The sequence below is a fragment of the Macrosteles quadrilineatus genome, unplaced genomic scaffold (assembly GCF_028750875.1).
Source record: "Macrosteles quadrilineatus isolate MER2022 unplaced genomic scaffold, UCM_ALF_1.0 Scaffold_2__2_contigs__length_208266976, whole genome shotgun sequence".
In the NCBI taxonomy this organism is placed as follows: Eukaryota; Metazoa; Arthropoda; class Insecta; order Hemiptera; family Cicadellidae; genus Macrosteles; species Macrosteles quadrilineatus.
Genome location: NW_026542595.1, coordinates 75,049,835 through 75,121,923, shown reverse-complemented (window position 1 = coordinate 75,121,923; position 72,089 = coordinate 75,049,835). Strand labels below are relative to the sequence as shown.

General features: G+C 36.6%; 1 protein-coding gene across 1 annotated transcript; it reads right to left on the bottom strand.

Moving 5' to 3' along the window:
- Positions 1–35,041: 35,041 nt before the first annotated feature.
- On the bottom strand, positions 35,042–56,370 carry LOC128988045 (uncharacterized). The gene is made up of 3 exons (XM_054409228.1): positions 56,187–56,370; positions 36,840–37,020; positions 35,042–36,314 (listed from the first exon to the last, which is right to left on the bottom strand). The coding sequence occupies exons 1-3, from the start codon at positions 56,288–56,290 to the stop codon at positions 36,114–36,116; spliced, it is 486 nt and encodes a 161-aa protein (XP_054265203.1). The 5' UTR covers positions 56,291–56,370; the 3' UTR covers positions 35,042–36,113.
- Positions 56,371–72,089: the final 15,719 nt, after the last annotated feature.

Here is a 72,089-nt window from a genome sequence, read left to right as displayed (position 1 = left end):
GACACACCCCCAGCCACTGGACAAACTCCTGTTTAGTGATGATGGGTCGTGGTTTATAGTCCAGGGTAATAAACAACACCCGTGAGCTGACGACAGAGGCATTATACACGCTATATCATCTAATAGAGGCTGCGACTGATTGGTACAGCCATTGGCGGATCATGAACTGCAACTGCATGAAGGATAGGGATTTTGAGTGTTCAATGATTATTATAGTGAGCTGCTCCGGGGTTGGAGCACCAAACTACCAGGTTATGTCATTGTCACATAGCTAGAATAAATTGGTGATTTGAGCAGGATTTGAACCCGGATCCTTAGGACTAAAGTATTGTGGTCTAAACACTAACCAAATTAATTTAGTGTGGAGTATGGTATAATTATTGAAATTTATGTTATCGTTCTTACCATTATTAAGACTAACGCCTCCAAAGTTGAAGACGCTGACTGAGTTTGATCGATTGGATAATACAAACTTGTTTGGTTCCAAACAAACTCATATAAGGTCTCACTATTCATTTACCAAACTTTAAAATTCCATGCTGTTTCGTCAAAGACTTTAATATCAACCTTGAAGTAACATAAAGTCTGTTGTTGATATAAGATAAATGACATAACACGACATTGGTGTGATGTTTACATTGGTGTGATGTTTACATTGGTGTGATGTTTACATTGGTGTGATGTTTACATTGGTGTGATGTTTGTGTCGGTGTTGGTGTTGATTATTGTATTCCAGGCACTACACCGTGACCTGCAGTGCATTGCCGTTTGTGGTGTTGCGTGCTGGGTATTTGCAGGCGTCTCAAAAATTATCTTATATCCATGTCCAACGACGAAACTATGAAAAGTTTGTATAATACATTACTCCTAAACATGTTATATTTACCAGTTTATATTTGAGAAACCCCGTTAAACTTATATACAAAATTACAATTACAACTTTTTTTATGTTCTATAAAATGTATCCATGATGTACCAATAGGAGAAATAGGAGAGGTACCAATTGAATTAAATTTGATGAAAACTTCAAAACATATGCGTAAAATGGTTATTAACTTATTAATTATTAACTGATTATTAACTGTCTTTAATTATTTCATATTACTCATATTACAATTATTTTTGATATTTGATTATATACATCATTTCAAAACAATTTAAAACCTCTTTTAGAAACAGACAACATCATACTGCAAAATAAAATCAATGTTGCATCACGTGATAAAATACTAAAAACGCTCAAAAACAATTTAAATTTTAAAATACAGTCAGTCCCAAGCTATAACTAGTTGACCAACTAATCATTAAAAGTGAAATACGTTGAAATTAATTGTGGTTGTTAAGTAACGACAACAATGTAAACACTTTTACCGCTATATGCAAAATTTGGTCAGCCTAAATCCATAAACAAGCAAACTACAACAGTTTTCTTTTTTCTATAAAAATAAAATGGGAATCTTAAATGGACTGTTCAGTTTTGGGGAATATTTCCGACAAGGTTTTGTAATTTTACAAAACCGCTTCAATTAATTAACAAAATTATTTGTTTTACTAAGCTCGATGGATGTAATGAAAATTATGCATATTTAGGGTTTTAAGTGTAAACCGAAAAAAACAATTTTTTTATATCAAATTACCCTAAACCCTATTTCCGATGACCCCAATCTTTCCGTTTTGCGAACTTATTCAGTCCTATATACACCTGTCAAATTTCATCAAAATCGGGCCAAAATTACTCGAGTTATCGCTCAGTCGTACGTATACAGTACAACTTTACATAATCAACACATAAACAAATTTGAGCAAATATTGTTTTGGCCTCTGTGAAAATCCCAATGAAAAAATAAAACGGTCCCGGGCCCAGGTCTTACCTAACCACGTACGGTAATAGCTACCACTATAGAAAAATTCGCTGAAATTAACTTCAAATTTTTCTCATTTGTGTTAGCTGGTTTATACAGTAATAGGTTCACATCAATTTGATTACTATGGTCTGGTTTCATAACCCTTACATAGAAAGAACCTAGGTTAACTGCTATTGAACTCCCATAAAATAATCAAATATAAACCATTTTAATAAATTGAATTGGTGAACCTTTTTTCCATATTAGATTATTAAAAGGATTTCAATAGAAATTAATTCCAGATAAAAGCAGTCTTTATCAAATTGTCTGAACTCTAGGCTAGTATAATCGTACATGTTTGCTGAATGATATATTCATACAACCCCGATATAAATTCTAATTAGTTTTACAGTAGCATCAACCCACATACTGAGACATTAGTACGAAGAACTGATGTTTATGAGAGAAAACAAAAACTCTAAAAATAATAATCTTCATGTCCTGTATGCCTGTATTCCAGGTCCAAATTTAGACCAGCAGTTTTAGCCTTGGTTAGCTTAAATAATGCGGAAAATAAGACTTGACGTACAGAAATAATATAAAATAATATGGCAGCAAGACTCTTACGCCACAGGCAGTAAAAAATATAATAACACTTCCAAATGTTGTGTGTTTCTGACCGAGTTATCTGTTTTATTTGGTCAAATGTGGTGGGAGAACGTGATCAGAGTTGAGTCTACAAAATGAGAAGAATAAGAGATGAACAGAGATGGGAAGATACAGAGAGAGATGGTGAATCAGATGATCCGTCCAGACGATGCGACGCCACGGCGAACCTTACATCCTGGTCAATGTCCAAGGAAGGGATTTTGGATTTAACTTTCCTACAACGTAGCTCGGGGGGGCTAAGCTGATTAATGGTGTCCATTTACGTTTAGGAAACTCTTTTTATGGCAGAATGAATATGCTGTAGGGTTACCAACACTAGGGTCTAATAGCCATAGAACCAGGGCAACACTAGAACACACAGAGGTAATATTGTAATGGTTAAGTCAATAGCAGGGAATTAAAAGTTTAAGAAGATCGTCTAGAGGTTAAAGGACATTTTTCTCCTATTATGATACAACAAGTGAGAAAAAGTGTTAATTGGGCATAAAAACTAGCTACAAAGTACCAAGTTTAGGTATTTTGTTCTACTTAATTAATAAGCTAAAACTAAATGTATGTACAGGGTGATTCAAAATGAATGACCCAGTTTTAACGCTTTATAACCTTTATACTATTAAACTTACCACCATAAAATGCACATCAAACAAAAAAGCATCTCAAAGAGTTTATGCCTTCCAAAGACACATCATTTAACAAAATCGATCCAGCAGAACTGTAGATTTTATTGTACAAAGTTAAAAAGTAATCTCCAACTTTTTTTACCACTAGAAATTTGGAGGTTACTTGACGTATTTGCAAAAACTTTTAAATGGTGAGGAAATCGACCAAAATGCCCATGCATAGATGCACCTTTGCATAGATGTGCGAAGGTAATAATCCGAAAGAGAATAAAATTTCCTACAATCTACTATTATGCATTTTTTGAAAATACTCAAGAAAGGTACCAAAAATTGCCTCAAAATGAAAGAAAAATTGAAAATCCCCGTCTTTAATGTAGACAATAAACATAGCAAACATTAAATTTCACAATTTTTTATTTTAAGCCAAATTTAAGCTACATTTATTGAGTATTTTCAAGAAATGCATAGTGGTAGATTGTAGGAAATTTTATTCTCTTTCGGAATATTACCTTCCACTTTGGTCGATTTCCTCACCATTTAAAAGTTATTTGCAAAAACGTCACGTAACCTCCAAATTTCTAGTGGTAAAAAAATTTTGAGATTACTTTTTAACTTTGTACAATTAAATCTACAGTTCTACAGGATCGATTTTGTTAAATGATGTGTCTTTGGAAGGCATAAACTCTTTGAGTTGTTTTTTTGTTTGATGTGCATTTTATGGTGGTAAGTTTAATAGTATAAAAGTTATAAAGCGTTAAAACTGGGTCATTCATTTTGAATCACCCTGTATTGTGATTGTGATTAGATGATTGCATTGACTGACTAGGAGATTGATCATAAATGTGTTTATAAATTTAAATTGCTTACATGCTGTTAAAATTACAGGTTACAGTTCCATTTAAAATATATCCACATACGAATACTCATTAATTTAGCAGTTATACGCAACAAAAAATTTCACACTTGAAACAATCGTAAACAGAAAAATACTAAAGCTGCAATACCGATAGTTATTTGTGTAACTAGTGGTGAAAGTGGCCGGGAAAGTGGCACTTTGCTGCACACGAGAGCAATGTTTACGCACGAGCCGCAGGCGAGTGCGGAATGATCTCGAGTGCAGCAAAGGCCTTTTTCACTCGTGTTACACATTATATTTTTCCTACAGTCACTATAAAGCATATAAATAATTAGTCTTTCAAACACTATACAACATGTTTTTAGGTTCAGCTGGCAACACAAATAGGTGCCCTAGAGAAAGTAGTACCCGCGGTCTGTATCACTCCGCTATTTTTCCTCGGCAAGAAATGTACTCCGCGTTTTGAGAATATAGTTCCGTATGTTTTTGTAATTTGAAGTGGTTTCCGCGCCTAAAAAAAACGCTTTAAAGGTATTTTCTTGTTTATTAAGATCGTAGGAATGTTTTAAAAACGTTTAAATGAAAAGTCCAGAAAGTTCAGAAATACCTAAACTATAAACACGAAATGACAGGTTAAATCGTAGTTATAATAGTCAATCAGCTGCTCATAGTATTATTTTCTTTTAAGTGTTGCCAACCTATTTCCAAGCGTACACGGATTATGTGCATAATAGAACCACGCTGTTTTGTGTTGTTTCGTTGGAATCCTGATGTGCGGCAAAGTATAAACCGTACGGCAAAGTATAAACCGTACGGCAAAGTATAAATATGCAGCAATTAGCAGCTTTCTGTACTATAAACAGTACAAGGAAGCCAACTTTGTCGGGTGACTGTAGAAAAAATTTATTACTTTACTGGACAACTACCTCGGATAACATTTCGGTCCGTCCGTTTTACCTAGTAAGAGGTTCGGTGTTAAAATTGAATTGAAAATGTGCAATTGATTAACTGGATTAATTTTACAAAGTTAAAGACGTTTTCTACCATTCCAGTCAAATTTTTACCCTTATTGTCCTCTATTGATCTCAAAACGGTAAAACGAGAGTTTATGAAGAACTACAACTAATGTTTATACGATTACCTCAATCTCTCAGGAATGTATTTTCACAATCAATTCATCAAGCCTTGTTTATAGTCACGAGTCAGATAGGCTTATGAAGCACTCAGTGACTTATTGACAGAAGGTTTCATCATTGGATGACATCGGAAGTAACTCTTTTGAAGATGTTTGTCGGATGAAGTGGGCTTCGTCGTGAAGTGATATTCATCCTTTCGTTTAGAGCACTACTTGAAGCTGAAGTGTTCATCCTTTCCTGTTATGAATGTTGTGATTTTATGTGTATGTCTTCCATCCTCAAGAACTGTCAACGTTGATTTTATTCCTGTTGACTTTATTGATAAAGTGTTATAGTGCTTACCACAAAAACTGAAAGTTCTAGAATTAGTCCTGAGTGGGGTCGAATTTATACTCAGATGCAATTTGTCATTGAGTACTGTATCAATTGATGATGTTATTAACAACAGTGCGTTAAATAGTAACAAGGACAGGGGTTGGTTTAGTATTTGACCAAAAACGTAAATAATTCTTAGAAAAGCACAAATAAAAAAATCTAAAAAAAATAATCGACTTGAGAAAATATTTGAAAAATGAAAGTTTACATAAGAGCATGTGACATTGACTTCTGAGCATTGACCCTGACACAAAACTCGGAAAGGTTTCTTTCCAACCTCAGAAGCCAACCCTTTGCTTGTGTAAAATTCTTAGTGACAGAGATAAAGACGTGATTTGGGCCCAAAAAAACTCCATCAAGTCTCCCCAGTCTCACTAGGGGACTGTCTACATAGGCGTCACCACCGTGCCAAATTTGAGTTCGTCTGCCCGGATATCCTTTGTTTCTAAATTAGTTAGGTTGTCAACATAGGCTCCAATCCCCGAAAAAAAAACCTTACTTAAAGAATATTTATGTCAATACTACACAATAGGTTGGTTTAAATGGGTTAGGCTCATGAATAAATGCATTGGAGAAGAGCTGGATGTTGAATTTATGTAAAACGCTAAACAAATGATTGTTAGGGAGTTTCATTAAAATTTAATAGCGGTCTTCGTTATGGATTCTTTAATGGTGTCTATTTGTCTTTAAAACCTATTGATTTTGTGAACGCAATTAACGTCCTATTATTCGTAGAATAAATGAAATTCTGTCAGTTTAAAACTTCTACTAGGTGCCGAATTGCGCAGTTAAAACTTGATTACTTGTATTTGGATGAGCTTGTATACATTCTAATGAGTGAAATACGGTAAAATACACATCAACCATAAGCAATTTACAAGCTTATTAACCACATTATAGGTCAATAATACTACCATGACCACAGTACGCATAGGAAGTTTAACCTGAAAAAGAGGTCACTGTTTTAGCATCTTAGAAATAAATATATATATATAAAAAAAAACTTAAGTGATTGGCCCTACAGCAAAATTACATTACTTAACAAAGTGTTAAAACATAGTTCCAGAAGGATATCACGAGAAGATTTCGTATTCCTTTTCTCTGTTCCACTATTGTTTTAATTAAGTATACATTGCACAGCACAGGTAGAGCAGGTGTTTTCGCAAGTTCGGCGACCTCCCCCTTATCACTTATCACAGACAGGTGGCCACACTCCGCACCTCACACACTTCCTAGTGATAAGCCGCTATCATCCATCCGCTTTATACTTGTGTCAACATCCATGTGTGTTTTGGCGGTGAATCGTTGCCTTTGTTCGCTCAGGTAGTATAGTAATTGGTAGTAGTTTTGGTACACTTTTACAACGCTTAAGTCTATAGTCGAAGGAAATCCCTTCCCAGTTGTTAAATGGCATGAATATATGTGTTGTTTAAAATTTAGGAAAGAAAAGACAAACAATGAATAGGAATTCTAGTTAGAGCGTTCCAATAGAACGAAGAACTTCTCGGGGATTGGTAAGGATTGATCAACGTACAGACAGTATTGATTGGAAGTAGTTTGCAAAGACCTTTTGCCTTTCGAGTGTTGACCATACGTAGCTTGCTGACAATGTGGTTTCTTCACCACTGATGGAGGTGTCCCAGGAGGCCACCCAGGCTACACAGTCACCGACGGACTGTATCTAGCTAGGAAACATGCCAGATATCCAACAGTATCCCTGAGAAGACCTCGTAATTTCTCCACCACTGATGGAGGTGTCCCAGGAGGTCACCCAGGCTACACAGTCACCGACGGACTGTAGCTAGCTAGGAAACATGCCAGATATCCATCAGTATCCCTGAGAAGACCTCGTAGTTTCTCCACTACTGATGAAGGTGTCCCAGGAGGCCACCCAGGCTACACAGTCACCGACGGAATGTATCTAGCTAGGAAACATGCCAGACACCAACAGTATCCCTGGGAGGACCTCGTAGTTTCTCCACCACTGATGGAGGTGTCCCAGGAGGTCACCCAGGCTACACAGTCACCGATGGAATGTATCTAGCTAGGAAACCTGTCAGATATCCAACAGCATCCCTGAGAGAACCTCGTAGTTTCTCCACCACTGATGGAAGTGTCCCAGGAGGTCACCCAGGCTACACAGTCACCGATGGACTGTATCTAGCTAGGAAACATGTTAGATATCCAACAGTATCCCTGAGTGGACCTCGTAGTTTCTCCACCAATGTTGGAGGTGTCCCAGGAGGTCACCCAGGCTACACAGTCACCGACGGACTGTATCTAGCTAGGAAACATGCACGATATCCAACAGTACCGGTATCCCTGAGAGAACCTCGTAGTTTCTCCACCACTGATGGAGGTGTCCCAGGAGGCCACCCAGGCTACACAGTCACCGACGGACTGTATCTAGCTAGAAAACATGCCAGATATCCAACAGTATTCCTGAGAGAACCTCGTAGTTTCTCCACCACTGATGGAGGTGTCCCAGGAGGTCACCCAGGCTACACAGTCACCGACGGACTGTATCTAGCTAGGAAACATGCCCGATATCCAACAGTACCGGTATCCCTGAGAGAACCTCGTAGTTTCTCCACCACTGATGGAGGTGTCCCAGGAGGTCACCCAGGCTACACAGTCACCGACGGACTGTATCTAGCTAGGAAACATGCCCGATATCCAACAGTACCGGTATCCCTGAGAGAACCTCGTAGTTTCTCCACCACTGATGGAGGTGTCCCAGGAGGTCACCCAGGCTACACAGTCACCGACGGACTGTATCTAGCTAGGAAACCTGTCAGATATCCAACAGTATCCCTGAGAAAAACTCGTATTTTCTCCATCACTGATGGAGGTGTCCCAGGAGGCCACCCAGGCTACATAGTCACCGCCGGACTGTATCTAGCTAGGAAACCTGTCAGATATCCAACAGTATCCCTGAGAAAACCTCGTAGTTTCTCCACCACTGATGGAGGTGTCCCAGGAGGCCACCCATGCTACACAGTCACCGACGGACTGTATCTAGCTAGAAAACATGCCAGATATCCAACAGTATCCCTGAGAAAACCTCGTAGTTTCTCCACCACTGATGGAGGTGTCCCAGGAGGCCACCCAGGCTACACAGTCACCGACGGACTGTATCTAGCTAGAAAACATGCCAGATATCCAACAGTATCTCTGAGAGGACCTCGTAGTTTCTCCATCACTGATTGAGGTGTCCCAGGAGGCCACCCAGGCTACATAGTCACCGACCGACTGTATATAGCTAGGAAACATGCCAGATACCAACAGTATCCCTGAGAGGACCTCGTAGTTTCTCCACCACTGATGGAGGTGTCCCAGGAGGCCACCCAGGCTACACAGTCACCGACGGACTGTATCTAGCTAGGAAACATGCCAGATATCCAACAGTATCCCTGAGAGGACATCGTAGTTTCTCCGCCTCTGATGGAGGTGTCCCAGGAGGCCATCCAGGCTACACAGTCACCGACTGACTGTATCTAGCTAGGAAACATGCCAGATACCAACAGCATCCCTGAGAAGACCTCGTAGTTTCTCCATCACTGATGGAGGTGTCCCAGGAGGCCACCCAGGCTACACAGTCACCGACGGACTGTATCTAGCTAGAAAACATGCAAGATATCCAACAGTATCCCTGAGAAAACCTCGTAGTTTCTCCACCACTGATGGAGGTGTCCCAGGAGGCCACCCAGGCTACACAGTCACCGACGGACTGTATCTAGCTAGAAAACATGCCAGATATCCAACAGTATCTCTGAGAGGACCTCGTAGTTTCTCCATCACTGATTGAGGTGTCCCAGGAGGCCACCCAGGCTACATAGTCACCGACGAACTGTATCTAGCTAGGAAACATGCCAGATATCCAACAGTATCCCTGAGAGGACATCGTAGTTTCTCCGCCTCTGATGGAGGTGTCCCAGGAGGCCATCCAGGCTACACAGTCACCGACTGACTGTATCTAGCTAGGAAACATGCCAGATACCAACAGCATCCCTGAGAAGACCTCGTAGTTTCTCCATCACTGATGGAGGTGTCCCAGGAGGCCACCCAGGCTACACAGTCACCGACGGTCCGTGTCTCGTTGGACAATAGTAACGAGCTATTTATTGCCTCAGTTCACGGTCCGGACAATCTCGACTGTTTATTTTGTCATAACATCCTCCTTTTTTAGAACGTGAGATCTCAGAGATCTACTTCTAAACTGTGGGAATGGTTGACGTAATTTGGATTTCATTTTATCATAAAATTCTACTTTTGTACTGTTTAAATGGTTATTAAAACAGACTAACTAACTTCACCGAAGTAGTAAAGTAGGTAATTTGTTGAGTTGTCGTAAGAATATTTTTTCTTCATGTTTTGTTTGTTAATTAAAGATATTATTAAGATCGTGTAGCTATGAATTGTATAAATACGAGGCATTATTTTAATGTTATAGTTTGCAATGGTATGCAGGTTTGAATTTCTGAAATCTACACGGATCCCGCACATTTTCAAAAAGTAAATTTATTCACCCTTGTCACTGCTTGAACACCAATAAACATTTTAAACCTCCCAAAATAGTTAAGAATGCTAAACAAGTCATTACCAACCACAATAGCGAACCTATATGCGAAAGATAACGCCCAATTAGCAGTTGACATTTGACAGTTGGTGATACCCGCAGTTCTTATCAGTCCCCAGCACCGCCCCGCAGCACGGCTGACTAGCTTATCAGCTAAAGTGATAAGATGGCGATATTTTCTCACGTACCTAGCTGGTTGACACCCCATTTGACTGCAAACGACTGCGTGTAAATTACACAGTTACCTTACCGTAAAGGAGTTCATATAGCTTTGTCACCTCTATGTTGATCGATTTATTTAGCCATACATTTGATCGAAATGATCTTGTTATTTCGGAAGTTTGCACGAAACACAGTAAACTGATCTCAATAATCGTTCTCATCGTCGTATTGCGTTTTTTTTTATGTAAATGTAAAAAGTATTTACCCAACATTTAAGGAAATTCTGATAGTGCAGTCTTTAATTCAAACAAAATACACGAGGGCCATTGTGTACTAAAGTCCTGAGTTGGAAGGATGTGGATTTGAGGTTCGAAAATACAATGTAAGAATAAGAATTATTTACCACGGAGTAATTCAGAGTGTTATGTTATACCTTTCATTACATTGTCGACTGCAAATTATTGTTTGGCTCATTGGATTCAGATTTGTAAAGAGAATATCTTCTTTCTAACGTAACTAGGCTGCTAAGCTTTATATTTTTTGAAAACATGACCAATCTTAAGCAGTAGGTTTAATAAGTCGTGAGAAACACAATACACTAACAAGAGTTGATGCTCTATAACAACATTGCACTGATATTGAACTGCAATCTGCAGTCAACCAGAAAATTCACTGAAAGCTTCGGTTCACTTCTTTTTCTTCAAGGAATGCCTACTTTTAATTCTCATAGTTCGTCAATAAAATAAGAACAAACTCAACTAATGATTAGCTGAAATCAAACAATGATTGACGATTCGACCTCTGCAGCACTAATTACGATTCACATCCACGCGTCACCAAATCAGGCGAAGGCGCCGTAGAAGGCGGCGGATATCCTGACCGCATCAGTCGGTTCTGTGTAGGGCTCGAATATCAATTTTGGGAACTAAATGCGAGGATTGACCCGTCATCAGTGTATAACTTAATGGCCAATGACAATCAGGAATATGGGGACTAACAATCGAGAATACACTCGAGAACTGACGGACGATATCCTGGATTCCTGGACGGGTCTGTTCAATTAAGCAGAAGTGACGGGGATCGTTTATTCTAGCATTCCTTGGATTCGCCAAACCTTCATTGAAGCAGAAGACGCGTTTCCACTTTGACCACTGCCAGTCGAATTTAGTTTGTCTTTTCTATGGGAATATACTACGGGAGCATTGCACCAATTGGCATATGAATTGTAAAACTTTTTGGCTCGTTCTAGTACTACTCTGTAGCAAATGATCAGTTCCTTGATTGTCATTTCCCGGACCCAGAGCCAGGAGGGCAGTGCCCCGCGACAGTGACATGTCGTGCTGCAACGGATGTTGCGTGTCGTCTGTCGCATGTCCACGACATGACAACGAGACAAATTACAACAATCTTGGTTGCAACACCACTCATTGCCCGCAATTGTCTCGAACTGGCGAGCAATCCATCTTGATGATCTGCAATACGGTCTCGCATTTGATAAAATAGCTCTTGGTAGAGAGCTATAACATGATGATTTTGCGGCTGGCTACCAAAAAGCCAACTAAGGGAAACTTAAAACTCTAGAAACTGCTAGAAAGTCAATATTATAAAAATTACATATTCCATATTCCAACAAGCTATTCTAAAACATTAGATACAACAGTAACAAAGATCTTATTACACCGTTCTTGAATTCAAAACAGCTCGGCTCAATAGTAATCGTAAAAGCACAGAAAACATAGTAGTATGTTTTCTGTGGTAAAAGGCAGCCGCAGCATCGACAACAGCAACGATTAGCATAAAAACTCTACAATTCTGATCTTATCATGTAACTGGGCCAGAAACAACAACAAGAGTTTCAACAACAGGTACACGAGACGTACTGTAAAGCAGGATCGGGGTATCCAGGAGCTGGAGAAAATGCGGAACGAATGCTACAGAACCGAGGATTTCACACAAAAGATGTAAACGAAGGACGGTTTTGTAAGAAAAAGTGAGTGATCGGACGGTCGGACGCGGGTTTTTGTGTAATAATCCGACGCGAATCTCGCACGGCAAGGTGTTCCCGGGGGGGGGGGGGGGGTAATGTCATGGTAATGTCAACGTGACTCATGCAGCACCGCGCCTGCGCTCAGCTGATAAAGTGAGCAAAACACTAAAGGGAGGGAGGAGTTCGACAATGAAGAATGGTGTGTGCATTAGTATATGAGTCACTCTTGAGGTCTTGATGTGGGATTAGAGCAAAAAGCAAGGTTTTGATGAGAATTTGGAACAAATCTGAGTAAATTTAATATTAAGGTGACTGTTACACACTGAAACGAGTTGACGCACGGGTGAGCAACGAAAATTGATTCATAGGTAAAAGCCTAACCCTCACAGGTGTTTTCCTATAACATTATTGGTTTCTCAATGTTCAGGATCGTGCTCTCTGCAATCGGTGATATCTACCAAGTTCGATGGACAACAGATAGTAAATTTAATTTGTATATCTCATCCTGTTGACTATCCCAAGAATTGCCATCATAATCAACTAAACTTAACATACACAACTCGTAGTTCTTAAAGTATGCGACATCCTTCAATTGAGTCTCGAATGAGATTCTGCGACACCAGCATAACACGTGGTACTTTATTATTTCCTGTGCAATAAAACGAGTAACAAGTCTTGACAGTGTCGCTATTGTCTGGAGAGGACAAATTCCACGTTAACAAACAGACCCAGTCTCCCATGAAGTGCCATTAACATTTCCATCCACTCATTTCTGTTTACTCTAAAGTGCCTCTCCACATAATTCACCATTGTCTGATCTCCAAGTTCCCAGTCCAAATTGAGTTGTCCCCCCCCCCTCTACCAGGACCGAAGGCTGAATAATTTGCATAGAAACACAGGAGCGCTTAGAGAAGGGTGAGCAATTAGGTCGTCTGGAGAGACGGTTTACTTTTTATTTTTGGGTCTCGCGAGCCAAACGTTGCATAAAAGCTACGACCGTTATTTGTTGGTGTAAAAACGCAACTTGAGAAGTTTTTAAATGTCAACTGATCACCCAATACTTTTTTTTGTAATTAATTATGGTATTGTGTTATTGTAAATGAATGATAGATAGATAATTCAGCATTAGTTATGGTTATTCTGCATTAAATTTGCCTGCAAAGCGTGTGATTTGACTATACATGTAATAGAATAATTATAAAATTGGAATTGCCCTTAGGGAAAAAAACCTTTAATGATAAGAATAGGGAGTAGGAACTAGTGTCACGAAACGAACCCAATACATATTTAATAATTGAACTTAGCCAGTATATTCCGTTCGGATGTCATTTTATCAACGAGGAATGGGGCAAGAGTTAACAATTATTTTCCAAGATACTCTTTAGGAAAGACAGATTTAGATTAATACTAATAATAAAAAAAGTTTTATGTTTTTGACTCAACTTCAGAAGGGTTGGGAACTCACTGATATCCATTCATATTGACAGTTCGGCGTAAAAAGAACATATTTGATCTAATCACTCACATAGTGTGCTGTTATTGAGGATATGTGTATATTTTATATTTAGAATGTATCGTTTACAATAATAAGCCATTTCAAAATAAATTGAACACGTGAATACAGCTGCGCGCCCACTTTTGTAAATGTGATAAAGTTTGAATCCACACAATTTACGCCGGAACATTCATTCCTAGATTCCTATGTAAAAAATCAAATTTACTAGTGAGCTAGAATTGTTGACTTTATTATCCGAGAGCGCAAGCAATTATAATAATTTGGGCGAGTAGAATTGGAAATTTGTTTCCATATGGGCTGGACACGCACTTTAATGAAGGGAATTAACATAACACACGACGGAAGGGAATCAGTGTAGGGATAAGTTACAGTGGAGGGTGCATAAATTACAATACTGTCCAGTCTGTGTATGTAGTGAGTGACTGTACCTGTGCACTGACAACGGTGATTGGGTGGTAAACACACACTCTAGAGCCTAAGTTTGTATGGCTTAGTGTTTTAAAGTTTCAAAACCGTAATCAAAATTTGTTCTCATAGGAAATACATTTAGCCCATGTTTGTGAAATACTGTACTATTAATCAAGCATATGTAATCGGTTATACAGGGTGAGTTTTAATTGTCCCCCCCCCCAACTTTTTTCTACATTATTTCAAATATCAATCCCAGACCACTTCCAAACATTGTTGGGTAGTAAGTACTTCATTTTGACAAGGTGGTCATTTCCGGCCGCCATCTTGGATCCGCCATATTGGATGCAAAATTTTTTTTTCAAATGTAAAGGTGGGGTTGTGACCCATTATTTCGAACTACATTTTTACTCTGATTACAATGCCGCAAACCGTTTTTAAAAATCTTGATTCATTCTAAAGTTATGAGGGATTTTTAAAACTTTATTTTTAGCCCATTTTAACATTGTGCATTTACAAACTAAGACCATAATCCCAAAATAGTGCTAGATAATGATAAGTATACACTACCAGTAATTGTCGACCTATTTTCACTTGGTTATGACTGATTTATTTTTTTCGGCCGCCATCTTGGATCCGCCATTTTGAAATGTGATAAATTATTTTAAATATGAAGGGGGTGTTGTGACCCATCATTTCGAACTACTTTTTTAAGCTGAACTTAATTCCATGATCCGTTTTTCATTTTCATTTTTTGATTTTGAAATATTGACATTTTTAACAAAAACATTTCAATATTTCATAAATAAAACTTGATAACAAAAAATGGATTGCGGCATTGAGTTTAGCTTAAAAAAGTAGTTCAAAATGATGGGTCACAACACCCCCTTCATATTTAAAATAATTTATCACATTTCAAAATGGCAGATCCAAGATGGCGGCCGAAAAAAATAAATTAGTCATAACCAAGTGAAAATAGGTCGACAATTACTGGTAGTGTATACTTATCATTATCTAGCACTATTTTGGGATTATGGTCTTAGTTTGTAAATGCACAATGTTAAAATGGGCTAAAAATAAAGTTTTAAAAAGCCCTCATAACTTTAGAATGAATCAAGATTTTTAAAAACGGTTTGCGGCATTGTAATCAGAGTAAAAATGTAGTTCGGAATAATGGGTCACAACCCCACCTTTACATTTGAAAAAAAAATTTTGCATCCAATATGGCGGATCCAAGATGGCGGCCGGAAATGACCACCTTGTCAAAATGAAGTACTTACTACCCAACAATGTTTGGAAGTGGTCTGGGATTGATATTTGAAATAATGTAGAAAAAAGTTGGGGGGGGGGGACAATTAAAACTCACCCTGTATGAGTATTCAAGCATACAGGTATTTTAAATGATAGGTTAAAATCTTTCTGCCTTCAGGACTTTCCTCTAAAAAAAATAAGAAGACAGGACATATTTCATGAATGGCTAGCTTTGATGGTATTTTTTTCTTTCGTTGCCTAAATAAAAAAATGTTCAGTGTGACACTGTCGACCTTCTATTTCTTCTTTTAGTTTATCTTCCTCTCACAATTAATAAGTTCCTAATAAGATACCTATTTAATTTCAATTTACCATTCTGAGAAATGGTAGACAGACTTTGGAAATCGTGAAAATATCTACGTATGGTCAGTCTATAAATTGTATTAGGCGATTATTTTTTGAACCAAATTGGTACCTTTCACAAGTCATACAAGAACTGATTCTTATGCATACTGTACTTTCGTATTGGTGCCCACTGTTATCATTTCCTGCTGAAGAATGTCAGTTGAAATTCACGAACCACGAAATACCATGAAATTCACGAAGTATAAATAAAACTTGAAACATTTCACAGCCACGCATTCTGTTGGTAAATCAATATTATATTTCTGTGACAAAATATTTAACAACAATTACAATTCCCCTTAACTTTTCTTCAGTTCCATCCAACATGCAAAATCAAGATGTCTGGAACGCCCTTGAAATTGACCCACCCTCACAGTTCAAATGAAAAACGACTCGATTTGTATGTATGAAAGATATTGACTAGTAAATCCTGTTTAACTTGGAAATGACGTTGGGTAGTCCATCAGTTACGACGGGACGGTGCTGATGTCGGCGACGAATAATTTGCCGCTTGGCGGCGCAAACTCGCCGTCACGGGAGGAAAGACAAAGCCAGTTGAGTTCCGGTGGGTGAGACTCGACTCAAATCTGAGCCCCACGATCGCTACGCTGATAAACACTGTTTTAATTGTGGGAAACCATTAACTCGGGTGAGATTCAGTTTTGGTTTCTCACAGGTGCGTGGTGAGCAGTGGCGATCATGAGCAGATTGCTGCGATGAGATGGAGAAGTGCACAAAATAATAAGTGATGGCCCAGGTAATGTTCCTTGCATCTCTGCAGATTCTCTTGGTAGTACTGTACTGAACTGACTGTGTCCATAATCTCGAGGACTCCAGGATCCACTGACTATGACTCCAGAACACGATGACAACAGGATAGGTACATAAGACACGTAAGACACATCAGTCATTGAGACGTTAGTGAAGACAATGTTGCAATCATGGCTGTAGTAGTGTTTGTTCCCTTCGATTCATTTTCATAGCTATGTGTTCGAACTGATGTGGGTAAAAGATAAATTCCTGAGATATCAACTGGGAATAGGAGCCATTTGATGTGGAGTTGAGATTCTAGCAATGACTCTTTTAGTAAAAAATTGTCATCTTCAAAATATTATACAACATATCTTTAATATCCAGATGGGTAAGCCGCATATCCCATAACCCAGATGAAGAAGAGATACTTAGATTAAGGGATTATAGATTAGCTACATTTACCGAAAGGTTTTAATTCCTAATACTTTAAAATTAGGAATTTTCACTTGATTAATTGAGAAAAGAATTGAATCTTCAAAAGCTGATTTGAAAGCAACATTTCTAATTTAAATACAGGAAGGCATTTCACAATGTAAAATCACTGATAACTTACTGATAGGACAAGGCGGATTTTCAGATAAAACTGACAGTTTGCCGTGATTGGCTTCGCTCATAGGTTGATGTACTTTAAGGGATACACTAAACATTTAAATGCAGTATATCATTCTAAGTTGTATAAAAACTCTTCGGGAGAGCTGTCAAAATAATTGATACAACCTTTAAAAGAGTTAGTTTAGTTGAAAGGTTGCGATATTACCAACTTGCTACTATCCTACGTACACAGTATGAGATTTAATTATGTTCACGATACAAGATGCTTATTTTTATGAATATTGCAGATTTAAAGGCCAATATAATCATAAATATTCCCATAGAATAGGATTTGTACAAAGAGTTCATGTTTACAAAATATTTGAGTTAGAGAAAACGTGTCAAGGATTTAAAAATGTATATTTAGAAGTCTTTTTAAATGATTAAATGGAATGATTTTTTTTTAATATACGAAGAAGGAGAAAGGCCAATTCCTGAACTTTCTTAGTTTACTAATTTTGATTAACCGCAATTTTAGCTCAATGTAGGTTTTTCCAATGCATTATCGAGGTGAGTCTTCTTAACTTGGGAAAGTGTCATATTAACCAATTACCCTAAGGAGACAATCATATCAATACTGCCGGCGCTTACTCGGTCATTATCTTTAAAATAATAGCAGGAATTTGACAACCATTTGGTAATAATCCCTAGTAGCACAAAATAAAGAGTAAAGTGCCTTACTATTTATACTGAGCTAGTACTACATTTTAGTTTCCAATGTTCACACTCATGTCGTTCCAACTCCCTTTAGTAGTTTGTACCCTAGGGGTAGGTGTTGGGTGGGGGGGGGAGAAGTCTGGTTAACGTCTGAGGCTTACCCTTTGAGCGGCGCTCTGCCTTTTAAACCACTATCAACTATCCCACAGTGTTCCCGAGTAAAAGGTTTAAGAGGAGTGTAGAGTGGTTGTACAAATCCAGAACCCCTTTCACGTCGGTGTTAGAAATGCTGTTGGAAGGGTCGAAGCCTGGTTAACGTCAACAATTATATCACTTAACTAATTTGTTAAGTCAGCAAATCACTATGTATACGCATTTTAAGCTGCAAAAACAATGTGTGAGTGTTGAATGGAGTATAGACCAGCATGTCACCAAGGTAATTCGTTTCTTTAATCAGGACCAAACATTAAAATCTCAACGATAAAAAGCGTGGTACCTTTACTAAAACAATTTATAAATTGATAATAATCTGTTGTTAGGTGTAGATGAATTTAATAGTATATTTCGTACCTAGGGCCGAAAATGAGGTTTTGCCGGCTCGAGATAGTTTTTAAGTTCGAGACGAAGTCGAGAACTTAAATAGATCGAGAGCTGTAAAACCATTTCGGTCCGTGGTACGAACGCTATTTTTCACCACACTATACCCTATTACCACTATTCACCACTATAATAATGCACACTGATCGTCAACACAACTACAGTTTTAAGGTTATGTGAAGAAATAACTTGAGGAATCAGCAAAAATAAAAATAAATAGTTGCTAGGCAACGGTGACAATAACACAATTCTATATTGCAATGCTATGGATTTTGATTGTGTATTTAAAACGCATTCATGTTTTAAGTAAGTAAGCGAACAGCTGATTTTGCGGCCCCGGCCTGTAAAAACCTGCTCGGTCCCCAAATTGGCGACAGCTGGCATGGCCAGCAAAACGTAACTTTCAGCCACCAATTAACGTATGTAATACAGCCAAAAACATCATAGTGTGGTGAAAAACTGAATTATTGACAAAATATGATGGTATTGTAAGAGATCTTTTGAAATTAGAAAAGTAATAATGTGATGGTATGCGCAAACGAAACGTTTTAAATGTTTATAAGTTATAAGTTAATAGAAAAGTATATTCAGATTAGCATGTATTTTTTAAAATCGTCAATATAATTCGAAAATATTGTTATTATTAGTATAGTTTTATTTGAATACATTAATCCATACAGAGAAAGTTCTCTTGGCTTCAGTTAGCTATATAATTTTTTATTCTTTAGCTAGATTGACTGCATGTTAAAGAAGCAACGAACTGGCTCTTAGAATTAACATATAGCTACTAAGAGGCTTTCAAGATTATTGGGAAGATGTCGACAGAGTCATCCAGGCTTTCAGGACAGAAGTTTTCTGCTTAACACTAGAACCATAGAATAATGGGAAGGCAGCAGAATAAAGTACTCCACTCTTTATTATGCTGTGTACTCCCTATTCTGTGATATTACTAACCTCAATCAAACGAATAACTGGTAAACTGTATGTTATCCCTTGAAATTAAATAGGAGCAAAGCACTATACCTTGACTAATGAGCTCAATAAAGGCGTTTCCTTGAATTTTCTAAATTTAACTACGAGTTTCTAGAGGCATTGGCCCACAAAGCATTTGTATCCAATCTTTAAAAAAATGTTCTTAATTTCTTTCTACTGTAGATAATACGTTTCTCAATATTTGGTTTCAAATAATTACAACCTGTCCATCTAATAATACACACCTCACAATAATTACGGGTCCAGATCTCGGCCAGCCCCAGCCTCCAATTTGGCTGTCAGGAAGCTTGTGGTCAGCATATAACCATCTAGCTACCTGATGTTCGGGTAGGTGTGATGATAACATACATACAGCTGTGATTGTGGTCAATGTCAGTCTACGAGGAAACTTAACCATGTGTGAATGGCTTCCGAACAAAAACGATCTCATAATATCTTGCTATTAGATTCAAGGGTTGGGCATAACATCATTTTTTCAAAAAGATGGTCGAGAATGTTCCAGAGTGAACAATTGGAATCTTAATAGGAACGCAATTCTAGGGGTTGGTATTTACTGTATTTTACTATTTTAATGTATAAATCCATAAGAAGTTACAACCCTACAGCTTATGCAGTAGTACCAACAATGGATCTGCTTTGAATCGGGATAAAATGTTCAAAACTCTGTTCTTAAATCCTGTTCTAAAGCCTGTTCTTAAAGATGCTACAAAATATATTGTAAAACTATGATTGTGACATTTTAAATATGATTGATTATGATTTGCATTGTGGATTCATAAACTTAGAACACAGTTTTACAAAATATATTTGCCAAAATTACCTGTGTGACAGCGTGAAACAAAAACTGAATGGTTAAAAGTAAATAATGAGAATAAGAGAATGCAAATACTGTAGAAATAGTTTGATAGTTTCTATGGGAACCAATTAAGAAATTCCCTGTCATAAGCTGAACATGGTAACCGTGAACTTCTGAGCCATAAGGGATCCCATGGGTTTTAAGATTGTAAAAGAGACCGACAACCAACAACCAACCCGAACCCGAACTCCTCCAAGTCAAATATAGATAATTTTCACAAGTTTCACGGGAATCGGACGTATGGTATCGTATATAAATGCATTATATTTCATATAGGCATGGATTTAATCGAAGTTTAAATAGATTGTTTTTGTAAGAGAAATTGTTTCAGAAATTAATGTTTTCACTCAAAGTTGCATTTTGAACATGTATTGCAATCTACACTTTTGTTTGGATCGTTAATTTTTTATTCCATTAATGGAACATTGTATGAAGTCACATGATAAGTAACTCCTTTTATATTAGCGAATTTCCCATATAGGGAATAAGCTATTACCGTAGTACTCATGGTAAGACCTGGACCCGGGACCGATTTTTTTTTTCGTTTTGAGGTCCCTAGAGGTCAAAAACACCATCCATTCAAATTCATATATATATATATATTTATATATATATATATATATATATATATATATATATATGTGTCCGTTAGCGCGATAACTCGAGCAAAAATGATCCGATTTTAATGAAATTTGGTACAAACGTGTAAACCTACGTTTATTCGAACGAGTTCGCAAACCAGCATGATCGGACCATGGGAACGGGGGTTTATGGGGGCTTTTATGGGGTAAAAATGGGTTTTTCCCATTTTTGACCCAAAAAACATAAAATTTTGCAATTTCTTTTGAAACTATTTTGTAGAGCTTAAAAAAACAAATAATTTAGTATATTGAAGCGTTATAATGCGCCTAATGGTTACGGAGAAAATTCCAAAAAATTGTAAATTTAAAATTCCCATGTTATTCTTATGGAGAATAAGTAAACTGTTGTAGTTTGCTTGTTTATAAACATATTTTGCCCAAATTTGGAAAATGTTTTTATTTCTTACTAACTATTAACATTTTACATAAAAAACACTTTTACCCTCCCTGTTGCAGCAAACCTAAGTATGTTTTAAACTGATTCTATTTAAATAGGGAATAAATGTGATATTTTTAAGGAGACATTTTAGTGTAAATCCATTCAGGGAAATGGAAATTCGCTTAGTCTGCAGGTTTGCTGTGGCGGGGGTATTATAATAGTTGATAATAAATTCAAAGGATAAAAATTATCATATCTTTCGTAATATGTATTGGGCCTGCTTGTTAATATTAAGGTACAAATAAACAAAAGTCAAAACAATTATTGTGAAAATAAAAATGGTGTTGAACAAAATTACGTTTTTACTTGTTGAACGTTGGTATTCAACTTTAAGATCCCAGAAAGTCCCAAATAAATAATCAATGCCTAAACTTGATATTGATTCCTCCAAAACAAAAACAGTTTATTAATAATTCAAAGTAGGAATTTTTGTCAGGCTTAAAAACTCTGCATGCCCTGAACACATTAATTTATGTATTGTGTGTGAATAAGTCTTCAGCTACATTTTAACAAAATGCAAACCTTTTCAATATTTCATCATGTTTCCTGCCCCAAATGTTTGATCAGAGAAAGTGTATATTTCAACAATACGTAAATCACGAGTTTTCGCGTGGTCTGAGCCCTTGAGTCATTGGAATGAGCGGTGATTATTCAAATAAGTGCGACTGGCGAACCTTCACATGACTTTCCTTGACTCTGCCAATTCACATTCCGAGATATGCAGCACAATGGCTCATTATGCACGGATTGCACGCTTCTATCGTCAAATTGAGGTTTTGGGTTGAATCTGTAAACAGGCAGCACTGTTCTGGCAGTGGCGGTCTTGAGTTCTTACACAGATGAGTATTTATTTAGCATACAACCTCTGTGGTAGGATTATAAATTATCGATACACAGTATTATGAAGACATCCCATCTATATGGATCAGCTGTCGCAAATTTTTTACTAAAAATTAATGTAGTTGTGTGAGCCAGTCACAGATTGCGCTAGTGTCTAAAACTCTATTTTGTAGGCCTACCTTATTTTTCGTTACTGACATAGTTGCTGGGTCACAACAGTTGCTATAGCTCATAATAAGTCATTCCATCAGTTTGACTTGGTAAAAACCATAATTTAATCGGCAGAAATCAGTAGTTTATATCAGCGCAATCTGTAGGTGGCTCACATCAACAAGACAAATTTTATTAAAAACCTGGCTACAACTTTAACATAGGGATGGTATGTCTAGTTGTTGGTATTATAGAATGACTGTAGTTTTATCACAAAACTACCCATACGATTGTTATAAAAAAGATAAACATTATTCGATTTTCGCAATTATTTATTTTGATATTATGATAGGGAAAAGAAGCTAGTTTAAAATTAAAACGTTACTTTACCAAGTTATAAATATGTAAATACATTATAATCTTTTTAAAGATACTCGTTAATACCACTATAAGATTATAATCACCTTTAGTTATAGATAGTCACCTGCAATGTGGACATCCTCTTTAAATTTTGGATCAAAAATCATCATAGAGTCGCGCCGACTTAAAATACATGAGCTTGACTAATACAAAAGTTTACTTTATTTCATTATTTCATTCTTTTTAGAGCATTTGAAGTCGGTTGTATTTTTTTACAAAAATAAATTATATTAATTGGTTTCAATGGAAATAGTAAAAAATTACTATGTTTATATCTATTTGATTTAGATTTTCAATTGGTTTTTATTTCCATGGTGATGTTAATATTACAACAATATTTTCACAGTTTACTTATTGTATAATTTTAGTTTTATACGTAACAAACCACACAGGTAAGCCAAAAAAATATTAGATCTTACTAAAGCCCTCTGTTTAGATAATGAGGTCAATCTATTTTAAAGCTAAAAATGTACCAGAAACAACCAAATTTACTGGGCACAACTATGGTGCACTCTTTGAAACTCTTGGTTGGGAAATAAAAATAAAAACAAGCCCATGGGGCGTAGCCCAAGGGAAATATGAAAACTAAATGATATAATATCGCATTGTCTTCCATTTGTGAGCTATATTTCAAGTTTCAAGTCTCTAGGTCATCGGGAAGTTAGTATAAAATTGATTGCAAAATTTGTACCGGACAAGAAAGCGAGCTAATAAAAACGTTTTTAAAAACTATTGATAGCTGCAATTTGTATGGTCCTCTGTATAATGTTCAAATATAAATAATTGTTGATGTGGTTGCTCTAAAGCTAAGGGATTTAGGCTGATAATTGATTGATATTAATTAAAGGGACTGTGTTATTAGCACGAATACAAAACAGAAGATAGTTCTGTTTCTGTACAAGTACAGAATTCTTTTAGAAAAGATAATGTTGACAAAGTTGCATGATACAACAAAATAACGAACATCGACATACCATGACAACATTGTATTTCCTTGGGCTATTTTACATTTTAAGAGTCATACAAACGTCGATATGCTTTGGCATATCAGAACAAACCAAATGAGAAAGAAATATCATCATACGATGCATATAGACTTGTGTCAGGTAAGTTCTGTAATATTTTTTTAACAATTTTCTTCAAAGACCCTTCTAAGGTAATTTATGTTTTTGTTCTAACACGAATGAATACGCTTTGTAATCTGTATGTTTTAGCAATTATAATTACAATTCTTTGTTAAGCACCTTTTGTCTACTGCGAAGTTTTTACAACAGTAAACAACCATTGTACATTTTCAATTGCTGCAAACCATTTAAGTGACTTTTTTGATCAGAGATAAGGCCTTCTCGTTGCTCCATGGTAGCCAGGAGAATATTAAATAGTGAACAGCATCACTACACACGTCATGTTTCTCATTTGATCAATTGACAGCACGCGCACTTTGATTGTCATCGCTAATCGTGCGTCCAATAAGCAATACTCAAAACTCATATAGTACTTCAAGTCAATCAGTGAATCAGTACTTGAGAACCACATCGAACGATTAGTTCATGATGAATCTAGTCAATGAATCAGTGAATCAGTATATAGTTGAGAGTAACTTTGACTGACTATTATACCAAGTCGAGTCAGTAGTGTAGGTCAGAGAGTTTTTATTTAGGAGCCTCTATAGACATATCGAAGATTATAATGCATAGAATCAGTGATTCAAAAAGTTAGGCTAGAGAGTCTGCTCTTGAGAGCAAGTGACAATTCCTGATGCATTGAGTCAGCGAATCAGTAATTTTCTTCTTTTTTGTGTTCCTACGTTCTACTTTATTTTGTCAAGGATTGTAATTTTTTGTATCTCCCCCTATACCATAGTATATGGAGAAAGTATTGTTTTCGTCAAAATTTTCGAGTTTGAGTTTTGAGTGGATATATTCGTTTTGGGTCCCCCTGGACCCAAAAAAGTGGTTTTTGAAGTGATGTCTGTGTGTGTGTGTGTGTGTGTCTGTGTGTCTGGATGTGTACAGAGCTAGGGACTACACCTGTGGTCCGATTTCAATGAAATTTGGTATGTAGGTTCTAATCCATGGTATCTCCAGGCGTTTTTTTCATTTTTTTGAAATTTTGATTTTTTATGGGGATTTTCCCATAAAAACCCATAAAAAACTGGAAAAATCGGATTTTCTCAAAAATGGCCCGAACGATTTTGATAAATATCTAGTATGTTGTAGCCCTTTAAATTCTGAACAAAATGGTACAAATCCCATTTCTGTAAAAATTACGGTTCAAAAGTTATGGTAAATTATGTTATTTTCCCATAAAACCCCCATAAAATAACAAAAAATAGGATTTTAGACAAAAATCCGGTTTTGATTTAACAGAGTATGTTATGATCCTTACAATTTTGATAGTTTTTGTCATTTTTTAGAAAATTTTATTTTTAATGGGGATTTTACCATAAAACCCCATAAAAATCTGGAAAAATTGGATTTTCTCTAAAATGGCCCGAACGATTTTGATAAAAATTTAGTATGTTATAGTCCTTTATATTCTAAACAAAATGCTACAAATCCCATTTCCGTAAAAATTACGGTTCAAAAGTTATGGTAAATTATGTTATTTTCCCATAAAAATCCCCATAAAATAACGGAAAATCGGATTTTTCCAAAATTGGCTAGAACGATTTTGATAAAAATTTAGTATGTTATAGTCCTTTAAATTCTGAAGAAAATTGTACAAATCCCATTTCCGTGTATTTACTCTCACCGCTTACTCATGAGAAAGGTTGTTGACAATCTTATGGGAGAAAGTATGTGTCAGAATGCTGATACCGTTTATTATTATATAGCACCATAAATTTATAACCCAATGCTAACAGTGTCCAGAAACGATCTCGCTTGGATTCGAAGCAGCGTCGTTCAGATCTGAAGGTGACGATATAACCACTCGGCTGACCAGACATTTAGTTAGTCTTGAGGGCAACCTTGTTTGACTATTTGATAATGTATCTAGTCTATAACAAATTATTTCAGTGAGCGAGTATGTATTTCAGAGCAATTTCTACTAACAAGCTCATAGCACAGACAATATAATACTCTAATTTTAATAGTTTATTCCATTGTTTGTGCTCATAGTGCATTGAATATGCGAATCAGTGACTGGGTTCATAGTTAAGTTACATACACTGAAGAGCTCATGATGACTTTAAGCCGCGTTTACACAAAGTTGACATCCAAAAGTTGACCACAAAAAGTGTACAACCAAAAGTTTACAACAAAATGTTGCTCTGAATAAATTTGAAGAACAAGATTTTTTTGTGGAAAACCAAAAGTTACTTCTCACTTTAGATCAACTAGTGGCAAATTTGTTGTCAAAGGATTGGCTACCACCCGACGTCATACCCGGGCTGCGTGGAGGGGCCAGGGGAAACCGTTCTCCCCTATTAATAGTTAATAATAGTTTATTAATAGTTTAATAGTTTTCCACAAGTTGCTTGCGCTAAGCACGTAGCAACTAGTTTTCAATTTTTTGTTGTAAACTTTCTTTGATCTTTACCGACTCTCCGCGGGAAACCATAATTTAGTGGAAGACTTGTCTCTCCACTAGTGGACGACAGAAAAAGTCGCTTTATTTTATAGAAAAAGCAACTAGTTTCCGCAACAAGTGGAAAACTTTTTGGAAGACTTTGGTGTAAACGCGGCTTATTAGTCAGTGAGCGAGTTTGCACAGAGAGCTATTGATTGATCTTGAGATGCATCTGACTTCACACAGCGAGGCTGTACTTGGTATTCATATCGACTATCTGACTCCTGACTGACCAATGGCCAATGACCAGCTCATGCCACTCACCTCAGTCGTCACCAAGGAGTGAGTCGTGATTTGCTGACCAGGATGTTAGATGTTCCCCCTGCATCACATCCGACATCCGGTATCCGGTACAACGCCCTTTAAACAGCTAATTGCACGGACCACTAAGCTGTGAGCTCAGAGCTGCCGTCACACAGTGAGGCTGTACTTGGTATTCACATCGACTATCTGACTCCTGACTGACCGATGATCAGCTGATGCCACTCACCTCGTCAGTCGTCACCAAGGAGTGAGTCGTGATTTGCTGACCAGGATGTTAGATGTTCCCCCTGCATCACATCCGACATCCGGTATCCGGTACAACGCCCTTTAAACAGCTAATTGCACGGACAGAGCTGCCGTCACACTACAGCCACGTCCTGACTGCTGCGTCCTCCGTGAATCAGCGAAAATAGTGTCAGACCTTCGGTTATAAAGAGTTATAAAGGTTAAAATAATATATAGGTTAATTGCCAAACAGCTGCTGCTACTTTGAAATGTCTATCTCATAACTTTGAATATTATCTGCATATAAAAAATCATCTTCCTTTTTCTGTTATGAACGAACTTTTTTTAGCATTTACCAAACATTTGTTAACTCATCATTTCCAAACTGGCAACTATCTGAGCCTCTAGTGGGGTTTAGTCGTGAGCCTCTTTTGAATATAATTCAATGACAATAATTTATTGTGGATAACAACGATTTACGTAAGTGTTATTTACTTATATTTATTATGATTATGGATTGAGTATTTCACAGGGTTTTTATACCTTCTTTATTAAATTGGTTGAGGTTGTGACCGTATGTTCTATGTAATAATGCAATAATGGTTATACAGAGTTGTAATCGCTAATTGAATGAATTATTTTGTTCTGAAAAGTTAAAAACCTTTGAACTTTTTTATAGTTTAAATATTATCTATAGTTTAATTTTTTTCAAACCAAGTTTAGATTTTTTATTAAAAATAAAGGAACACTTTTATCATTGGGTACATGTTGGGTTTGAAGGGTTTACGTAATCGGTAGGCTACAGAGATTCAACTACAGAGTTTGTTGTTATGTACTCATCACCACCATAATCGGATTTTTTAATGTAAGAACGGGGTTTATGTTGTAAAAATTGGGTTTTCCTATTTTTGACCCTAAAAACAACAAAAAATGCAATATCTATCTAAACTATTGTGTAGAACTTAAGAAACTAAATCATTTAGTATATTGAAGCGCTATTGTATGCATAACAGTTACAGAGAAAATTAAAAAAAAGTTTAAATGTAAAATTCCCATATTATTCTTATGGAGAATATAAAAAGTGCTGTAGTTTACTTGTTTATGGATGTATGTCGATCAAATTTATCAAATTTATTTATTTCATCCTGTGGTATTAACGTTTGGTGAAAAAACACTTTGTAACTTCCCCGTAGCAGCAAACCTAAGCACTCGTTAAATCTGTTATAAAATTAGGAATATTTATGGACATATTTTACTGTATTAAAAATGTAATCAGACAAGTTGAAATTCGCTTAGTTTGCAGGTTTGCTGTGGCATGGGTATTTTTTTCTTGCGACATATCTTAAAATAGTTAAATTAATCTGATCCGAAAGTAAGCTTGACCCATGCAATTATAGTACAGTTTTATGTTTTGCGCAAAACAATTCAATTCGATATAAAGGTAATGTAGCACATCGAATGGTAAATTTGAGATTGTGCAGTTGGCAATGCGGCCTAGATAAGGTGAAAGTGCACTCTCGCTGCAGCGGTGCAATCATGTTGGCATTGCACTAGTATTGTCGTATTACATACATAGGCTGATCCAAGGCCACGACCACAGTATACTCAAATGATTCACTAATAACCTAATGTACATCACGAATATTATTACATAGAATAGTCAAACAAACGTTTCGATTAAGAATACAATACTACAAGTATTATGTTTCTTTCTTACATTTCGCGGTACAATTTTTAAATGGTGTTATATAGAAGAATTCAAATGTAGATAAATATTAAATGCCTTGACTATGTAAATGATGGTTTTGATATTCAAGCGCCTGCAAGGGTAACGCTGCAATTTCAGTGTAGCCGTGAATGACAAATTGCATTACACTTTATTCAGGCTCTGGCCTAATAATGCAATTAAAAAATCAATAAGGCTACTTTTGGAGGCTTTGGAGTTTTTAAACAAAGTTGTAAATTTTAGTAGATTAGTAGAGTGGGGACGTTATGGTATATGCAAGAAGCGAAAACTTAAACAGGAAATTGTCCATGTGAACTGAGAAGTACTGTATATTTTCTTATTAAAATAATGATTTAACAGAAATACAGGCATTGTCTTAATAATTTAATTTGCTTTTCAATACAACTGCATTCTTAATTTTTAGTGTTTTTATTATTTCTCTAGTCTTAGTGCACTGAGTGTCCTTTAAGGTAAGTCATAAGATTTGTTTATGTACAGCATTTTAGGATGCCTACTTTTATGCCAAACAAACTATCTTTCAAATTTTATGGAGTTCTACGTTATAAGTAATATATATAATTATAAAGCTAACTAGCAGTAAGCGTCACTTCGTGAATTCAAAATCTATGATATATTTGTATTAATTTACAATTTTCTATTACAGATCCTAACAAAAAATCTAACGTAAGTCATTTTCTTCTTTACATTTCAAACAAATAACATTATTTTACTTGAATTCAAAAAAACATCACCAACTGTAAAGATAATCCCATTTTCGTATAAATGTAAACAAAATTGTATCATGACCATCTGTTGATGTAAACAATAATGTAAACTTAAAAAGTTCAAATGATTAACAACAGAATCCAGCACAATCTCTATAAAATTTAAAAGCCTATAGAAAAAAGGGCTTTCACTAGACATAATCCAAACCCGCAAAAGGCACATCTAGAAGATAAGAGCTATAAATATTGATACCCAATATGCCTTAAAAATAAATATTTATGGGTCAATTTGCTGAATAAAAAAATCCAACAAATTATTTTATTAAAAATAGATAAGGACCACGAACCTTTGAGAAACCCGTCACCGTACACTAACCACATACAGAATGAAAAGTCTTGAAGTGAAATTTCCCGTTAAATATTAGTTTTTCTATAAACCCTTTCCGAAGGTCACAAACCTCAATTAAAGGGTTGTTTTTAAGTGCATTTACAATATTAAAGTTGTTACGTTATTTATTTGTGTTTTTAATTGTTTTATATTTTCCCCGAGTTAAACTTTTGATTCTTAACTTTGATTTAATAAATTTTTTATCAACCGCCATGAAAAGTGACAGTATAAAAATAATGAAATTGTAGATTAGTTTTCCCGACGACATGGACATTAATGATTTATTTACATCAAGAACAAACGCCTAATCGTGCAGCAGTCCGCTTTGGGCGAGACAGTATAAGAATAAGAATATTTATTTTCTTCCATTAATACAAGTATTACAATAATTAAAATTACAATGCACAACACAATAAAAAGAAATTGATATAATATTCTTTTAAACTAAATGTCCCACGTGTCAGACTGGCTAAGAGGAAAAAAACACTGGCTTATTCACAACAATATTAACATAATAAAGAAACATAAGAATTATACCTAGATGATTTTAATTTAATTCTTTTTTTGTGCAATTTATTGGGAGAAAATGTAGGGCCCCCGAGGCAAAGCCTGTTTGGGGGGTTCCTTCATTATAAAATAACCAAAAAAATAAAAGAAAGACGGCGATCAGACAAATAACCAGGATTGTAAATAAAAAAATTGAGATCTCTATACATAATAAGATTCCATAATATAAGTGTGCCATAATATAATACAGTGAAGAAAAACAAAATACACATCTTCTATGCATTCTCTCTTCGTTGCGAAGCACGGACAGCGCAACCCCTAGTATCATCAAAATCAATAAGGAATTAATCTTATATACTAAAAAACTTTTGCAAAACTTATGACAACTAGTCTGACCATACTACTGGACCGAATTACACGTGGTCGCTACCAAATGAAAGATATTTTCCCGTAGATGTGCAGAATCCCTTCATAAATTAAAATAGGCTTAAAAATAAGCACAAACATGGATTTTAAATTAAACAAAAAATAACATGGGCCTTCTGGGTTGCCATGTTGGTGACGAAATGACAACAAAATATAAACAGAAAATCAAACCAAAGAAATTCCAATAACATGTTTTATTTACAGCGTGGGTTGAAAATAGAGAAGTTTGCACAATTCATACTTTTGGTCGAGTTTTCGACCACGGGGTGATCTCTCGTTTAACCCTAATCCAACTCAACGTATTAATCTATTACCAACAAGTAAATTAAACGTCGATGCTATTACTCAATCCTAATTATCTCAAACCATCTCTCGGTGTCCTCTGGGGATCTTTGCATTAGGTCATCAGGAAATCTTGGCAAACATTAGATTTCTCACAAAGAGTCTTGGAAGTGCAAAAAAATGAAACCATGAAACTGAAAAAAAAACTGAAACTGAAAAATGAAAAACTGAAACCAATAATGTAAAGACTGCTTGAAGCATGAAGCCTCAGAACACTTAAATTTAGCATGATAAAGAACACAACAGTTTCCTTTCATCTGTTAATTTATGTACAGATACGTGCACACCGGTTCTTTTATCTTTGGTTGCACGCCCAGTGATACAAATTGATATTTCACGGTGTGTGTCGATAGGATGTGGGATTTATGAAGTCACCGCAAACAAAAGATTTGCCCACTTGTCATCCCTTATCTACTTACCAGCTCATCTCTTATCTCAGAGATAATAACGGATTGAGGTTTATCAATGACACCGACGGAAGTGGTGTCATGATTGTATCTTCACTTTGATATGATCACGGAGATACCACATATATATATATATATATATATATCTACGCAAATTTGGGTTTCGAGGTGATATTATGACATTCTGATAAGCTATATCAGTTAGTTATACTGCAATAACATAACTTGGATATGTAAACAAAAACTAAGATAAAAGATTGATAATATTTCTTCTATATTCATGATTAGCAAAGATGTGCAAAATCGTTGTTTAGTTTTAAAATATGTAATATACTTTATGTAAATGTTAGCTAAAGTATCGTGTTCTAATGGCAGAAAACTTTATTTACCAAGAACTTTCTAGGCGTTGTCACGAAGAGGTAGAGGTAGGTATTGTAAAGGTAGAGAGGTCTTGTCTGTATAACTCTTTCGTCTAGGCTGCAAGCCCTGTTATAGTATTCACCACACTAAAAATATAATACCCCCGCCGCAGCAAACCTGCCGACTAAGCGAATTTCCATTTGTCTGAATTGATTTTCAGTTAAATATATTTTAATAACATTAGGTTTAACGAGTACCTAGGTTTGCTGTTACAAGGAAACTAATAAAGTGAGTTTTTTAGTAAAATGTTGATAGCTTAGTATAAAATAAATAACTTTGCCAAGTTTTATCAAAATATATCCATAAACAAGCAAACTACAACATTTGACAATATTCTCCATAAGAATAACATGGGAATTTTAAATTCACAATTTCTTAAATTTTCTCTGTTACCAATAACCGAACAAAAATACTTTTACACACTAAATTATTTGTTTTTTAAACTCTTTAAAAAGGGCTAAAGAGAAATTGGGAAATTTTGTGTTTTGAGGGTCAAGAGTGAGAAAAACCGATTTTTACCCCATAAAAACCCCCGTAAAACCCCGTTCCCATGGTCCGATCATGCTGGTTTGCGAACTCATTCAAGTTTATCCCGCTTTACACCTTTAAACCAAATTTCATCAAAATCGGACAAAAATTACTCAAGTTATCGCGTTCACGGACGTATATATATATATATATATATATATATATATAAATCTATATATATATATATACATATATAAAAATTTGAACGAATGGTGTTTTTGGCCTCTGGGGACATCAAAATGAAAAAGTAAATCGGTCCCGGGTCTAGGTCTTACCGTGCCACCTACGGTAATAGCTACTTCCCTATAGGGAAATTCGCTAAAACCAATTTAAAATCCTACCTCGAACTAAATTGAATAAAGAACCTCCAATAATGCAATGATCTGTATTTGGCTGTTATAAATTCCAAGTTATGGCAAAAACTATACAATTTTGTTATTGACTTCAATCTGTGGTTGGAAACCGCAATTACTAGGTGTTCTTTCAGAAAATCGTGATAAAACGCTGAAGTATTTGGATAGGTGAGATGTATTTTTCTAGGATTCGTGGGTGAGATATAAGAAATTTTGAAATGATTTGAATCACGGGGAACAAGATTAAAAACCCCCTCGCCTTAAAGCAATGCCGCACTTATTTTTGATTAATCAAATAACGTCCAAAAAACAGTTTAAAGTATCCTAGTAGGGTGATATGGGAAAAAATGATCTTGAGATTATGAATATCTCAAGATCATTTTTACCGTTATCAATTCTATTCTATTCCGGTGGCGTGACATGCGCTGAGAGACATCTCAAACAATAATCACAACAGAACATTGTTGTTGTGTTGTATGTTGTATGTCCATCTAAAATGAAATGCGGTGGTTCAATGTCCAGGTTTATTTACAGCCACATGAGCTAGTGCCATGTTTAACAATCATTACAACAGAAGCACATCGCTCTTGTTGCTGCATTTAAGCTGCACGTGAAGCGGTGCAATGGCAAGGTATAATGCTCTATCCGTTGCTCTATCACAGATATTGAGTGCCATGTTCAACAATCATTACAACAACAGAGCGTTGTTGTTGTTGTTGTATGGCGCTGCAGCTTATATCAGTTGCAGAGGTGCAATGCCAATGTCTAATGCTCTATCACAGATATTGAGTGCCATGTTCAACAATCATTACAACAACAGAGTGTTGTTGTTGTTGTATGGCGCTGCAGCTTATATCAGTTGCAGAAGTGCAATGCCAATGTCTAATGCTCTATCGCAGATATTGAGTGCCATGTTCAACAATCATTACAACAACAGAGTGTTGTTGTTGTTGTATGGCGCTGCAGCTTATATCAGTTGCAGAAGTGCAATGCCAATGTCTAATGCTCTATCGCAGATATTGAGTGCCATGTTCAACAATCATTACAACAACAGAGCGTTGTTGTTGTTGTTGTTGTATGGCGCTGCAGCTTATATCAGTTGCAGAGGTGCAATGCCAAGGTCACATCTCAAGTGACATGCGCTATCAGTGACCTTGAGTGCACGAGCCGCAGACTGCTTGGCACTGATAAACTATCACTATGCGTCTCTCATTTAACATTCAAAGATGCATTACTGTTACAGTAAACGTTTGGTAACGCTGTAAGTGAAAATTGAAGTTATGGAAACAGTTAATACAAAACTGAGTGGGTCATATTCAACACGATTTTTTTTACTTACCCTCAGTTAAAACAACACGATAGGGATATTTAATATGAAACTACAGTACAGGTAGTAGGGCCGTGTGAAAATTGTAGTTTTTATTGAGTTTAAAACCGATGCTATTATCAATATGATTTTTATGCTAATAAAAACATTTAATCAACATATACGCACATTTCCAGCATGAATCATGCTTTAAAACCAGTAATTATTTTCAGTCAATAATAAAACAATGATTTTTCTAAAAGCCTATTCGTAACTGTGGTAAACATTGTCTTGAACCATTCTTGAACCAAAATAATTTGTTCTAGTTATAATTTAAAGAAACTCAGTAAAATACTGTACCTATTTAATCAGTGGCATTCTCCTACTGCCCGGTAATACTTGAATGTTTTTTCCTTTGTACTGTATTTAGATTGTGTATTAGTTTGCTAATTAGCATATGCTACAGTATTACTCTTTGTTTTCAACTACGCATATTTAATGTGTTCAGAAACAGATATTTTGTGGACTAGTAAAGTAATATCCTATTTTACAAGAATAACATTAACTCTCTACTCCCCTGTATGAGGGGGCCTTGTATGACCTGGTGGGGCATATAACAAATTCGTCGTGCAGATCAGGTGTACAGTTATATCCAGAGCTTTGAGCGATTATATTGTTATGCGGAACGTTATTTTGAAGTATATAAAATTACCAGCATCTTATTAACTATTCAGTATTCTATTATTTCCATTTATAATAGAGTATATAAATAAACAAATAATAAAATAAAAACTGTATGTTTAAAACCTCAGAACTTCTATTTATATATCATTCTAGCTTACCCTTTTAGTAGTTATATAGTTTTCGGGCCCGGTTTTTACTGACTGACCCACTTTCATCATGTGTTACCAGGCTGAGCTCTCTGTGTTCAACGCTATAATGCTTCAATGTTAACAAGAACAGAATTGTATGACTTTCTATGCTCTTTGAATGTTACCTTTAAATATTGAACGAGTGGATAGGAATATCAATTAAACGACACAGTAGACAATTAAAGACATTTAATATGTTACATTCACACATAAACCACGTACATGAAGCTAGCTCGGTACATTATGTGCAATTAAACATTTAATTTGTATCTACACCGAGAATAAATACAAATTTGAAACTCTTGACTTTGGATTGTTAGCTGTTTTAGAAGGGGTAACCTAAGTCACCATTGTAAGATTATTACATTATGTACACTATACATATATCTTCTACATTCCATTTACAAACCAAACTATACCGCTTTGGCTTTGGCTCTATCCTACTGTGTTGTTCTTTCTATCCGTGAGCTTTTCGTTATAACTTTTACACTTTCTATAAGCAAACTCTTATTACCATCACATGTTTGATTCCGTGCTGTATATTTCTACAGTGCTTAATATTTTATATCACATTTCAAGGACGTCTTCGTTAGACGTCAGACGATATAGTACTGTATATTGTTTTATTAAGCCAATACGAATATCTATTAGAACAGTGATTAGTATTTTCATCTTGTCGAATTACGTGGTAATTCGCTACATTGTGACACCTCAACATTGAAATCCGAATCAATATTGTTACAAAAACATGGAATAATTATGATAATTTTGCTCGCTAAATCTAGTTAGATCACATAGCAGATCGTCATCTCATCAAAATCCTATTCCGCCTAGAACTCAACTACACAAAGTTGTATAAGATTATGTAAAACTATCAGATTTCGTTTAGAAAAATTCCGATATGCTGTAAATTATCGCAAAAAAATAAATGCCTCTGCTACAAACAAATTACTAAATTGTAATTTATTACAAAACACATAGATAGAGTACGAACAAAGAAAACAGTTAAAAAAGAAAAATCTCTGATCACATCTAGCTCCAGTCACAACCAATCAATAACAATACAAAATTAATAAATTAATAAAATCATCTAGTACAAATCTAATCTATTTAGTATAATAAATTAAATACTTTCACTCGCTATAAATACTTTTTAAACTCTAAGTAAACAGTCTTTATTTGTCGAAACACACATAAACATTTGAAATATATAACAGCCTAGTATTGCACGTCTTAAACTATTGGATCATTGAGGAACTGTAGAGGGTGCCTGGGTGTCTGAAGAGGCTGTTGGGGGCTGTGACGTCACTGTCGACCCCTCGGGTACCTCCACCTCTGTGGCGGGGGGCTCCACCCACTCCGTGGCGTCGTCCTCACCCTCAGGTGACAGACGCTTCCACTTCCAGTCTCCCTCCAGCGGCACTTCGGAGCGGAAGTCAAAGTTGTACTGAAAACAGTTCAACAAGTATATAAGCTTTAGACATACATTGGCTAAACCACTTCCACGTCAAACCCAAACCCGTTGTAATCCCTGAACTTCTTGATCAACAGCAATAGCAAGGGCTCAGTGTCTGTAGTCATTGACTAACTGTAAGGAGCCCAAGATATTACATTTCGATGAGGTCAAGTTAGCTGTAATGTACAATTAATTTATGCCTGCCTTATTTATCAGACTATTTGGCCTAAAAAAATTAAAGAAACGGTCATCTTGATACTGTTTTTGAACTGTAAAATGGTTTTTAGATGAAACTTAAGGATACCTTTTTGTTTTCATCCCAATATGCAAAAATCTATCACACTTAATTAAATTGTTTATTCCTAACATTACGTAAAAAATGAAAGACACACAAAACAGGCAAAGTGTTGTGAAGCATCAATGGCACAGATGGATTAGTCAAATGGAGCCCTATTTTGTCATCACGAAAAATTCCCACCTATTCCATTCTCATCCATCTATGATCAATGTATTTACCTTATTGCAGGCTTCGTCCAGTTTGCGGTTGATCTCCTCAGTGATCTTGTTGAACATGTTGTCCATCATGCCGTCGGGTTCATCCTCGGGGAACAGCCGACGACACACGGAGGGCTTGGGGGCGGCACCCTTCATGTCAGCCTGGGGGTCCATCCTGCCTCCGACCTTGCGGGGGGCTTGCCTACAACAAGCACCACAGTGTAGAGGGAGGCAATTATAGGTACATTTGCTCTTAATGGAGAAATGATACATCATATTTTAAGTACGGTGTAAGACATGGAATGGGAAATACATAACTTAAAGCGAAAGTCGACACGTACAACTGTGTGAGAAAGGGCATTTCCGGACATGCAAGAATATGTCAAATGAGAATGGAATACGACTAGACGTGTAAACCTCCGCCGGTCTAAAAAAGGAAGATTTTGCATTCATCCCTTTATGGATAAAAACAACTACTCATAATGCTAATTCAGTGTTTCAAACATCGTTGAAGGCTTAATACCGAAGCGAATGCATGTAAGAGAAGAGCTGGTGCCAAATGACAAGTTGCTAGTCGCGGGATGAAGTGGGTTAGGAATGCGGCAGTGACCGTGGCAGGCAGATGCAGTTGTGCAACAGCCAAGTGCATTCTGTATGCAGCTCCTGCATGGTCACTTCCTCGACCGCCAAAGCGCATTGCCGCATGTGCTGGGCATATGCCATACGGCGGCCACCTGGCATACGTATTCTACGAGTTCGCTACGTAAATCTCAACACGTAAAATGCTTATAACCTAATGGTTTACAGTGATTTTCAAATAAAATTTCAATTGAAACCGATCCATATAAACATTGTTGGTTAGACGTTAAAAGAAATTGTAGATGTATTTTTGGAATCCACATAAAAGCAACCAACTATACGAATAGGTGCACATTTTGATCAACTGACTCCGAACTGGACTCCCTCAACACAGATTATAAACGCTCATGGGGCACCACGTACTACAACGACCAACTGGACAACACTTTGGAAGAAGTGATGAGTGATTAACCGAAAGCAATGTTATATAGTATGAAAACAATAACCTTCATAATTTGTTTTAGAATGTAAAAAAAATGAATATTGTAAGGAATATTGGCGCTTACAATCTTAGATGTTTAAAAATAATTTTAAAAATATAGTATTAAATAAAAAAGCCGAATTTGAACAAATTATTTATAAAAAAAACTAACTACAACAGTTCAATTGGTCTCCTTAATAATGACATAAAAACTTGTGTTAATTGTGTTTTTCCATATTTTAATCGCACAACGCTTTGATAAACAAAATACAAATTAGAAATTTTCACATTTAAGGGAGAAAATTCAAGAAAAGATTATTTTTGAATAACTCCAAAACCCCACAACCTACGATACATCTAATACATATACATCCCAATCGTGTTGGATTGCGAACTCATTCTGGTTTATCAGGTCCTTACATTCATACAAAATATCACCAAAATCGGACCAAAATTACTCGGAGTTATCGTACTCACGCACATACACACACACTAACCGTGCCAACTACAGTAATATCTTATACCCTAGAAGGGAAATTTGCTAAAATCAGAAGCATCTTTACTAACTTGGCCTACTTGAGAATCGCGATCCGAAAGCAGCAGGACGTGGGAAGTGATCGCCCGGAAGACGACACCTCATCCACGGATGTGGCGAGGCATCTTCCTCCCTTTAACAGTTAAAAACACGGGTCTCCGGTGGCCGCTGCGGTCAAGGGACCGGACCAAGACCGTCCACCGTGAAACCACCTCCGTCCCTCACACGCAAGTAGACATTTAAACTCCAGGTCCTGTTTAAAGGGACACAGAGGCATCGCTGATGGTTCAAATTTGTGTTGTCATGCAGATGACTCTGCCTCTTAATAGTGGCATGAAATTGTGTAAACAATTTAAAGTTGTTGAATGCAGATGTCTGTCTTATGGATATGTTTATGTTAAGTGCGAGGCAGTTACCGTCGATCCCGGACACAATTTGTGTTTCACAAGAATACCTTGTAAAATATATTCCTGACATATATTCACTACGTTTTTAAATACAACATCACATACTGGGAATCTTCCTTTTCTGAGTATATACTAGTTTCAAATGAATAAGGAGTTTAAAAAGAAACATTCTCTAAACTCAACAATTAAATTGTAGCAGGTAATCGTTTGTACAACTACCTAAAACACCACTACTTAAAAATGCGAATAGAATCACAACAGTACACATTGAAGGCTGGACGATAAGGTTTTTTTGTAAAACTTTCTAACACCGTGTACCAACAGCTGAACAGCCAGAAAATAATTACATTTGATTCCATCGCTGACGTTTGGGAAGCAGTTAAGTTGATTAATGTTATTCAAATGTTCTTGAAATGTGACATAATTAAAGATCTCTGAGGCAGAGCTTCTAAATGTTATTCCGCCCAATGCGAGTGGTTGGTGCTGGTGACGTGGGGACAGTTTGCCCATTTCGAATTTGACAAGGAACGAGATAATTCTAGACGCCAACGCCTCCAGACGGGACACCTACTGGGACTTTGTCTGTGGCAATCCAATAGCAGACCCAAACTTTTGACGAATTTTGACAAGCCAAAGTGCTTTTCATGCGTGCTTTGCATGGCACATGGGATTATGTATTTAATTTAAAAATTGCATGAATAAAATTGTTTGAATTGAATTGAATTGAAAGTGGCGTATTGCATTTAGATCCATTCATCATTCTAAAGTTTCCATCAGTTCAATCAGATAGTTATCTTTCAATTGTCTAAATATGACATTACCATCGATACTTGCTGCTTATTTATTCATATATCTCTTCGATACATTTTAAATCTATCATTTTGTTGTCAAAAACCAAGATAATACATCATAAGTATAATGATTTTGGTGTTATACTATTATAATTATACCATTCCAAGGGTTTCATGCTGTGGCAAGATACGTGATTTCTGCATTTCATCCCCCCTGAACGACCACTCTTTGTAAAAATAAGCAATAGCCCAGTGAAATGTAAAATATACATTGCGACTAAAGATAAGGTATATTTCATAATTAGTGACATTGTAACCGATCAGATTGAAGACATGTACACGGTACTGTACCAGCAACATTACACTAATTTCGATCCAAGAATATTTTATGAAACTTAAATTGGAACCTCCCTACAGGTATTGCAGGATGATGTAATGAGCTGCTCGAAAAAATATTTACGACGGTAAAAAAACTCATTTTACTCTTTAGAATCTGTGTTTTGTGTGTGTACTGTTCTGAGATAAACATAAACACGTGCTAAGTGACTCACTCTGACTCAATAGCTTACCACATGTGTCCTCGATGACTCCATGCAAGGCCTGACTGCAATTGTAGGAAAAACTACAACAAAACTCGTTGCGTTTACAAACAACTTACTACAATAGTTATGTACAATATGTTTTTGAACGTATGGCCAAGAAAGCAGTCAAGAAGTAGTCATTTACCCTGTGAAGAAGATTTACTAGTACTGTACGTAGTCTTAAAGAGACTATAGGGATGATGAATAGTGACTGTTGAGGAATACTGTACAAGAAAGAAATTAATTTCACAATGCATGTTCTTTTCAGAAATAAGCAAGAAATGTATCCGATTAAACGCCAGAAAACGCATTGTTGTAAACTTTTAAGTATATCCAAATGCGCAGTTCTGAATCGCAAAGAGGCCAAACAGTGCTAAAGAAAAGGAGGAACCAAATTGGAGAAACAACTGACAGTACGAGGAGGAGCTCGCCAAAGTCATATTCAACGGTTATGAGTAATTATATTCGAGAAACTCTACAAGAAGGCGGGAAATATAAATACAATTCCGCTATCTGCTGAAAAAAAGCAATCCTCGTGATTTACATAGAAAAGAATGGAATGAAATGGAGGCACTCTCTCAGTTATCAATTAAAAGTATGACAAATCGTTATACCAACAATAAGGGTTAAGGAGCAACAATGAAAGGTTATCGTGCTAGGAATGACATGTCTTTCTCTAAGAGGGTAATCCCGCAAACATTTCTGTGCTGAGTGTGACCAAGAATTTTTGATAGAAAGATTTATGTATTGCTGAATGAGGCAACACTAGATGCGGTTATTTCTGGCAAAGTAAATAAACATTAGAAATATAACGCTTTGAGACGTAAAAGATAATCTAGTACACCATTGCATCTAGTATTCCGAACCCAATGCTATATTTGTGGCGTAGTAGCCACAAATATAGCCTTTGTTTACATGTTTACAGATTTTGATCTGTTTGTAGAAAAAGATTCAATTTTATAAATAATTAACAAAGGGAGTCAGATAAAAATGATCGGTGCAATGCAAAGAACAATGGTGCAGCTACAATGCATCGAGTCGGCCTTGTATGGTAGAGGGAACCGCCATGCTGTATACAGATTACATGAGTCAGTGTTTGGGTGTCGGCAGCTATCAACATAAACAATCACAAGTGGAAAAACACCGTGGAAACGATCCGTAAACGTACAACCTTTCACTTCCTTAGCTAATCTGAAAACTCCGTCAGACTGGATAATTATGGATTTTATGACTTCGTTACTTGGGAAAAACGAAAACATTCTTCTGCACCAATCTCACGCTTAAATTGCTCGAATCGCTCATCAGTTGGAGTAATGTTCCATATCCAGTAGCATTTATACAGCACCTATAAAACGAACTGTGAGATGCAATTTGAAATATTTACCTCGTCGTTATCTTCTAGAATATGGTGTAGTTTCAACGTAAAATACTTGGTTGACGATAAAATCTGAACACTGTCTTGTGCAATTTAATTTTAAGAATCTCGAAATTAAGGATATATTTACTAATTGGCACTGAGGAAGGGTGAATGTCTATAGCTCATACCAGTTATTTTTTTTGCTTATGAAATCGTGTTAACGTAATAGTCTTAAATATTTTTCAAAAGAATCTGAGGAGTTCACGCTGTTTCTTTGTCATTAAGTTGACAATGAACTTGTCGTAAAAGTAATTCAGTTATAACATGAGTTTTCCTACTTTGGCAATGATCGAGGAGACATTGTTGTCTAATAATGTAAAAATGAATATAATAATTATTTTTGACAAATTTCCCTATGACCGAAAAGTCTTCTTGGTAGTAGTACTTACAGGTCCAATGTTCAATTAGTTTTAGGGTATTTAATAAAGAGTATTTATCTCCAGAAATCGAAACTCGCAAAATGATAGTTGCAAATTATGGAGTTCCAACGTAGTATTGCAATCATACAACACACATAGGCTTCAATAACAGCATAAAGGACATGGGTGCTTTATCAATTTTTTGGTCTAACTTTCCGGTTTTACTGATTACTCCAAACCAACAAGTGATTAGTTATGTTAGTAAACTTCCGCTTGAGATTTATTAAATCAATCACGACTAAAAATATACGTATGACCCATCAATTGATAATTGATAATAATTGAACAAGTTTGCTGAGAAGAAAGAGCTGAGCTTATTCCTCATATACTTGCGGTTAGTTACATGAATTGAAATTGATTTGATTTTAGTGAGGTACAGTAGCAGTTTTACTTTTTGGATACCGGTACTGAATCTGCATTTAGAGCAGCCGGGTTTGTTGAAATTGTTCTATGTATAAGGATACTGTAAGATTTCAACTTTTTGCCAAAATGTACTAGGTACATATTTAGACACAAAAATTGAGTATCCAACAATTGTTATTGTTACAAGATATTGTTTAAACCACGTTTCTGCTCAAATATGTTGGCAAATAGAACTAAGACTTTAATGATCTGATGTTCATGAGACGTTCAGCAACAGAGGAGGAGAGTTCATTTCACTCCGAGTGGAGCTATTCCGAGAGATCCGTATTTAGAAGCAGACGAGAGACAGACTCGGATCACTTCCTTGCTAGACAACTGCAACTACAGTTTCATCTAATCTTCTTTTGAAACCCAATACCATTGCTTCAGCTTTCAACCAAGAACAACTAACACCTGGTGCTGCGCTCTCGAACTGTTTGTGTGATGGAACTGTTTCCTTGCTATACAAGTTACAACTATAAGTTTAGCATTCAAAAACAATTTTCATTTTCATCTCGGTATATTAATTATCTTATCTTACTAATTTTATAAATGTGAAAGATTGTGTGTTTGTTTGTTTGTTTGAAGTTCAATCACGCATTAACTACTGGACGGGTTGGGCTAAAATGTTGCAAGATGATAGCTCACATTCCCGATTAACATATAGACATATTCTTATCTCAAAAATCCTTAAATAACAGTCAAATTAATAGTTCCACCCCGTTACTGACTTAATGGGAAATCGTTGGAGGTAAGCTCCTCAGGTTCTTTGAGATGTATTGAAGTCATTACTGTGGTAAAACCATTGCCTAATGCTAAATATTCATTATTTTTAACATCCATTCTTCGTCGGTGCCAATCCTTCATAAGTAAGTCCTTCAATAAGTCCTTCCGTCAATAAGTCCTTCATTTTAAGAGGTCTGAAATCAGTTTTGCAATCATACCAACCATTCCGAGGAGGTAAATTAGTTTTCTTTCCAAGAATCAGCCGCATAGTACCAAAGGCAATTAGAATGGTAGTGACTGGAGACTGTAATAGTCGTTCAACCAATCAGAGCTCAGTTGAGGCTGTCACAGTGTCACGAACACAATTGTCACCACTTGATGTCACCTCTATCTCAGATAAGCCAATGACACCGGCCTAGAGTTGATATCAGAGAACACGGTGGACTACCTCGCTATCAAGAATGCTAGTGACTGGAGACTGTAGTGGCGTTCGACCAATCAGAGCTCAGTTGAGGCTGTCACAGTGTCACGAACACAATTGTCACCACTTGATGTCACCTCTATCTCAGATAAGCCAATGACACCGGCCTAGAGTTGATATCAGAGAACACGGTGGACTACCTCGCTATCAAGAATGCTAGTGACTGGAGACTGTAGTGGCGTTCGACCAATCAGAGCTCAGTTGAGGCTGTCACAGTGTCACGAACACAATTGTCACCACTTGATGTCACCTCTATCTCAGATAAGCCAATGACACCGGCCTAGAGTTGATATCAGAGAACACGGTGGACTACCTCGCTATCAAGAATGCTAGTGACTGGAGACTGTAGTGGCGTTCAACCAATCAGAGCTCAGTTGAGGCTGTCACAGTGCCACGAACACAATTGTCACCACTTGATGTCACCTCTATCTCAGATAAGCCAATGACACCGGCCTAGAGTTGATATCAGAGAACACGGTGGACTACCTCACTATCAAGAATGCTAGTGACTGGAGACTGTAATAGTCGTTCAACCAATCAGAGCTCAGTTGAGGCTGTCACAGTGTCACGAACACAATTGTCACCACTTGATGTCACCTCTATCTCAGATAAGCCAATGACACCGGCCTAGAGTTGATATCAGAGAACACGGTGGACTACCTCGCTATCAAGAATGCTAGTGACTGGAGACTGTAGTGGCGTTCAACCAATCAGAGCTCAGTTGAGGCTGTCACAGTGTCACGAACACAATTGTCATCACTTGATGTCACCTCTATCTCAGATCAGCCTCTGACACCGACCTAGAGTTGATATCAGAGAAAACTGTGGACTACCTCGCTATCAAGAATGCTAGTGACTGGAGACTGTAGTGGTCGTTCAACCAATCAGAGCTCAGTTGAGGCTGTCACAGTGTCACGAACACAATTGTCATCACTTTATGTCACCTCCATCTCAGATCAGCCACTGACACCGGTCTAGAGTTGATATCAGAGAACACGGTGGAATAGCCCCCCCCCCCATTCAAGAAAGTGTCTCATCAGAGTGTTAAAGAACTATCTTCTAGTTCTATGACGACGTTCATGTAAATCATCTATCCTTGGCTATCAATTAAAAAGTAGAAAGTAGTTCCAATAATTCAAAAAACGTTCCCTATTTCTTGAGTTTTTACATGCTAAAACGTTCTGCACCTTTTATCTCTTTCTCATTCGAAAACTATGAATAAGTGTTAACAAGTGTTACTATAATCTTAAATTATAGCGGTACACGTATAGTTAATTTAGGTTTCATTTCCTGTAAATTACCGAAATAGTTACAAGAGTTTTCCCATCAGCCATAGTTGCGTGTTGCTGATGGTAATGAGATACCGTATCGTCGTGTGGGAAGATCAAGCACAGGTGCCTGCCTATGTAACCGACCTGGCTAGTTGTGGTGGCCGCGCCTGGTGTCAACTTTCTGCTCTCTACCTCTTCTGCTACACTCTCACACTCCCACATACATCCACATACACCCACATAGGCCTACAAACTATTATCGGGTCACCTATACATTGTTAGCACATATAGTTCTCTGATAGTTGGGAGGTTTGTCCACTTTCTGCTCCCTACCTTCTGCTACACGCTCACACTCCCACATACATCCACATACACTAGACATAAACCCACATACGCCTACAAACTATCGATGGTCAAGTACTTATTTATGCAAACCAATCAACAGTCAATCAGGTACTATTTGGAGTTGTTAATCAAATGTTGTGTGAATCTCTGGATATTACAACAAACATTCAAGCAAACCTACGATCAAAGCATGCTAGTCATCAGCATAAAAACTTCAGGCCATTCTAGTTTCGTCGATAAGAATCGCAATGATCATGCATGAATCTCTCAGCCTAGGGTGGCATTATGAGCTAGGGGAGAGTTTTCAACCCTCTGTACGTCTGTAACCAGGATGCGTCATCACACTAGGGTGGGAGTATTGATTAAAGGGGCACGCGCTCCCTTGTTTGTGTCTACGGGTCTGCGAGGCGACCTGCGACTGCTGAACAAGTGCTCAGAAACAAGGGATACGTACTATAGAGCATTAAAATTCGAGTGAGAGTCATATTTTAACAGCTAAAAACAAAATTCTTTCGTTGAGCAAAAGCAATAACATGTTAAAGTGTTAATCATTAATTTATTTTTAAAATCAGATTATACTAATATGGTGCTTACACTCCAGGGTAAGTATTTTAAGGCGAAGGATAGTGAACGATGGATGTTAAAATGAATTATATGAAAACTTGTTAACTGACTAAAGTCATCTGGTTGTATAACCAGGAGCCCAATACAAAATAATTTATGAATAAAAATACTTTTAAAAAAATGCCACGTTTTTAAACGCACTAAAAAGTAGAAAACAATTTATAAATATGTGGAGAAAATAAATACTTGTAAGATTTAAAACGAGCTAATTTATGATTATCTTAACCTATTAAATTATTATTATCTATTGCATGCGCCCCACGTTTTTTCATTTTAAAACTTACAAGTATTTATTCTCTCCACATAAAAAAAAAAATATTTTCTACTTTTTAGTGTGTTTAAAAACTTGGCATTTTTAAAAAGTATTTTATTTATAAATTATTATCTACTTTTTTATCTTTAATGAGTAAATATGTTAAATCTATTTTATATGGCCTGTTAATACATAGCCAAAACCTTATTATCTGTAATCAGACGTTTTATCTTTACTTTGAAATGCTTGTTTTATAATTAGAGCTCTTCGAACTGTCAAATTTAAGTATTTACAGCTGACTTCAATTGATATATTTACATTCTTCCAAAATTTAAACATGGAAAATTTGGAAGTTGGTTAGTTAGCCCAAGGGTAATTTGAAAATAAAATGATACAGTATTGCATTGTCATCCATTTGTGAGCTATGTTTCAAGTTTCAAGTCTCTAGCTGATCGGGAAGCGTTTGAAATTGATTGCAAAATTTGTACCGGACAAGAAAGCGAGCTAATAAACACTTTTTGAAAAATATAGTGACATTTTAGGACCGAGCCGACAACCTTCATTTTGCCCACATATTTCAATGTAAAGAATTGTATGTTCGGATTATTGTATGATCTGTCTAGTTATCCATGGGTAGTTTTTACAGTCAACTCAGATCAGGTAATATCTAACTAATCATGGAAACTAGTGGTCGTCCAATGGTCGAAAACTCTACCAAAAATATGTAATGTACAGATTTCTCTATTTTCACCCCACGCTGAAAATAAAACATGTGATTGGAATTTCTTCCATTTGTTTTGATTTTCTGTTTATATTTTGTCACCAGCATGGCAAACACATAAGACCCATGTATTTTTTTTTTAATTTCCAATTAATTTTGTGCTTATTTAAGAGCCTATTTTAATTTATAAAGGGATTGTGCACACCTACAGAAAAATATATTTCAAACAGTACCGGTATGCATAGATTTTTCCTACGATGCACACGAGTTGAGAAAATAGGTTTTAAAGAAACATGCTTGCCTATTAATCTATAATATTAAAACGAAACAGTGTTTTTTTATTTCACGATTCTGAATCAACCACTCGACGGATTTTCATAATTTTTGTGTTGAAAGAAAGATAATGTTAAAGAAAGATAATGGTTGTTGTTGAGAACTAGGGAATGTCGAAGCCATAAATTTAGTTTATGGTCCCAGATTTTTAGAAATTAAGTTTTAATTTTTAAAAAGTCTAGCAGCCGACGCTAAGATTCTAAACTAGCTTTTGGCATAAAATGATTTGCTTAACATAACAGCTGTAAACATTCAGCTTTTGTGTCACAAATTCAGCATTTGGATAAAAATGTAAAGACATACTTACGGTTGACTTATTTATAATACTATGTGTAATGCAAATCATTGATACGTTCAATTCTTCTGTATGAGGATGACAGATTAATTAAATTATACATAATAAAATACTAGGATGTTCAAATTATTTTTTTAAAGCAATCTTTGTAATCTTCGATTTGTTTTAGAGTAATATAATTTGTTTTAACTAACAGCTGGTTAAATATAAACTATGGAACTATGAGGTTATTTTATTTACTCTTATTTTGTCATTGATTATAGGAAATAAGTAAGATTAGTAGAGATAATTAGACCACAGTTTAAAATAGTTTAGACCAAAATTAATTAAACCACAGTACAAATCGAGGCTCTGTACACGAGTCTTAATAAAAAAGGATGAATGCAAATTATTTTACTATTCCACTTTTCGAGGAAAGAATAGAAAAATAACAATGTTTACATGTTTTAATTCTTCATGGTCGCTTTTTGTTTACAATAATGTTTGTCTGCTTTAACTTTGTTTGGATTTGGCCCGGAAATATTGATGTCATAAAAAGAAGATCAAGAATAATCAGGAATCACGATTTTAAATTACCACCACAACCTCAGCCGAGTTTTATACAAAGATTGAACACAACGTCAACATTGACTGTGAATTTTATTGGATATTATCGTTTTATTTTAGGTCGTTTCTATTCAGACCTACTGGGAATTGTGTATAGTAGTTGTATTGTGGTGATAATAATTATGGAAGAGGCAGGTATGCTATGGAAGGTGGTATCGTTGACTACGTCTATACACTTCTCAATTGACTATTACTCTCACTACTGTAGGCTACTTATAATCAGTGTGCGTCTGTGCGAATCGGCTGCAAATCTCACTTCAACGCTTTTCACATAGCAAAAATTGCAGAATTGCTGTTTTATTGTAAAATTATCGGATCTAAAATGCATATCGTATAGACCTATGATGGAATAAAAACATATTTGGTCACACAGCATTTGTTTACAAGATGATTTTTCAAATTAAAACTGCAAGAAACTTTGTCTTTATGTGTAAACTAGCTGATCTGAAATTGTACACGGTTTTAACTGACTACTGAATTCCCGTACGTAGGACGGGCTAACACCTCGTATATAGATAAATCATTGATCCATATTTTATTTATTTACTCATACCCTACAATGTTTTATAGATATCTCTACTTCAAAATGTCACTAAACATAAAATCCAACGATAGTACCACTATAAAAATACAAGTAATGTTATAGGATAAACTAAAGCTATATTTTTGCTTCGTTTATGCCATTGATGTATAGTATCGATGGTTTATACATTAGTCTGTAAAATGTTAATACTCACGGTTTGTTATTTAGAGAAATTTCAATACGACCCCTATCTTAAATTGTCAGATATTTCAATAAAGTGCTGTACAGTATTTGGTCAAGATACGTATATGCCCAAACCACGTCCTCACGTCCATTGAGTACAAAAACTGTTTGGTGCCAAAACGTGCACCTTCCACTGACCACGTAGGTAAACTAAATAACCTAACCTAACCTAATTACTAATAGCAAGAGTTTCCCGCGCTTTGGCCGCCATTTTGTTGACCACGTGACCTGTATTGACCAATCACTCGATTTACACTGTGGTGGGGAATCTACGCCAATGCTGTGAATATATTTGTGGTTAGAATCAATCTATACTCAATTATTACTAATAATTGCGTATACATTCGGTATTACAGTATTGTTTTCGTCCATGATGTAATTTAGGGAAATTGTAATTACCTTTCCTGCGGTCACATTGCAAATATTATGTCTAATAACCTACACGGTGATAAGACAACTTGAGATTGCACAATCGATTACAGATTTTCACATTAAAAAATTAAAAAATCTTATCTCTCCAATGTTTTGGTTGTGCCAAGAATTGTTGTTGTTAGATAAGGTTATCGACTGTGTTTGTGTGACTTCTTGCTGGCATCCTTGCCTTCTACTGTATAAACAAATCTTGAGATAGTAAACTCAAAAAAGCTGCATTTTCAATATCAGGGAAGTTACATTAAAGTCTAACAGTCAAAATTCAGAGTTATCAATGAAAATTGATTTTCCTTAAAATGATACAAAACAAATCGATTACTGTATACTTTATACAGTATTTTATGAAACGTAAAACATAAAAATAAATCCAACTAGAATTGAAACAATAATAATACCTTACTAGAGTTGTCATCCAAAAGCATTATTTTAAGGTGAACATGCATAAATTCAATACCTATGTCTATATATCTATGAGAACTTCAAACTTTCATTACAATTTACACATCATAACAGCATATTGACTTCTTCCCGTTGTACTTAAACCAGCAATAACACAAATGATCATAATGTTAATGTTTCAATTCTCTTTACAGAAAGCATTAAGTCAACGCAATGGGCAATAACATCGTTTATTGGCTTTTAGAAAGATAACATTTAAAGCCTCAGACATTAAGTGCTTGAGAACTACAGAATTACTAATGGCTTGTAGTGTAGTCGAGTGGTATTTAATATTTTTAAAGTACAAAAAGCATTCCATACAAACCTATTTTAGGAACACATCCCAGTATTAAACAGCAATCTACTAAACCCTTTGATGTGTTTTATCCAGTTGTAAAAAATAAGTCATTATAAATTAAATTGGATTAGGCCTAAATGCGTAGTGCATATACAAATGCAATGATAAAAACCATTGTTGTCAGAAACGTCCGACCTTCATCGTGCGGCAGAAAGATAAAAACGCGTTAAATGGCATTAATTAACATATGTCTGAAAAGACGTTTAAAACGAATATAGTAAACAATACTATTAGTACAAAGTTATATTGTAGTAGGCCTATTCAACTTGGGATAATTTTGTTTACTTAAAACTTATAACAACTGTTTGGTAATGCGTCAATAATTTCAGGCATTGTAATTGAAATGGATTAATAAGGTGATTTTAGCATTATTGTATTCCACAAATTTTTAATTGCTAACTTAAATAATAGGCTACCTTAAAACAAACTATCATAATTAAGTGAACGTGAAAATTATATAGGCACAGTAAATTTTAAAATGAGTCAACGATTAGGATTAAATTCTTCATTTTGTAATTAACACGTCGCCTTCATCAGTAGTTGTTTTTACACTTGCATTGACCTTTATTTAAAATCAATATTTCACTTAGAAAATAGTAAGGTAGCGGCAATACTAATAAACTGTTGTACATACCTGTGGTACGTATCCACAGCTATGACATGCGCCTGTTGTATACAGCTGCAGTCTCCGTGTACGTCACAGTATACACGCACGACAGACAGACAGACAGACAGACAGACGGACGTGTCAACGCCGCGACTGTCCGCCACTGACTGACGCCGCCATGCCGATGCCGCCCCCCGCCACGCCGCCCCCCCCGCCCGCGGCCAACACCCCCGCCCCCGGCAACCTACAGGGATGCACCGTTGTACTGTATTGATATTATCTTAATTAAGTTATTGCATCGACTGTTGGATTCCTTATCTACAGGGTGTCCCAAACCACCTTCTATAGCTCCATATGAAAGCAAATAGAAACCTAGTTGCATCTGAAACCCCCTATTTTGACCCCCAAGGAATTCATAAAAATTATTTTCAAACCCAAAAAAGTCGCCAAAAGGGCAAATATTTAAGGGTTGGAATGGTTGTTGGGAATTTTCAGATGTAAATGGGTGTCGTGCTATGTTCAAGATCTTTTGAGTCCTGAGTATTTTAGTGGCAAAAGATTTAAATTATTTCCATCCCTGTTTACAGGGTGTTCAAAAACGTACAACAAATAGACCTTTGAACTACTTTTCACTGCAGTAAGGTGAAATTTCGTGGGCTGTTGAAATGTCGATAACATTTTAATTGCTAAATGAGCTTTCAAAAAAACTCTGGTTTCAACCCTTTTCCTAACTTTTTACTTATGTAACGCATTTTGAACTTTTTGAGTTTTCAAAAGCTGCTATCTCAAAAATGTCAAATGACAATATGGGTTTCATCACATACCACATTGTAGTCCTTAAAATTAGCTACAATTTTGCATTTAATGGTTTCTGGTATCTTTATTGTTTAAAGAGCTATAGCGAAATTAGTGTATTTTAATGGTTTATTAAATGGTAGGCTATTCAAAGTGTTTGCTGTTGTATATGTACACTTCACTAAAACTTATAAAGGTAAATTAGCCTAATATTTTTGACAACAACTTGAGTAACGGAGTTGTTGTGTTTTTCTACAACACTGATTTCATTTAACTATGGAGAATATCACAAAACTAAGCTGTACTCAATTCAATTTTACTTCTAAAATCAATTCTGTCAAAATCAAAATCTATAACTATGTTTCTTTACTAAATGGTTCGCGTGTAAATTAATGTAAATACTATGAACTATGAAAAAAGTAAAAATAAAAACTGTTATGTATTCTATGTTGTTGATTTCTTATTTACATTGATGATATTATTTGTGTCCTGATGACCAATAATTATGGGGTTGGCTTTCTACCAAAATGTAATACAGGTTTTCCAATATTTTTATTTTTGCTTACTGTGATGTTTACATAATGAGCTGCAGGTAATGACTCATGACAAAAGATCAGTAGTTAGGGAAAACATATCTATTTTATTATTATTAAAACGTTTTTATTAGCTCGCTTTCTTGTCCGGTACAAATTTTGCAATCAATTTTATACTAACTTCCCGATGAGCTACAGACTTGAAACTTGAAACATAGCTCACAAATGGAAGACAATGCAATATTATATCATTTAATTTTCATATTTCCCTTGGGCTACGCCCCACGGGCTTGTTTTTATTAACTCGCTTTCATGAAAATTTTGATACTTCCCGATTAGCTAGAGACTTGAAACTTGAAACATAGCTGACAAATGGATAACAATGCAATATTATAACATTTAATTTTCATATTTCCCTCGGGCTACGCCCCATAGGCTTGTTTTTGTTAGCTCACTTTCCTACAAATTTTGATATCAATTTTAAACGAAGTTCCCGATGAGCTAGAGACTTAAAATTTGAAACTTAGCTCACAAGTGGATGACAATGCAATATTATAGCATTTAATTTTCATATTTCCCTTGGGCTACGCCCCACTGGCTTCCAAATTTTTCATATTTACATTTTGAAAGAATGTAAATATATCAATTAATTAAAGTCAGTTGTAAATACTTAAATTTGACGGTTAAAAAAGCAGAGGTTAAGAGGTACAGGTTCTGCTCCCAAGAGATTCTTTATACAAACAAACATTTCAAAATAAAGATAAACAATCTGATTGCAGATATAAAGGTGTTTGTTAATAATGTCATTTGTTATTTATTTAGTATTCTATAAAGTAAACAATAAATTAAATAGATTGATATATTTATAGTTAGTAGGTAGGCCATGCATTCAATCTAATACATAATTATATGAAAAGAAACTCAAATAAACCTTAGATTTCCTACATGCCTCAGTCCTAATCTGATATAGATGCATGAAATAGATTTAACATCCACACACATTAAAAACTAAAAAGTAGAAACTGATTTATAAATAAAAAACTTTTTTAAAACAAAACGTTTTTAAATGTACTAAAAAGTAGAAAATAATTTATAAATATGTGGAGAGTATAAATACTTGTAAGATTTAAAACGAAAAACGTGGGGTGATAATAATACATTAGTTCAATAGGTGAAGGTAATTGTAAATTATCTATTGCATGCACCCCACGTTTTTCGTTTGAATCTTACAAGTATTTATACTCTCCACATATTTATAAATTATTTTCTACTTTTTAGTACATTTAAAAACTTTTTGTTTTAAAAAAGTTTTTTATTTATAAATTATGTGAAATCAATATAAATTGTGTTTTGCTCTACTACAGTACCTACTTTATGTTGTGCGATTCTTTTTTGCCTATTAACTGAACATATGTTTTTCCTCAGCGTCCTCGGTGTCCTCTCCGTTGCAAAGCACGCGTACAACAGCTACATCTAAATTTACCGGCTATAGAAAATTTAATATTTACAAATACTAAGTGAAATGAGTCGTTATGATGTCTAAATAAAAATATACTTATCATTGTTTTTTCTCTTCATGAGGTGGTATTCGTTTGTGTATACGATTATAAAAATGTATTCGTTTTCTGTACTATTATCAATGTCTACACTGATTGAAAAAATCAAGTATTGGTATTAAAAAAAAAGTAAAGCATTGATTTATATTGGAAGTAACAAATTCGGAGTACCTATATGTGCGATTTGAGAAATTCTTAATTTTAAGGGAAATACTCTCACAAATTTGTTAACACAGTAAATCTGCCCTATTACGTATAACGTGTGACGAGTGACATTCCGACCACTTACGCTTCAGCGACAGCAAAAAAAGTTGTATAAAGTCCTAATCCTTGTCACAGTTTTACTTTCTATTCTGTATGATAGAACCTGTCTATAACCTGGAACTCAGTCTACCTGGGGCATAGGACTACATGTTTTATGACCTGGGGTCTGTCCAATGGTTTAAGGCCCGGGCCAGACTCTGCTAGACGAAGTGTCAAGAGACAGGTTCCATTATTCAGACTATAGTTCTGGATCTTGCACTTAGCACCTGTAGATTGGAGTCAGAGCCGTAATGCTCATGGTCCGTGTACGACGGTAATGATCTTGTTAGCGACGAGAGACCTTGGACTCCCAATTAGCTCAACCACCTCCACTAAACAACAATTAATGCTCACCCATCAACCCATCTAGTCTGTTACATCAACTTGTTTACTATAGGTGTTGCGGGGTTACCGCAAATTGGGAGTTTAACAAAAACAGTTAAGTGTGATTCGAGTCAAAAGATTAGGCGATAAAAGTTAAATAAGATATTAAAAAGTGCTATACAAGTGAATTGTACTGTATAAGTATTAAATTTCACTTCAGTTATAAAACTCGTTGTTTATCAACGACAAAACCGGCAACGAGGTTTTAGATAATTAATTGCACTGCCCAATGGAAACAACACCAAAAAAAAAGCATAACAGCCGGTTCCTTTACGCAATTGAATTTTAACCAGCTGTTGTTTTATCAATAGCTGCAAAATAATCGATTCCTTATTCCCGGCCTCGTAACGAATATGAAAATCTTTGTATTATATTTTCCCAACACATGGCTTTTCATAGAGGTACATCTGCGGCCTGGAGACGGTTGTTTCCACGGCGTAAAGTTTTGCCTATGCGACTAAGAAACGTAATATATTGTTAAATACATAGCGGATTTACAGATGAAGAGGGTCTCAGAACACCAAACTACCTAAATATCCCATTCGTGATTGGCTGTATTCGAACTCCAAGACTGAAGGTCTGCTCTCTAATCCCGCTTGGTCCCAGTTTAACTGTGGTACAGAATGTCATAGGCACTGCTTACAGCTTGTCTTGTGTATTGCAGGAATAAATTTTAGAAAAAACCCATATAGGCCTATTTGATCTTTTTCTGTGCATTGGGTCCACATTCATTACTCCCATCCCCTTCATGTACATGAAATTTTAACCATTGATTGACTAGTATATAGGCTATTATATTCAATGGCTGAACACAGTGACGAAATTTTAAAATTCTTTATGAGAGGCCTGTTGTGGTATAGTGTGATATGGTATTGCATGATATGGTGTGCCATGTCAAGGTGTAGTGAGGAATGGTGAGGTATGGTGTGGTATGGTAATGTATAGTGTGCCATGATAATGCATGGTGTGGTACCGTATGGTATTGTTTGGTGTGCCATGGCAATGTATGGTCTGCCATCGTAAGGTATGGTATGCCATAGTAAGGTATGGTGTGCCATGGTAAGGTATGGTACACAGTACAATAGAGTACGACGACCCTGACGTGATTGCAGGAACTACGCTCCACGGTGCGCGTCCTTCCTGTACAGAGTTAGCGGCCCTCCCTCCCCATGGTTAATTAGACAATGGCTAGAAATAAAGTTCCCTAAAAATAACAAGCCGATTTCGGTAAGGCTAGCCAAAAATGCTGATAGTGTGACGTTAATTCCGGTGAAGCAATCGTAGGCCAATTACAGAAACTAAATTTTGAAGGACCATATACGATAGGTCTAGGCAATTATTTCCCAAAAAAGGTTTTGGTTCAGAAAACTGAAAAGTAAAACAAAGTATAGGCCTACGAAAAGGATTAGCAAGGAACGATGAAGATAATGTTGAAAATGCGAAGAAAAATGTCCATAATTGGTGATTGGTTTTATTAGCTTTCAGTGGCCACGGATGGCAAAATGTAGAACCGCTATGAAACAATTGATTCATATTGTAATAAACAGCAATATGTCAAATATCCCCATAATTACTTACACAATTGGTAATAATACACAATAATGTTAGCCTACTTTGAATTACAGTTAATAATTGCACGCATTTGAACAATCTCTTTACACTTCTCAGTGGTATATTCGTCATGTTAAATTGTAATCACTTTAAGCCTTAATTATATTACGTGATAGGTGATATCTACATTATTGTTTTCGTCCATAGAAACCGTAGACAGTACGTACATATAATTCAAATTCACACTGCACAGCTGATGTTATGAAAGCTGTAAAATTTCATAAACGAACAAACAGCTTGAATTCACGATGTTGCTAAATAGCCTACAAACTTTACCAAAATCTAAATCTCTTACGACAAAAATGAAAGTTGACTTACATTGCTTCAGGAACCTGCGACAGAAGGAATTCACGAGTGATTAGACGAAGTCTACTGTAGACTTGAAGCGGTGATACAGCTTCTTGGACTACGTAACGTACCATGATAGAAAAACACTAATACTTACGTTACTGAATTTGAAAATTACAAACTTACAACAGTCCTCGGAATCGTGTTGACTCGAAGTGACTTGTCAACGCAAAGAAAACAACCTATTGTTGTGTTCACATCTGTTCGTGTTTGGCCAGGTTTGCAAAGACGTTTAAAATATAAATTATGGTAAGTCAAAGACGTTGAACGTAGACAGACTAATGTTAGATAGTGATATTGTAACGAGTAACATTGATTTAACGAACTTTAGTATATATTAATGATACAATTGATTACAAAACGTATTTTCATAGTATAGTTAAATTTAATATATAATACAATAATAGCTGTGACAACCAAATGTTTACCTTAAATTTTATTTTGGAAACAGTTGAATTTGTTGATGTATTCTCTGTATTTGTAAGTTATGTAAGTTATTTAACTAACTATTGCTACCATATAGAACAATATTAGTTAATTAGTGTTTATTCTCAACGTGTATAAAGAAATCCTAAAGCTCGCAGGTAAAATTAACCGTAGAATAAGAAAGAGGAATGTTGTTAACAAAAATTCATTCAAGCGTGTTTTGACATGAAACACTAACCCTAAACAAGCTTTTAATTTTACAATAGAATGAGATTTTGATAGGCCCACGCCAAATTAGGCTAACAATAATTATGTTTTCTTCCATTTGTATTGATTGTTGGTCTTGTTTTGAAAAAAAAAGGTACCCAAACTACCTCGGAATACCACCTTTCTTTAAAGTAAGTGTATTTTATTACCTAATTATTATTAAATATTATATTTTTTACTTTAACCTGCTTTAGTGTTTATTACATGAAGTTCAATAAAACCATAAAATCACTGGCTTCAGTGCATAATAGAAAAAAAAAACTAAATTGGAGTGTTTATTTTCTCAGCACTATAAGTTGTTGATTTGTGGTTTAATGATAGTTAAGGTATTGCTTATTGCATAGCTAGAGAGGTAGGTTCTATTTTTTATCAAAGAAGCTACGGATAACTGATGGGCACATGAGATTTCGTAGTTTAAAATTTGTTGTCCTTTCAGGTTGAAATTATTGAAAAACTGGCGTATGAGCACGCGATAGTATATTTCATCACTCATGACTGTTCAAACCGAGCATGAGGTTCACTATGAAAATGAAGAGAATTAAATAGACACATTTGCTTGTGATATGAACTACATTTTTCGTTACATTGCACAATTATTTAGGCATACAGAGTTAGAAAACGAAAATACGTTTTATGTATAGATAACCTCTCCAAATTACTTCCAGTTTGTTTTCAATGTTGCAATGCAGTCGGTTTTTTATCACAATTTTATCTACAATCTATTCAGATTTTTGAACATTCAGCAAATACAATAAATGCTTAGAAGAATGCTACAGGGGCAATATAGTGGAAGAATATTAGGAAAATCGACCTAACAAATTCGGACTCAGTGGAAACTTTGCACAGTTGTTTAGTAAGCCTAAATAAATAAAATATCAAAAGTCCCCATAAATCTCGGCTGTGCTTCAGCCGCCATCTTGGAAAATGGAGGCCAATTTTCACTTTTTTGACAATATTTCACAAACTATTGGTATTAGAGAATTTTTGTAAATACAAAAGTTAAAGAACGTCTAAAAATACATCTTTTTTATATTAAAAGGTTTGCTCTATCTCTAACATTAAGATAAATAATAGAAGTTAGTATTCTATTTAAAATTCCCATGTTATTCTTACGGGGGAAAATAAAATTGTTGCAGGTTGCTTATTTATGGATATATTTGGATAAAACTTGGCAAATTTATTTATTTTATACTAAGCTATTAATATTTAACATAAATACACACTTTAGTGCCCTCCCTATTGCAGTAAACCTAGTACTCGTTTAATTTAAAGTTGTTTATACCGGGAATATATATTACATTTTTAGGATAAATTTTTCCTGTAAATCCAGTCAGGTAAATGGATATTCATTTGTAAATCGTATTAACAATATTTTTTTGTTATTAGTATTATGATTTAAAGCTCACTAACTATCTTGTCACTACTATGTAACTACTCAAAACTTACATGGTTATTACTCCCGGTATAATTATTTTGTCGGTAAATATTAGGAAATTCAACCTTAAAATCCGGATTAAATTTAAATTTTGCACAGTTAAGCACAGTAAGTCTAGTTGATGAAAATGGCAAAAGTCCCCACAAATTCCGGCTGTGCTCAGTCGCATTTAGTCAGGGTTTTAAGGTTGAATTTCCTAATATTCACCGACAAAATAATTATACCGGGAGTAATAAGTAGGCTTACCATGTAAGTAGTTACATAGTAGTGAGTGGACCTTAAACTTTAATACTAATAAGGGAAAACTATTGTTAATCTGCCAAAAAATAAATTTCCGTTTGCCTGACTGGATCGTTACTAAACTACTTCCTAAAAATGTAAGAATAATCCCTATTTAAATACGGTAACTTTAAATTTAACGAGTACTAACTAGGTTCAATGCTATGGGGAGAGTAATAAAGCGTGTATTCATGTTAAATATTAATAGCTTGGTATAAAATAAATAAATTTGCCAAGTTTGATCCAAATATATACATAAATAAGCAAACTGCAACAATTGTATTTTCCTCCATAAGAATAACATGGGAATTTTAAATTGAATACTATTTTTATTATTTATCTCAATAACCGTTAGAGATAGAGCAATCCTTGTAATATAAAAAATATGTATTTTTAGACGTTCTTTAACTTTTGTATTTACAGAAATTCTCTAATACCAATAGTTTGTGAAATAATGTCAAAAAAGTGAAAATTGGCCGCCATTTTGCAAGATGGCGGCTGAAGCACAGCCGGGATTTATAGGGACTTTTGATATTTTATTTATATAGGCTTACTAAACAACTGTGCAAAGTTTCCACTTAGTCCGAATTTGTTAGGTCGAATGACAGTTTTATCCCTAAAATTCCTGGACTAATAAGCTCTAACCGATTAAAACAATCGATACATACTTTCGATACATTGCATACAATCGAAGCTCACAGCTGAGTTAACAAAGGCTGATTTTTACTCTTTAGGGACTAAGACAATCTTTGTACTCACTAGGGAGAAAAAAACTACTTCATTCAGACCCACAGCGCATGTATTGAAAACGGTTGTTTTTGCTGCAGGCGAAAACGGTATTTTGCACCAGCAAAATGCCGTTATAGCTCAATTATTTGAACTTACTTCTCTGCTATGCTAGTTGCACATGGTGAGAAGACTGCGGTAGTATATAATAGTCTAAAATGTCTAAATGTCGTTCGCACATTGCATGTTGTACCTAGCAGTGATTGTAGGGAGGAACGTGATTGGAGGGGAGGGGAGGGGAGGCACTTAACACCTCCTCAGGTACAACCAGCTCCTGTGGTAATTAAGGCGGTGACACACTATCGATCTTTTCCCCGATCAAGACCCCGAACCGAGCAGGGAGAAGGGAGAAGGGAGATAAATATCAGCAAAATTTTACTCCGAACATTTCCCCGAACATGACCAAGACCAGACGAATTCTACCGAGCGCGGCAAAAGGAAGTTTGGAGAGAGATAGAGAGAGTGTGCGAGTGAGAGCGCGGAACTATCAATGCTAGCGCAGGCGGCCGCTCGGTGCGGCGCTCGCGACGATGTACGGGGCAAAAATGTACCGTGACACACTATCGTACATCGGACCGTACATCGGACCGATCTTTTCTTTGATCTTTCGCCAAAAAACCGCCTCCAGAGCGCTCGTCTCCCTGCTCGGCCTGATGTCTTGTTCGGCGTCTTGATCGGTGTACGGACCCGTGACACACTATCGAACATCCTCCCTTCGACCTCCCTTCTCCCTTCTCCCTGCTCGGTTCGGGGTCTTGTTCGGGGAAAAGATCGATAGTGTGTCACCGTCTTTAGCCTCTCGTCCGAGGAGACACCGGAAGTACGATTATGACGTCACCGTGGTGTGGGAACAATACGAGAGACTACTTCTCACCTCCAGACTACAGAGTATCTTGGTTTAGCAACTCTGTAGAGCCTTGTGTCTACAGCTGATAGCCTGGGTATAAGCTCTGGGAGTAATTATATAATGAAAAAGCATTATATTGTTTAATGTCGTATGGATACTACTCGCCTTTGGTCCCAGGCCCCCTTTTTTGGTTGGGGGATTGTTGGAAATATCCTCGGAGAAAATCTGTTACTGATAAATTTTAAATAACACAATAATAAGAAGGTAGAAGGAAATACAAGCACCGTAGTCCAAAGCAAACGAAGTGTTTTAGACACAGAAATATAAGGTGGGTTGATTTGGCGCGGGGGGATGGGTTGTAAATTTTCTACACTTTTCTAAATTACTCCTTGGTTTTAAAACGAAGAGTAGTTACTGTGAGGCTACTCAACATACATTGGTTGGTGGTCAGCCAATACCACAATTGGCTACAAATATGCTATTACATATCATTTTCAATCGATAGTGATGGATATTTATTGTCTAAAATCCTATACTATATCAAACATATTTTTTGCTGTCAAATAATAAAAATATATATTGTCTACGTATACATTGCAATTTTGTTAATATTGCTTCTTTCTATGACTTGACTACAAATAAATGAAATAATATTATCTACATACATATTGTCTACATTTTGTAGCCTTTTTACCATAAACTAGGAATAACAACGTTAGGCCAACGCGTTTATGCTGGCTATGCTAATGTTTAACACTCCTTGCTATCTGAGGATCGAGTATACTTGGTAGCTAATGTGTGAATGTTTCAGGGATAGAGGCTGACCACAAACTGGATAACGATTCTATTTTTAAGAACCAATCAGGATAGGGTCCCTTCAACACCTACTCTACTACCTTTTCCGCCAGTTGGAGATGTTAGAGTATTACCATGGAAGTGATTAATTTAGAGCCAGTAGGATTCCAGATAACATTGCATTAGGCTACATTAGGCATAACAGCCGACAACTTAATCGGCACATTTGACTGATTTGCAAATTGTGTCTAAAATTTAGAACTTAGTGATGGTAGACAAACTGAAAAATTAGCATATCACTGACCACTAGGGTACCACTTTGGCTTTGAAGGGTAAGTCAATTCGTAAACATCGAGTTTTACAGCTCTGTCGGTTGTTTGAAACTATTGTAAACTGATACCCTACAACTGCTCTATTGAACATTAAGCTACGTTTTTGGACCAATACTTTACCTATTGGTGTACAACATAAAGAATATACATAAAGAATTGAATTTGTGTACCACGGGAATGGCACCTGCCAGATAGTGAGTTTAGGCGAGATGGCACTGGCGGCACATGGCAGGACCGTGGCGTTGACCGTCGGATCCTTGAGCCCACAGGACCGTAACCAAAACAGGACGAAGCAAGGCTGCGAGGCCCACTCCTGCTGCTGATAGCTAACTGTAGAACAACTTATGTAACTTGAGTCTCCAGAGTGCTGGTGGAATATCTGACACTGTAAGTTATAGCCAAAAAATGAAAAAATAGTAAACATGTCAGTTGAATGTTTTGTCTTTACGAAGAAACCTATTGCCTTAATACTTACCACAATTCAAAGACCCCAAATAGGTACCTACATCCTTCTAACCAACTTTTCAGTAACTAGCTTGGCAACACGGCAAGATACATCAACAGGAACAGTAAAGAAACGATCGGTCAACAATTTACAGCAGCCTTAAGGGTAATGCCACACTAGGCTGTTTCTGTCGCGCGATGATAATCGCGACGGGAATAGTCGCTGAGGGGTGCCACATTGACGCGACAATAATCGCGGTGTCACGACGTTTTTTGTAGCGCAAAAATTGACCCGGGGTGCCACACTGGCGGTACAAATCGTCGGCTTTGGCAGTTGTCAAGAATTAAGTTTTAATTATATTAGCTTAACTAAACAAAAAACCATTTGTTATACAACGATCTAAAAAAATTATCACAAACCTACATATTATTTTAAAGGAAATTGCAAAACTCAACTGCATTATAAATTAATATTATTGAACACCAGAAAATATCTTAAAAAATGCCATTACTTATTTATGTAAATGTAAATACTACTAACACTTAACCAAAAGCTAGATGAAAATAACCACATTACTTTCATTATTTGACAGTTTACACAATAAGGGTTTCCAATTATTATGGATGTAATAGCTAAATCTGACCGTTTAACTTTATATTCATTTGTACAGAGATACCCAACATTACACTAGGGGGTATCTATGCGGCGCAATACGCCGCAATGATTTTCATTTTACAATGAATATTCACGCTCATAAAACATAATATAAAGTGGGTTGTAATTTCAGTAGTTTGATGTTTATATTCAGCTAACAACATATGCTCTTCTGTTATCATGTGTTTGACCATAAATAGATGTTTTAGTATGCAATTAATACAAATTATTATTTGTATAAGTACGATGAAGCGTGGCTGCTGCGCGACTGACGGGAAAAACAGCCGAGTGTGGCAGGGTTGCCGGCGACAATTCCCGCCGAAGAAATAGGCCCAGTCCACCCAGTCCCATTCCAGCGCGGCTGTCGCGGGCGGCAACTCCACTGAGCGACAATTCCCGACCGGTGTGGCACCCTCCATTTGATCCCTTGAGTTCTATTTTTTGCGCGACAGAAACCGCCCAACTCCAGCGACAAAAACAGCCTAGATGCATTACCCTAAGGGTCGGTACAGATAGATGCATGTAGCCATGCAGTACTTGACTGACGAGGAAGGTGTCCATTACAACAATTAAAACAATTAACTGTCAACTGTGACCTTGGCAACACTGCACGATACATCAACAGTACGCAGCGTTCACTCAACAATATATAGCAACTCAGCAAGGGTCGGTACAGATAGATGCATGTAGCCATGCAGTACTTGACTGGCAAGGAAGGTGTCCATTACAACAATTAAAACAATTAACTGTCAACTGTGACCTTGGCAACACTGCACGATACATCAACAGTACGCAGCGTTCACTCAACAATATATAGCAACTCAGCAAGGGTCGGTACAGATAGATGCATGTAGCCATGCAGTACTTGACTGGCAAGGAAGGTGTCCATTACAACAATTAAAACAATTAACTGTCAACTGTGACCTTGGCAACACTGCACGATACATCAACAGTACGCAGCGTTCACTCAACAATATATAGCAACTCAGCAAGGGTCGGTACAGATAGATGCATGTAGCCATGCAGTACTTGACTGGCAAGGAAGGTGTCCATTACAACAATTAAAACAATTAACTGTCAACTGTGACCTTGGCAACACTGCACGATACATCAACAGTACGCAGCGTTCACTCAACAATGTATAGCAACTCAGCAAGGGTCGGTACAGATAGATGCATGTAGCCATGCAGTACTTGACTGGCGAGGAAGGTGTTCATTACAACAATTAAAACAATTAACTGTCAACTGTGACCTTGGCAACACTGCACGATACATCAACAGTACGCAGCGTTCACTCAACAATGTATAGCAACTCAGCAAGGGTCGGTACAGATAGATGCATGTAGCCATGCAGTACTTGACTGGCAAGGAAGGTGTCCATTACAACAATTAAAACAATTAACTGTCAACTGTGACCTTGGCAACACTGCACGATACATCAACAGTACGCAGCGTTCACTCAACAATATATAGCAACTCAGCAAGGGTCGGTACAGATAGATGCATGTAGCCATGCAGTACTTGACTGGCGAGGAAGGTGTCCATTACAACAATTAAAACAATTAACTGTCAACTGTGACCTTGGCTACACTGCACGATACATCAACAGTAGGCAGCGTTCACTCAACAATGTATAGCAACTCAGCAAGGGTCGGTACAGATAGATGCATGTAGCCATGCAGTACTTGACTGGCGAGGAAGGTGTCCATTACAACAATTAAAACAATTAACTGTCAACTGTGACCTTGGCAACACTGCACGATACATCAACAGTACGCAGCGTTCACTCAACAATGTATAGCAACTCAGCAAGGGTCGGTACAGATAGATGCATGTAGCCATGCAGTACTTGACTGGCGAGGAAGGTGTCCATTACAACAATTAAAACAATTAACTGTCAACTGTGACCTTGGCAACACTGCACGATACATCAACAGTACGCAGCGTTCACTCAACAATATATAGCAACTCAGCAAGGGTCGGTACAGATAGATGCATGTAGCCATGCAGTACTTGACTGGCAAGGAAGGTGTCCATTACAACAATTAAAACAATTAACTGTCAACTGTGACCTTGGCAACACTGCACGATACATCAACAGTACGCAGCGTTCACTCAACAATATATAGCAACTCAGCAAGGGTCGGTACAGATAGATGCATGTAGCCATGCAGTACTTGACTGGCAAGGAAGGTGTCCATTACAACAATTAAAACAATTAACTGTCAACTGTGACCTTGGCAACACTGCACGATACATCAACAGTACGCAGCGTTCACTCAACAATGTATAGCAACTCAGCAAGGGTCGGTACAGATAGATGCATGTAGCCATGCAGTACTTGACTGGCGAGGAAGGTGTCCATTACAACAATTAAAACAATTAACTGTCAACTGTGACCTTGGCAACACTGCACGATACATCAACAGTACGCAGCGTTCACTCAACAATGTATAGCAACTCAGCAAGGGTCGGTACAGATAGATGCATGTAGCCATGCAGTACTTGACTGGCGAGGAAGGTGTCCATTACAACAATTAAAACAATTAACTGTCAACTGTGACCTTGGCTACACTGCACGATACATCAACAGTACGCAGCGTTCACTCAACAATGTATAGCAACTCAGCAAGGGTCGGTACAGATAGATGCATGTAGCCATGCAGTACTTGACTGGCGAGGAAGGTGTCCATTACAACAATTAAAACAATTAACTGTCAACTGTGACCTTGGCTACACTGCACGATACATCAACAGTACGCAGCGTTCACTCAACAATGTATAGCAACTCAGCAAGGGTCGGTACAGATAGATGCATGTAGCCATGCAGTACTTGACTGGCGAGGAAGGTGTCCATTACAACAATTAAAACAATTAACTGTCAACTGTGACCTTGGCAACACTGCACGATACATCAACAGTACGCAGCGTTCACTCAACAATGTATAGCAACTCAGCAAGGGTCGGTACAGATAGATGCATGTAGCCATGCAGTACTTGACTGGCGAGGAAGGTGTCCATTACAACAATTAAAACAATTAACTGTCAACTGTGACCTTGGCTACACTGCACGATACATCAACAGTACGCAGCGTTCACTCAACAATGTATAGCAACTCAGCAAGGGTCGGTACAGATAGATGCATGTAGCCATGCAGTACTTGACTGGCGAGGAAGGTGTCCATTACAACAATTAAAACAATTAACTGTCAACTGTGACCTTGGCAACACTGCACGATACATCAACAGTACGCAGCGTTCACTCAACAATGTATAGCAACTCAGCAAGGGTCGGTACAGATAGATGCATGTAGCCATGCAGTACTTGACTGGCGAGGAAGGTGTTCATTACAACAATTAAAACAATTAACTGTCAACTGTGACCTTGGCAACACTGCACGATACATCAACAGTACGCAGCGTTCACTCAACAATATATAGCAACTCAGCAAGGGTCGGTACAGATAGATGCATGTAGCCATGCAGTACTTGACTGGCGAGGAAGGTGTCCATTACAACAATTAAAACAATTAACTGTCAACTGTGACCTTGGCAACACTGCACGATACATCAACAGTACGCAGCGTTCACTCAACAATATATAGCAACTCAGCAAGGGTCGGTACAGATAGATGCATGTAGCCATGCAGTACTTGACTGGCGAGGAAGGTGTTCATTACAACAATTAAAACAATTAACTGTCAACTGTGACCTTGGCAACACTGCACGATACATCAACAGTACGCAGCGTTCACTCAACAATGTATAGCAACTCAGCAAGGGTCGGTACAGATAGATGCATGTAGCCATGCAGTACTTGACTGGCGAGGAAGGTGTCCATTACAACAATTAAAACAATTAACTGTCAACTGTGACCTTGGCAACACTGCACGATACATCAACAGTAGGCAGCGTTCACTCAACAATGTATAGCAACTCAGCAAGGGTCGGTACAGATAGATGCATGTAGCCATGCAGTACTTGACTGGCGAGGAAGGTGTTCATTACAACAATTAAAACAATTAACTGTCAACTGTGACCTTGGCAACACTGCACGATACATCAACAGTACGCAGCGTTCACTCAACAATGTATAGCAACTCAGCAAGGGTCGGTACAGATAGATGCATGTAGCCATGCAGTACTTGACTGGCGAGGAAGGTGTTCATTACAACAATTAAAACAATTAACTGTCAACTGTGACCTTGGCAACACTGCACGATACATCAACAGTACGCAGCGTTCACTCAACAATGTATAGCAACTCAGCAAGGGTCGGTACAGATAGATGCATGTAGCCATGCAGTACTTGACTGGCGAGGAAGGTGTCCATTACAACAATTAAAACAATTAACTGTCAACTGTGACCTTGGCAACACTGCACGATACATCAACAGTACGCAGCGTTCACTCAACAATGTATAGCAACTCAGCAAGGGTCGGTACAGATAGATGCATGTAGCCATGCAGTACTTGACTGGCGAGGAAGGTGTTCATTACAACAATTAAAACAATTAACTGTCAACTGTGACCTTGGCAACACTGCACGATACATCAACAGTACGCAGCGTTCACTCAACAATGTATAGCAACTCAGCAAGGGTCGGTACAGATAGATGCATGTAGCCATGCAGTACTTGACTGGCGAGGAAGGTGTCCATTACAACAATTAAAACAATTAACTGTCAACTGTGACCTTGGCAACACTGCACGATACATCAACAGTAGGCAGCGTTCACTCAACAATGTATAGCAACCCAGCAAGGGTCGGTACAGATAGATGCATGTAGCCATGCAGTACTTGACTGGCGAGGAAGGTGTCCATTACAACAATTAAAACAATTAACTGTCAACTGTGACCTTGGCAACACTGCACGATACATCAACAGTACGCAGCGTTCACTCAACAATATATAGCAACTCAGCAAGGGTCGGTACAGATAGATGCATGTAGCCATGCAGTACTTGACTGGCGAGGAAGGTGTCCATTACAACAATTAAAACAATTAACTGTCAACTGTGACCTTGGCAACACTGCACGATACATCAACAGTACGCAGCGTTCACTCAACAATATATAGCAACTCAGCAAGGGTCGGTACAGATAGATGCATGTAGCCATGCAGTACTTGACTGGCGAGGAAGGTGTTCATTACAACAATTAAAACAATTAACTGTCAACTGTGACCTTGGCAACACTGCACGATACATCAACAGTACGCAGCGTTCACTCAACAATGTATAGCAACTCAGCAAGGGTCGGTACAGATAGATGCATGTAGCCATGCAGTACTTGACTGGCGAGGAAGGTGTCCATTACAACAATTAAAACAATTAACTGTCAACTGTGACCTTGGCAACACTGCACGATACATCAACAGTAGGCAGCGTTCACTCAACAATGTATAGCAACTCAGCAAGGGTCGGTACAGATAGATGCATGTAGCCATGCAGTACTTGACTGGCGAGGAAGGTGTTCATTACAACAATTAAAACAATTAACTGTCAACTGTGACCTTGGCAACACTGCACGATACATCAACAGTACGGAGCGTTCACTCAACAATGTATAGCAACTCAGCAAGGGTCGGTACAGATAGATGCATGTAGCCATGCAGTACTTGACTGGCGAGGAAGGTGTTCATTACAACAATTAAAACAATTAACTGTCAACTGTGACCTTGGCAACACTGCACGATACATCAACAGTACGCAGCGTTCACTCAACAATGTATAGCAACTCAGCAAGGGTCGGTACAGATAGATGCATGTAGCCATGCAGTACTTGACTGGCGAGGAAGGTGTCCATTACAACAATTAAAACAATTAACTGTCAACTGTGACCTTGGCAACACTGCACGATACATCAACAGTACGCAGCGTTCACTCAACAATGTATAGCAACTCAGCAAGGGTCGGTACAGATAGATGCATGTAGCCATGCAGTACTTGACTGGCAAGGAAGGTGTCCATTACAACAATTAAAACAATTAACTGTCAACTGTGACCTTGGCAACACTGCACGATACATCAACAGTACGCAGCGTTCACTCAACAATGTATAGCAACTCAGCAAGGGTCGGTACAGATAGATGCATGTAGCCATGCAGTACTTGACTGGCGAGGAAGGTGTCCATTACAACAATTAAAACAATTAACTGTCAACTGTGACCTTGGCTACACTGCACGATACATCAACAGTACGCAGCGTTCACTCAACAATGTATAGCAACTCAGCAAGGGTCGGTACAGATAGATGCATGTAGCCATGCAGTACTTGACTGGCGAGGAAGGTGTCCATTACAACAATTAAAACAATTAACTGTCAACTGTGACCTTGGCTACACTGCACGATACATCAACAGTACGCAGCGTTCACTCAACAATGTATAGAAACTCAGCAAGGGTCGGTACAGATAGATGCATGTAGCCATGCAGTACTTGACTGGCGAGGAAGGTGTCCATTACAACAATTAAAACAATTAACTGTCAACTGTGACCTTGGCTACACTGCACGATACATCAACAGTACGCAGCGTTCACTCAACAATGTATAGCAACTCAGCAAGGGTCGGTACAGATAGATGCATGTAGCCATGCAGTACTTGACTGGCGAGGAAGGTGTCCATTACAACAATTAAAACAATTAACTGTCAACTGTGACCTTGGCTACACTGCACGATACATCAACAGTACGCAGTGGTGTAGTATAATTAACAACGTATAGTACAGTGCAGCAAACATGGACAGGACTTCTAAAATCGACAAGTGCTCCTAGATATTCACCTAATTTTTGCATCTTAATAAAAAATAAATTGTTATAAGTAATGCCTACGGAGTATGGAACTTTTGATACTCGTAATGAAATATACTCTGCTGCGGGATTTAAAACGGTAATAAAAGCACAAGTAAACAAAGATAAGTTTACTCATATATTGCTATCTCAACACTTGAAGTTGCAAGTGCATCTATTGTGTTCTTATCAATGAATTTTAAAGATAATGATAACATTTCGCTGAATTAATCAATCCTTTTTGCATCAAGTGCTGTAATGATGCACTTTAGGTCAACACTTAACTTAACAATAGCAATGGCTAGGAGTAATTGACAATAGGCACAATTCGTACACTACTGTACACATTTTTGTAAAACTTAATAAATGTTTGTGTGAACATTTTGTTGGAAATCTAGCACATGGCATTAGATTACACTAATAGATTTTATCAATCTATTACCTACGTTTTACTTACCTAGGTATAACCTAGGTGAAACCCGTTGAAATCGACGGTTACTTTCAAGGCTCACGCTGATTCATCTAACTGCGATAAATTGAGTGACATTATACGTATATATATAATATATATATTTTTACTTACGTTTATCAAGGCATTTTTTATTATTTTTGTTTACTTATTTTCAAAACGTCAAATATTTATTCGTTTCCCAATCATTATAAGTAATAACTCGACTTTTCCAATTATATGTTTGTAGTAAAATGCATGGAAACAAAATTCTTTATAAATTAGTTCACGTAGGTATGTTAAGTGCAAATACCCCCGCCGCAGCAAACCTGCAGACTAAGCGAATTTCCATATGCCTGATTGGATTTACACTAAAATGTCTACTTTAAAATTTAACATTTATTTCCTATTTAAATAGAATTAGTTTAACAGGTACTTAGGTTTGCTGCATCAGGGAGGGTAAAACTGTTTTTTTTTTGTAAAATGTTAATTATTAGTAAGAAATAAAAACATTTTCCAAATTTGATCAAAATATGTTCATAAACAAGCAAACTACAACAGTTTACTTATTCTCCTTAAGAATAACATTGGAATTTAAAATTTACATTTTTTTGGAATTTTCTCCGTAACCATTAGGCGCATAGTAACACTTCAATATACTAAATTATTTGTTTTTTTAAGCTCTACAAAATGGTTTGGAAAGATTTTGCAAAATTTTATGTTTTTTGGGTCAAAAATGGGAAAAACCTATTTTTACCCCATAAAACCCCCCGTAAACCCCCGTTCCCATAGTCCGATCATGCTGGTTCACGAACTCGTTCAAGTTTATCCCGCCTTACACCTTCAAACCAAATTTTATCAAAATCGGACAAAAATTACTCAAGTTATTGTGCGGATGGACACACACATATATATATATGTACAGGGTGACAAAAAAGTCTGGAAACGGTTTAATATCTTTTTAACTAAATTCGTTAGAAAATTCAAACCTTTTACATCAACTTATATGTATGAAAACTACTTTTTGCAATCATTGCCATTATTTGTCCTTCACCAGGGGACGGCCCACGAGGAGTAGGTACATAATCTTTAATGTAAGCATAGGTTGTCATGCACATCATTTTAAAGGTCTGGTCAAGTGGAGTTCATTGCCGGAAACCGCGTCAAAAAAGGTTCATTTGTTACAAAATGGCGGCAGTTCAAAGTTGTTGCGGAATATACCTGCAGAGGCCTTAGTATTGGTAAATACTCATAGTCAACATTAGCAGGGAAATCTGAAACCCGGTTAAATTTGTTTTAAAGATTGAATACTATTATTCTATAAGCTAGTTGACTTTAAAATACAGTTTAAGCTCTCAAACTAATGTTTAATACGAGTATTTGCCCATACTAAGGCCTGTGCAGGTATATTTCACAAGAACTTTGGACAGCTGCCATTTTGTAACGGATGAACCTTTTTGGACGCGGTTTCCGGCAATGAACTCCACTTGACCAGACCTTTAAAATGATGTGCATATCAACCTATTCTTACATTAAAGATTATGTACCTACTCCTCGTGGGCCATCCCCTGGTGAAGGTCAAATAATGGCAATGATTGCAAAAAGTAGTTTTCATACATATAAGTTGATGTAAAATGTTTGAATTTTCTAATGAATTTAGTTAAAAAGATATTAAACCGTTTCCAGACTGTATATATCTCTCTATATATAGATATACTAGGTGGCGTTCGCAGAGGCATCCACAAAATTGAGCGGAGTCATCAAGGGTTTATATTATATTGTTTTGGTCATACTGCAGTAATACCAGTCGTTTTTAATGCATGCGTTGAGGGTCTAAAGTAGCAATTTTACTCTTTAGGAAGTAAAAAAAGTTTTTATCCTCTATGGAGTAAAAATAGTTTTTATCCTCTATGGAGTAAAAATCAGCTGTTGTCAACTCAGTTGTAAATTTCTATTATAAACGATTGCATGTATCAAAATATGTATCGATTCGTGCTTCAAAATTATTTTAACCTACAGTCTACAGTCTCTTCCCATTGCGTTTTAGCTTTGCAGATACATTAATCCATTCCCACACTCAACACGCTCACCTTTACTACTTCCTTCACCAACCCCTACGTCGTGGACCTATTTCCCTCTCTTCCCATAACATTTTAGGATTGCGGATATAATAATGTAATTGCTAAAGACAGTTCCCACACTCTGCACTGCAAGCCTTCACCATTTCCTACGTCATAGACTTGTTTCCTTCCCTTCTCATAGCATTTTTGGATTAAAGATACACCAATCTAACTGCCACAGACGGTTTTCACACTATGCTCATACTTTACCACTTTCTAAGCCTTTTTCTACATCGTGGACCTGTT

Coding starts and splice junctions, on each gene's coding strand:
- LOC128988045 (XM_054409228.1), bottom strand. CDS start 56,290: ATGGTACGTTACGTAGTCCAAGAAGCTGTATCACCGCTTCAAGTCTAC. Junction 37,021..56,186: donor TCGCAGGTTCCTGAAGCAAT/GTAAGTCAACTT, acceptor TGCTTGTTGTAG/GCAAGCCCCCCGCAAGGTCG. Junction 36,315..36,839: donor TGGACGAAGCCTGCAATAAG/GTAAATACATTG, acceptor AACTGTTTTCAG/TACAACTTTGACTTCCGCTC.